The sequence below is a fragment of the Pongo pygmaeus genome, chromosome 21 (genome assembly GCF_028885625.2).
Source record: "Pongo pygmaeus isolate AG05252 chromosome 21, NHGRI_mPonPyg2-v2.0_pri, whole genome shotgun sequence".
NCBI lineage: Eukaryota > Metazoa > Chordata > Mammalia > Primates > Hominidae > Pongo > Pongo pygmaeus.
The window spans coordinates 40,564,753-40,632,500 of NC_072394.2; the positions used below are offsets into that span (position 1 = coordinate 40,564,753).

Genomic DNA, 67,748 nt, shown 5'->3' on the forward strand with positions numbered 1-67,748 from the left:
CCTCTGCCTGGTGCTCACCTCTGGCCCCTGCCTAACACCCCAGCCCCAGCTCACAAACTTCTCCACCTACCCCTCCCCCTCTTCTGGGCTCAAAAACTCCCCTGCTCACAAAACACTCCAGCTCACAAACTCCCCAGCTCACAAACTGCCCCACCTACCCCTCACCCTTTTCTGGACTGACTCTTCCTCCCCAGGCTCTCAGCTTCCATAGTAGCTTCCCAGAAAGGCCTTCTCTGACTTCCTTGTCTAAGATATTCTCCATTTGTAAGTCCACAGCCTGTGACCAGTGGCAACAGAGCAGAAGGTTAGAGCAATTACTGTGGATGGAGCTTGCCCAGTAGGCCTCCCAGCTCCATTTTCTAGCTTTGTGATCTTGGGCCTGTCCTGTAACCTCTCTGGGCCTCAGAAACCTCTTTCTCTCTCTCTCTCTCATATATATATAAATGTATATATATATATATATATATATATAAATGTATATATATATATATATATATAAATGTATATATATATATATATATATATATGAGAGAGAGAGAGAGAGAGAGAGAGAGAGAGAGAAGGTCTCATTTTGTCTCCCAGGCTGGAGTGCAGTGGTGCAATCTTGGCTCACTACAACCTCCACCTCCCAGGCTCAAAGGATCCTCCAGCTTCAGCCCCCCGAGTAGCTGGGACTACAGGAACATGTCACCATGCCTGGCTAATTTTTTTGTATTTTTTGTAGAGATGGGGTTTCACCATGTTGCCAAGGCTGGTCTCAAACTCCTGGACTCAAGTGATCCTCCCACCTCAGCCTCCCAAAGTGCTGAGATTACAGGTGCCAACCACTGCACCTGGCCTTACAGTCTTATTTTCACATATAAAGCATCTTGTTTAAGGCTCACAATATCCCTAGGAGGTGTACCCTACTGGAACCCCTATCTCCCGGTAAAAGGTATGGAGGGGACTCAGGACCTGAGTTGCCCGAGGCACCTGACCTCAAGCCTGCCCTCAAAAATGCCCTGTGCTCCCCGAGAAGGCCCCGCATATTGCCTGGTGCACAGTGTGACTCAAAAACACTGATTCCTTTTTCTCCATCCCTTTGAACTTTTAGAACCCTTGAGTATTGTATTTTTTAAAAACTCACATTGAAGTATATCATGCATACAAACAGAGTGCGATCATGCATATGCGGTTGACACATCTTCCCATGTTGAACGTGCTTGTTTACCCAGCATCCAGATGAAGAAAATCAAAACCATCCCAGGCCCCCACAGCCCCTCAGGCTGCCTTCGGCCTCTCTCCCACCAGGGGAAGCACGATCGCGGCTATTGGTGAACTTCACATGGGTAGAACCGTGTAGTCCTTTGTGCCTGCCTGTGACCCTCGTGGTGGGGTTGTCATCATAGAGCCTGCGTTCTCAAGGCTGTATGCACCATCATTTTTTCATCACTTTTGCTTTTGATGGGTTCCTTTGGCCTTTCCCCTTTGAAATGGAACACAGGGCTTCTCGGACTCCCAGATGTGTCTCTGTGCCTCTGCCCAGGCCTGTTGGGGAGGGAGGTGGGGAGGCTGGGGGAGTGTATGTTCTGACCCAGTGCCAGCCCCAAGTAAACATGCTTCTAGGAGGCCTGGCTTGGCCTTCCACCCTCTGCCTCTCCTCCCCCGACTCCATCAACATTCTGTTGTTCTGAGCTTGGCTTGAGGCCAAGGGGTGAGCTGGCGGGCATCCTAGGTAAACAAAGGCAGCTGGACAGAAGAAAGTCTTTAGGGGTGGGAGGGTGGACCCAATCAGAAGCCCTCTCCACGAGGGCTATCAGAGCTTGTATGGGGCCCCTGCCCTGAGAGCCCTGGTACATGGTAGGAGGGGAGGGTGCCGGTAGAGGTTGGGCCTTCTCCCTTCCCTCCCGGGGAGGGAAGCTGCCTGGGTTCAAGTCCCAGCTCTGAAACTTACCAGCTGTGTGACTTTGGGCAAATTTCTTAACCTGTCTATGCCTCGGTGTTTTAATCTATAAAATGAAGGCAGTAAATAACTCGATCATTGTAAAGGATTTCTGACCTGAAGTCAATGTTGGCTGTCAGGAGGATGATGTGCCGAGAGACAGCTGGGTACCTGATGGGCACTATTTTATTGAACCTGTGCATTAGTCATGGAAGTAGACACCGTGTCATCCCCATTTGACAGATAAGGAAGTGGAGGCACAGAGAGGGTGACAACCTGCCTGAAGCCACACTGTGAGTCTGTGGCAGAGCCAGCTCTGATCTGGAGTCCAGGCCCCTGGCAGCAAGCTATGAGCAGAGCTTGGGTGGGGATCGGCAGCCCTGACCTGCCAAAGAGCAATGCCCAGCACTGTCCTTGTGGGGCCCAGACTCAGCTCTCACATGGGGTTTGAGGGGCAAGGCCTCAGGCTCATGTTCTCTGTCTGTAAAATGGACATATGCGCCCCAAAGAGTCAGTATCCTTCCCCTTCCTGGGTTCCTGGTTAGTGGGCTCCCTGGAGTGGGGCAGGCTTGGGGGCTGATCAGGGAGGCCTGTGCACCTGCCAGTGTCAGCAGCCCTGCCTGGAGTAGCCCTGCCCCTGCTCTATAGCTGGGAGGCTGTCAGGCCTGGGAGCCAGAGTTGGCAGCCCTTGTTGGGCCTGTGTCCTGACCCTGCCCTCGGGGTGCTCCAGAAGAGGGGACAGGCACAGAAACAGCTATTCCTAACTAAGGCTGCCGAGTATCCAGTATCATAAAGGGCTGGGGAGATCCAGAGGTCAAAGCAGTTGGCTGCAGTCCAGGAAGTCTTCACAGGGGAGGCCTCCTTGGAGCAGGGTTTTGCAGGTTGAGTAAGAGTTCATTAGGTAGAGAGGATAGTAAAAGTGTTTTTAGCACAGGGAATGGCAATAGGTCCCAACTACTCCATCCTTGCCCTTGCTTACCCTCTCTGTATTTCAGGGGGCTGGAAGCTGGAAAACGACATTTTCCAAGCTGCTTGCCAGCCGGTTTCGGGTTAGGATCTGCCAGTGGGAAAGAGGCCTGAGGAGGGGAGATGCCAGCCTGCCTCTGGCTGCAGCCTCAGGTGGCTTCCGCAGGCTCTGTATTTCCCAGCAGCTATGTTGGTTCTAGGGCTGTGGGCGCCAGCTCATGGGCTTTGCAGCTGCTTCCCAATTTCTAGGTCACACTCCTTCTCCCATCTGCTCCTCCTCCCCTTTGGATACTTCTGGAATGAACTTCCTCTATGAACTCCCTCTCTGCCTGAAATAGTAGTGCGGTTTCTGTTTTCCAGCTGGTGACTCACTGATACAATTATCAAGCCACCCAGCCAGCATCAGGTTGTAGCGTCCAAGGAACAGAAGGATTCGGCACCCAGAACACGTGATGTCATGTTTTTATTTTGATTTATTTTTTATGTGCATGTCATGGCTTTCTACATGACTTCCCAAGGGTGGGGACTGTCCCCATCATCTATTCATTCAACAGACACTCATGAGTGCTTCGATGGTGGGGAATGAGATGAATGACCAAGTCTGCACATCCACGGAATCGCAGTCTAGACCTGCTTCATCCAGTACTAGGCAGACTGGCTACTGAGCACTTGAAATGCAGCTAGTTCAAATTGAGACGGGCTGTCAGTGTAAAACACACACCAAGTTTCAAAGATTGAGTACAAAAATAAGAAGGTCAAATACCTTACTAATTCTTATATTGATTACATGTTGAAATAATGTTTTGGATATATTGGATTAAATAAAATACATTATTAAAGCTAATTCCACCTATGGCTATTTACTCTTTTCAATGTGGTCACTGGAAAATTCTCAGTTACATATATGGCTTGCATTTGTGGCTCATGTTTTATTTCTATCGGACAGCACAGGTCTTGTGGGAGCTGAGTTGGAAAACATTGATTTACCAATTCAGCATTTATTAGTGTATTTAAGAGATACGTGGTCCCTGCCTCGAGGGCTTCAGATAGGATGGAGAAGGGGACAGATAGGCCAACGTGGAAGTAAAATTTACTGTGATAAATGTTTGAATTGGTCCATATTCCAGGACTCTGGGGACCTGAAAAGAAATCAAGGAAGGCTTCACAGAAGAGGTGACTTTGGTGTTAAGCATTATAGGATGAGTGAGAGTTTGCCAAACAGGGAAAGAAAAGGAGGGGCACTCCAGGCTCAGGGAACTACACACACAAAAGCCAAGAGGTAGACCACTACGCGGGGTGTTCTGGGGATACAGGAAGTTAATTGTGGCCCAAAAACAGATTGTTGGTGGAAGGGGCCGGAGATGGAGCTGGACTGTGCAGGACCTTGAATGCCAGTAAAGTTTAAACCCAGGGACAGGGCTGAGGCTCAGGAAAGACTCCTAGGCAGGAAGTGGGGGTCCAGGTGTGAGCGAGCTCACCTACCCATCTCCCTCGAAACTCGTAAAGGACCAGACCAGACCTAGTTTGAGTGTGAAAAATAAACTATTTTATTTCAGTGTTTGCTCCTTGCGGTTCAGAAGCACATCTACTGCCTGCTTGGAACCCAAGGCTTTTATAAAACCGTAGAGAAATAGAGCTCTATGTATAGAGAAAATATACATGTTGATTAATTGTGTGACTCTTTCCTGTGCAAAGCAAAGTTCTAAATGCAACAGCATGATTCTTTCCAAGTCCTTCTCTGGGATTTGGGGGACCCTGGAGGCTGTGATTTCACCTCCAATAGAGAATCCCCCCTTCTTCCAGCCCAAGGGAGGCCCAGTCATGTAGAAAGAGCAGGAGATAAAATCAGAGCTGACAACTCATGGGCTCCCCAAGCTTCCTCCGGGACAGGGGCTATGTTTGGGGGCCTTAGCCCTGCAAAGAAGGGGTAGCTGGGGTGCCAACCTTGTTGGTTAGTGACCAGCACTGGCAGCTAAGGCTGTTGGGAAGTCTAGGCATTGCAGCGGGCAGGCTTATGGGTAGGGCAGGGGTGTCCAGGGCTCTTCTCCCCTAGAACTGGGGTCCAAAGGGTGGTACCTGGGCACAGGAGGGGACCAGGACAGGGGTGGGGACAGAAGGTGGTCACAGTCATGGTTTCACTCTCAGAAATATCCTGGGCCTATGGCTTAAGGCTTTGTGGAGCAGGGAGTGGACCCTGTGGTTATTTACAAGGCTGGGCCATATAAAAGCATTGCAAACATGGAGTGGAGAGGATCCTTGGAGATGAGCTGGTTCAATCACTCCTCTGACCAATAAGGAGACAAAGGCCCAGAGAGGGGAAGGCAGTGCCTGGCCAGACGTGGGGCCTGAACCCAGCCAGGGCTCTGACTCCCAGTCCCCCAGTCCCCTCTCTACCTCCTTGTCTCAGCTGAGTCTTTTTTTGATCAGGTCCCAGACAGCCTCTCCGACAGTCTCAGGTCAGGCTGGGGTTATAAATGGAGCAGTGGACTCAGAGTCAGAGGCCCAGACTCTGTTCTTGGGCCTTCACATTACCCAGCCTTGCTAATAATCATGAGGCCACTGTGCGGAGGGGGCTGCCTCCTCTCTCTAAGTCTCCTCATCCTGGAAGCAGCGCCTACAACAGTTTCCCATGGTGATTAAATGGGTTGGTGGCCCCGTGAGCCCCAGCAAGTGTGGGAGGCACCCAGCACATAGTAGGTGCTTCACAATGGTGAGGTTGAGGGGAAGGGCTATTAAGCTTGGGCTGCTGGGATGTGGAGGGGACCTTGGGCCTGTCACTGTCCCCACCCAGCTCTGGCTGTCCCAAGGGCGCCTGGAGCTGGGTGCAGTCATGGGAAGAGGTACAGGATGCAGTCTAGGGAGCTGGATTCCCTGATCCAGCCAAGGGGCATGCTGTCCCTTTTTTGCCTGCTCCAAGGGGCGAGGAAGTAGATCAAACAATATGGCGGGTGGTCAATGGCTTTCCAAAGGACATCTGGGCAGGAGAGGGAATGTAGGTCTTTCCTCTCTCACCCCAGCCCCAGTCAGCCAAGGTCAGGGCTGCCACTGTTTCTGGCACAGAGCATTCCTCACAGCAAAGGGGATGAGTGGGGACCCACAGGCTCAGGAGGCTGAGATGGGCCAGGGGCACATTCCATTTCCGAGAGCCCCCATAGGCTGCCCACCCTGCCCTGGGGTCTGGGGCCCAAGAAGGGGCATATTTTCCTCAGTAGCTTGGGATAAGGATTGGGATCAAGGTGGGGGCTGTCAGCAGGCTGGGAGCAGGGGTCCCTTAGGCGGGGCCAATGATGACGTTCCGGAAGCCCTTCACAGCCTTCAGCTTGTCGCTCTCGAAGTTCACCACCAGCTTGTGGAGGCCCACGTGGAGCGGCAGCAGGTCTATTCTCACCTTAACTTCCTCTCCTGCCTCCACAGGGTCTGGGCTGCAGCGAGAGAGGGGGTGGTGAGGAAAGGGGCCCAAGGCCTGGCTCCCCCATGCTGGGGTCCAGCCAGGAGGTCACGTGACCTCCGAGGATCAGCATAGCGTGTCCACGAATGGGCCTCATTCCATGAATGGGCCTCATTCTCGGCCCTCTGCGGGGCCTGGACAATCTGCCCTCCTAGAGTGAACAGTGCATGTGCACGCATGTGTGTCCATGTGCATAAAAGCGGATGGTGCATTTAGGGGCACAAGTGGATATGCTCAGGTAGCCATCTGTGTGAAAATGTATTGAGCTGTACATAGGTGATCTGTGCTTTTTACTGTATATAAGTTACATTACAGTGAAAAAGTAAAAAATAAGAAGTGTGTGCTAGTATGTATGTGTGTGGCTAGGTATCTATGTGGAAACGCCCACACATGCATATGTATGTGCATGCACATGTGTGGACATTCGGAGGGCAGATACCTGTCTATGTGAGGATGCATGTGTCTCAGGTGAGCGCCTACTGACGGATGATGTCACTGTGGAGGTCTGTGGCAGATCTGTGCATGGGTGGTGTCAGCATTGAGAAAGAATGTGACAGTGGGAACTCTAGCTCCAGGGTGTCTGGGATGGGCACAGGTGTGTTGGGGAGATGAGAGGAGGGGATTTTCAGCCAGGGCTTGGTGCCTAAGGACAGTCTCTACCCCCACCGGCATCTGCCCGCTTCCCCCAGGCCCCAAAGCTAGAGCAGCCAGCACTTACATCTCCACCGTCTTCTGCTCCTCAGTCAGGCCGGCCCCCTCCACAGTGAAGGTGCAGCCTTCCAGGGCCACAGGGAGCGGGTTCTGCAGGGACACCTCAGCCACCAGCTTGCGTTTCTGCTTGGGCTCCCCAAGGATCTGGAAGAGGGCATGGAGCAGATGTCAAGGGCTGGTGGGATCCAGGCTGGGCTGTCTGCATTCACTGCAATTTGGCCCAATATTTGCTGAACAAAGCTGTACCCACGTCTGCCATGATCACCCCCCTCCCCCCACATCTGTGCCTCAGTTTCTTCATCTGGAAAACACCGATCGTGCTACCGGCCCAGGTCTCCTGCATGGAGCTGCAATAAGGCTCCACGTGACCCAGGGGATGTCCAAGGTGCCTCCCTTGTCCCAGGGTCTGGAGGGGAAAGATCACAGGCTTTGCCTCTTCTTCACTGTGTGACCTGGGGAAGTTACTCCCCACTCTGTACACCTTGGATTCTTCATGGGAGAGAAATGCCTGACTGAGGGTTCTTGTGAGGATTAACTGAGCTAATATGTGCAAGCTTCCAGCAGAATGTCTGGCACACTGCTCACTGCCTCTCCCTCTGCTGTTTACCATTTAAGTGTAATTGTTGCCCTTAGGGATTGTGGGCTGCGGCTCCTCTAAATGAAGGGCTATAATGATGACGATGGCGATGATAAGGATAGTTAGCTTTCAGTGAGCCCTTATCATGTGCTGAGGATGGCTCTATGTGTTTCCTGTGGATATGCTTTTAATTCTTACAACACCCCTCAGTGCTATTATTAACCCCATATTACAGATGAATAAACTGAGGCACAGAGGGGCAAACTCACATGCCCAGGGCTGCCCTGGTACAAACTCAGGCAGTGAGACTCTAGTCTATGCCCTTTCCTCCCCCACCCCACCCTGCCCCACCAGTACCCAGTGCCTGGGAGTTCCAGCATTAGTAGTATAGCATTTGAAGGATTCATGACTCTAAGATCCCCAAATTCCATGACCCTATCACTCTGGGATTTTCAGATTCATTCCTAGAGGCTATGAGTCCCCAGTTCTCTAGGCTTCATGACGCTTTTCTTCGATGAGGCTAGGATTTGAGGATCGCTAAGGCACCAAAGGTCTGGAGCTTGCAGGGAGGCAGGTGTGTGGGGTGGGGGTAGGGATCTGCTCTCTCCCCAGCGCTGAGCTGCCCTGGGACCCTGCCCCTTGCCCAGCCTGCCCTTACCCGGATCTTGATTTCTGGATTCTCCAGGTAGAGGTCCCTCTCAGCCAGCAGGTAGCTGTTGATAACTGGCTCCACGAGGAGGGCCCGCACCTTGATGAGGTTGGACTCCGTGAGGCAGTCACGGTATTTCTCATAGAGGATGCAAAGAGGAACGCTCTTCTCTGCAGAAGGGGAGAAAGGAGGGTGCTCATGATGCAGAATCACCCCTCCCAACTCTCTTGCAACTCCAAGAGGCACAGAGAGGGGAAGGAATGTGCTTGGGGTCACACAGCGGGGGAACGGCTGGGCGGATCTCTGAACTCCCCACTGGGGCTCCAGGGTTCCCAGGGAGGAGCTGGAGAGTGGACGCTGAACAGCGGGTAGAGGACGCACTTGGACTCCCACGGGCCTGGGTTCTAATCCTGCCTTTGCCTCTTCTAACGGGTGACCCCGCTTGAGCCACTCCACCTCCCAGGTCTTTGATGTTTGGATCTGCATGGCACAGGCACTCCTAAGGCTGTGGGAGGATGAGCTGAGCGAGTGTCCCGGAACAGCCTGGTGTGCTCGGGACTCAGGGTGTGAGAGCCGCCGGCCCTTCATCCTGGGGAGGATCAGAGCCGACATCTGCTTGCTGCACCAGGCACTGCACTTCCCACGGCGAGCTCCTACTGCACCTTCATGACAACCCTAAAAGGCTTGTACTTGTATTACCACCCAACTTACAGATGAGAAAACTGAGTCTCCAGCAGGTGAAATAACATTGTCCTAGGTCACACAGCTGATATGTACCATGCAGGCATCTGGACTAATAATCCAGATCTTAGAGTCCAACAACATGGTCCACACTCGCTGAAGAATGCCTCTCATGGACATAAGGTCATTTCCCTCCATGAGGCTCGTGATGTTGTACGCGTTGCACAGATGAAGAATCACCTCTGCCAGTAACTGCTCAGATTGGGAGACTTGCCTCTGGCCCTGTCTGGCCGCTCACTGGCTATGTGAGCCCGGGGAGATGACCTCCCTTCTCTGTTTCCCCTCTGTTTCCTCTCTGTTCCCAGATCTCATCACCTGCTGGGCAGAGGTAAGACCAAGGGTCATTGCAGAGCAAAAGCTGCACAGTGATGTGGGGATGAGAAAGAGGCTGGCAGGAACAAACCTACACACCGAAGTGTGGTTCTTAGCCCCATGTTTCTGAAAAGAACACTGAGGCTGGAGGACCTTAGCGGTTTAGCATTTTAAGGATTCATGTAGTTTGGCATTTAAGGAAACAGACCTGGGGTCTGTTTGTAGGAGGCAGGGAGGAGCAGTAAATAAATACAAGTAGTTGGCTGTAGTGGCTTGCGCCTGTAATCCCAGCACTTTGGGAGGCTGAGGCAGGAGGATTGCTTGAGCCCAGGAGTTTGAGACTAGCCTGAGCAACATAGTGAGACCCCATCTCTATAAAAAATACAAACATTCAAGCTGGGAGTGGTGGGGTGAGCCTATAGTTCCAGCTGCTTGGGAGGCTGAAGTGGGAGGATCGCTTGGGCCCGGGAGGTCGAGGCTGCAGTGAGCCGTGATTGCACCACTGCACTCCAGCCTGGGCAACAGAGTGAGACCCTGTCTCAAGAGGGGGAAAAAAAGAGAGAAAATACAAACAAAATCATGCATATTCAATTCTGGCCAGATACAGTGATGTGCTGTGGACTCTGAGTTTCAGACCTGAGTCTACTGCTAAAGAGGGAGATTGGCAAGGCTTAGGAGGCAACAGGCAAATCAGCACCCTCGGAGACTTTCCCCAGGAGGTCACCTGAAGGACGGCTTGAGACCCGAGGAGACAGTCACTTTCTCACTGTGGGATTCAAGGTTCAGGCTTTGACCTTGAACCTTCGACCGTGAACACTGGTGGTCCGCGTCCCCCTCTTTGGAAAATGCTGCCCCGGTCTACCCACCCCTTTGGCCTTTCATTCCCTGGGTGGATCTGCTCCAACCTCTCATCAGATGACGTGATCTGGGGAAGAAAACCAAACTTTTGTGCCAAAAAGGACAAAAGAGGGTGAAAATTACTAGGTCAAGACCTGGTGGTGCAGACTGGAAATTCTAGCTAGCTCCACAGGAAAGAAGAAAAACATTATCCTCCGGGAGCTTGGAGGATGTGGCCCAACTGTGGACTATTCTAGGAGGTGGAGGCCAGGGCAGGGCTGGACCTTTGAAAGTCTCCGTCCACAGGCCAGTGGCCAAGGCCTTGGTCTTGGGCCAGATGCTGGCTGGGAAGAGGAAACCTGTATGGTCAGTCTCAATCATTCTTTAGACAATTTGCCCTGTTCTAGAAGGTTCCTCTAGGGGATAGTCACCGAGGCCACATTGGCTGCATTCCTGTGACCCACCTGGAGGGATGAGGGAGGAGAGAGCATGAAAGGGTGGAGGCAGGAAGGAGAAGAGAGAGAAGCAGCAGAGAAAGGAGGCAGGGGTGGGGGCAACTGGCTTCCTTTCAGCTGTCCAGGGCCTGGCTTCCTGTCCACCAGCACATGGAAATTCCCCAGATCTTATCATCAAAGGATAACAAGTAACTTAACCACAGTATGGGGGCTTAGAAGGAACGCATCTCAGCTTGAGCTTGGCATTGGAGGTTCCAACAGGGGACTTGGACCAGCCTCACTTTCCAGCCAGAGGCCAATGCCCAGGACCTTCTGTCCTCCCCTTCCCCTCCCTGAAGGCTATGGCTCCAGTGGGTCCCCAGCAGGAGGGACCCCCTCTGTGGTGAGCACGTTCCTGGGAGGATGAGGAAAGCCAGCATGCTTGGCTGATGCCAATGCGGAACAATGCTCTCAGGGTCCCGATGATGTCTTAGAGGTGAGGGCTGACTCCACAGAGGCCTGGGAGGAAGTGATTTTGGTGCGTCTGGCCCAGGCCTGGAGTTCACCTCATGCCACTCGTTCTAGGAGAGACACTTTCTCCCCTTGGAGCAGCTCTGAGCACGAGAAGGAGCTGGTGGGTGTGCACTGAAACGATGGGACTGGGTCTCCAATGTCAAGCCCAAGACTTCACCACTGCTCAATATATCCGTGTAACAAAACCACACTTGGACCTCCTAAATGTATACACACACACACACACACACACACACACAGAGAACAGGGCTGGAAGGGCTCTTAAAAGAGGAACCCACCTTCCCCTTTGTGTGAATGGGGAACCCATAGCCTTGGTGGAGGGGAGGAATACCCAGGATCACACAGCCAGGCAGCAGGTGGCAGGAACCGGAACTTGGGTGTCCTTGTGTCCTGAACCCCCATAAGCCTGTAGAGATGGATCCTGTCCCGGACTCCTGGGGCCTGGATGAGCAGCGAGGGCCAGGTCCTTTCTACACCACTGAGGTGTCAGGGACACAGGAACCCCCGAGCCCAGGGCTGACAACATTGCCTGGGACAGAAGGTGTTCAGGAAAGGTCCACGAGCTTCTCGCCTCCCCACGCCTCTTAGCACTTGCGCTCAGGGAGGAGTGAGGGCCCCACCACGTGCTGGTGCTGCTGTGCCCTTTCCAGATACCTCCTGAGCACGCATCATCTCCCTCAGTCCTCACGGCTGCGGGCGCATCAGGCAGGCATGTCATCACCCCATGTAACAGGCGAGCATGACCCAAGACTCAGAGAGCATGTTCACCGCGCCCACGGTGGTGCATTCAGAGGGCAGCAGAGCTGAGATTCAAAGCTAGGTCTTCCTGGCCTCGGGAAATGTCTTTCAACAGCTTCAGTGTCGGGCCCTGCCCTGGTACCAAGAGGATCTGCCCTCTGAGGGCCTGGCCCCTGCTGAGGAGTCTGCCCAGGGCCTGACAGTGGGTGTGCCCAGGGGGTGCAGCTCCAGGAGTGCCCACGGTGGGCCCAAGATAGAAAAACCAGGAGGCAGCAACTGTCAGCCCTGCCCGCAACACAGACCTACTTTCTTAGGAGGATGAAAGCTGTGTCCCAGACTCCAGCCCATGGGCGCCAAGGGTCCAGGCACCGTCATAGAGGAGAGGGACGATCACTGGTTTGACAGGCAGGAGTCCGGGAAAAGAGACAGGGAAACAAACTCTGTAAACACAAACCATGCCCCACCAGGGGGCTCTCCAGCATCTCCAGGTGTGGCCACACTGAATCCCAGGCACGAGTGCCTATTGTGTGCACACTGTCTTACCCCCGACCGTCCTGCACTGTCGGATCATGACCCCCAGGAGCCTGATGGGGATGCTAAGGTGCAGGGGGGTGGCCATTTGCTCCGGTGACACAGCAAGATGCTGCCCAAAGACGATGTCTTACTTGATTCCGCTGCCCCTCAGACGATGGCCAATGTCTTACTCTGCAGCTCCCAGGTCCTCTCCTAGCCTGGAGACCCCTCTACCCTCCTCACAGCGGCAGGGCTCCAAATGGCAGAAAGTGGGATGGGGCTGCTGGATGGAGTCCTGGGCTTGATTCCTGGTCCCGCACTGCCTCGCTATGTGACCTCAGTGGCCACGGCTCCTCTGAGGGCCTCAGGCTTATATTTAGGAAGATAACCAGGCACAGTGACAAAGCCAGACAGTGGAAGGGACCCAGGGGACAACCACTGTGCAGGTCTCCACGCAGGAAGCCTGGTGACAAAGTCTTGGCTCGGGGCTGGGTTGGGTGGTCTAATGACACCATGTCACAGAGAAGGGGATCTGCCTAAAAAGGCAACTAGGCTGGTGCTGGGGACACTGGAGAGGGACAGTCAAGTCCAGGAAGAAAGCACTTCTCCCCTGCAGAGGCCTGGACGCTCCCACCTTTGGCTCGCTGATTTACTCTGCCCAACATAGCAGCTTCTGGCCACATGTGGCTATCTAACTTTCAATACAATTAAAATTTTAGTTTTGGCCAGGTGCAGTGGCTCACACCTATAATCCCAGCACTTTGGGAGGCTGAGACAGGTAGATCACTTGAGGCCAGGAGTCTGAGACCAGCCTGTCCAACATAGTGAAACCCCATCTCTACTAAAAATACAAAAATTAGCTGGGCATGGTGGTGCACCCAGCTACTTGGGAGGCTGAGATTGTAGTGAGCTGAGATTGTGCCACTGCACTGCAGACTGGGCAACAGAGTAAGACTCCATCTCCAAAAAAATAAAAAAACAAGCAAACAAACAAACAAAAAAACTTTAGTTCTACAGTTGCACCAGCCACATTTCAAGCACTTAGCAGCCACGTGCAGCTGGTGGCAGCCAGTGGCAGCCATGCTGGATAGGCGGTGCAGACTCAGCACGTCTCCATCACTGTGGAAAGTGCAACAGGCGCTTTCCAAGGCGCTGGGCTAGAGCCTTTTCTTTGAGGCCGAGAGCATCCAGAGGCGCAGGAGAGGTTCTTGAAGGGCCCATGGAGACAGGCTGCTGAGGCATGAGGGGCTGGAGACAGTGGAATTCACTGGGAGAGGACAGCAGAGGGTCTGTGAAAGCAGTCAGGGGTCACACGAAGATGAGGTGAAACCAAACAGTATAGCTGCTGAGAGGACAGGTTTACTCCCCAACTGTGCAACCTTAAGAAAATTACTTAACCTCTCTGTGCCTCCATCTCCTCATCTGGAAAACGGAGCCATGTTAGAATTCACCCCTCACTCTTGCAATAAGAATTAAGTGGGTTGATATTTATAAAATGCTTAGGACAGGGCCTGCCCCAGAGTCAGCGCCACGTAAGTGTCTGTGGGGTGAAATCACACATGCTAAGCGGTTAGGTCACTACCTAGCACGTTGTCAGTTGGCGGTCAACAAATGCTCCAGGAACACAGGGACTTACCAGAGAAAGGCTCCAGGTTGAGGTTGAGCAGGTACTTGGTGCCACACTCGGGCCCCAAGATCCCATTGTAGCTGACGGTGCGGGCACAGAGCAGGAGGCGGCAGACGTACTCCTCAGCGGTGTTGTTGGTGATGTGGGCAAAGACGTCAAAGTCACTGCCCATGTTCATGCTCTGGCCCACACGGATCCGCATGGCCATCCCCGTCTCCTCCTTCTCGGCCAGTTTGTTCAGGTGGTTCGCCCTTGTGAAGGCCTCCCTCTCCTCTGAGGACCCTGTAGGGGTTGGGAAGAGAGCCTCAATCACAGCTGGAATAGATCATAGGAAGGGGGCTGCAACAGGGCGAGCTATCTTCGCAGAGGCCTGATGACTCAGGACAGCCCTGAAGGAGCCCCTTCTCTACATTTCTGGGCCAGGAGGACACAGCATTTCATTTATTTTCCACTAGTGAACTCCTATACATCCCTCAAGACTCAACCCCAAATGACACCTCCTCCAGGAAGCCCTCTCTGACCACTCCTTCCCCTGTGTTGTTTTCTGTTTCAAACTTACCTTCTTGAGCTGCTCGAGGGCTAAGGCTGTGTTTTACTTATCCAGTGCCTACAACAGTGCTTGGTGCATACTAGGCACGAATACAGTGCAATCTTTCTTACCTTCAAGCAATTACACAGGGATTACTTCTACCTAAAATCCTTTCCCTCCCTGTCTCTGATTGCTCCCTTCCTTATATTCCATTTGCCTCTCTCCTATGCTCCTTTGATTTTTTCTCCCAGTGTTGTTGGGTGCATATCTATTTCTTCTATCAAACCATCAGCTCTAGACCTTTCAGGGGATGGGGAGAGCATCATTTCATTCTGTGTTATCCCTTTCAGCTAGAGTACGGCCAGGTGCCCCTGGAAAGTCAGAGAGGGTCAGGCCAAGGCAGGAACTATGGTTTCTTAGTCTCCTCTGTGAGCCCTGCTATGCTTAGTAGTTGCTTAGAAATTATATACCATATTGAATGGGCTGTTCGATGTGCTCAAATCCAATTTTTAAAAATAAATCAAGTCCTTTCCCCTGCAACTGATTTAACATCAGTAGGAGAGAACTCTTTCCCTAAATGAATAATCCTCTACCACTGTCCCTCAACATGTTTGCTCCTGTTTCTAAGGAACTGCTTAAGATGGAGTATCGCCTAAGGGGCCATTGCTGCACGTAGGCTACCAATTAAAACACACACACACACATCCACGAGCCTGCCGGGCTGGGAAAACCGGATGCTTATCTTCAAGGCCGCGTTAAAGACTCTGAGGGCACATACCCTCTGGGTATTTGTAGGTGTGGGTGATATCCTCCCGCTCGTCTCGGCCCACGCTCTTAGTGCTGATCTTCAGCCCAACGATCAGGGAATGGTTGATGGATTTGTGCACAGACCCATCGTCCTGCTGGATCCAGTCTACAACGTCGGCATTGACCTCCGCAAAGACAAAGGGCGCATCGTACTTGGTGCTCAGGTCGCCCTCCTTGATGGCACGAACTGGAACTGGGCCACAGCAGTACGTCCCTGGCAGGGGTAGAAAGGGGAAGGGATGGGCTTGGGTGAAGGTTGGGTGGTGTCGTCTAAAACCCTCCACAATTCAACCGCATGTAGCCAAAAACCTCAAGACCACGTAGCCCTCTGATGGAAGGACTCCACTTCCAGGAGGGCACCACAGGGCGAGGGTTCAGAATAGGGGCTCTGGAGCACAACTTTTAAGGTTCAAATCCCAGCTCAGCCTCTTATTAGCTGGGTGACTTTGGGCCAGTCACTAACTTCTCGAAGTGGCAGCTTCATGTGGAGATAAGATCTGGACCCACCTAATGAGCATTCATGAATTATAGAGTAAAGCTCATAGCCTATACTAAATGCTATGCAAGTATTTGATAAATAAAATGGAAATGGATCCCAGACATCCTAAGGAAATTATGGAGCCCAGGACAGGCAACATGTTAGCAAGGAGGACATCTGTCTCATTTCCTGCTCGTCCTGAGAGTGAAGCTCAGTGCCCCACATGGGGCCAGCCCCAGGGCATGTGTGTTCTCCAAGTGAATACAGGTGCCTGATGTTTACATAAGTGTGGTTGATAACCGCCCCACACTGTCCGCAGACTTCCAATGCTGAGGACTAGAGGCTGGATAGATACAGTCTAGCACATCCATGTGATGGACCACGGTCACATTAAATAAAAATTCAAATCACAGAAAACTATCTGCTGGAGAAATGCCAATGCTTTATCCAGAAGTGGACAGAGCTGGGAAAAAATGCTCCATGCCGCTGGAGGTCTTAAACCAGGGCCCACGGATCCCCCCAAGGCACTACCAACAGAATTCAGGGGTCTGTGAACCCTATGATGGGGAAAAAAGGGTATCTTTGTTTTCACTATAGCACTTCCTTCAATTGCAAAAGCAGGAAACGACCATAGCAGCCTGAGGAGCACTTAGGACTTGTCACTCATAAGAACCACGGGCGTGGTCATTACAACCTTACAGCTGTCCCAGATGGCAGGAAATTAATTTATGCTCATAAATTATCTCTACAACTATATTATGGAACTTACTGACTCTACCGCTAGATCTTGTTCTATAAAGAAGCATATGTTATTATATCATAAATTTATTTTTTAAAACTTGTGACAACTGTATTTTAATGTAATTGGTTTTCTTTGTAACGCTATGTATTATATTTTATACATTTAAAAATATTCCCAGAAAGTGTCCATATGCATCACAAAATTTTGCCTTAGTGTACTCTCTCTTTCAAACACACAGGTACTACATATATATATGTGTGTTTATATACATACATATATAAACACACACATATACACCCGCATACAAATAAACGATTTGAAATCAGTGGAAGCTCGTGTGAATGTTAATGCTGCTTATTTTAGCGGGAGGAGACAAAGATGCCATTTGATTTTTTTCTTTGAGCTTCTCTGTATTTCCTGCTTTCCGCAATGCACGTGAATTATTTTTGAGATTTATCAAGAAGTGTGTTATTAAGATGTAAGTGAGGTCCCCCACCCTTGTGTGGACCCGTCAGTGGCCTCTGGGTGAGCTCCTAGTTCTGCCGCCCTCCAGCTGAGTCACTTTAACTCTCCAAGCCTCGGCTTCCCCATCTGTTTGACGCGACAGTGCCCGCCCACGCACCTTCGCTCTTCTCCTGGGGCGTTGGGTCCAGGGCCTGCCAGCCCTCGTACCCCGGCTGCAGGTCCGGCCTGGTCATCCACGACTCCACCCAGCAGTGGAAGTTCCTGAGGGGGATAGGGGGGCGGGAATGAAGCAGAACATGAGCAACATTCATCGCCACCTCCCACGGGCAGACCACGCATTCATGTCCCCAGATGCAAGCTTGCCTCATCTCTAACTGAGCCCAGCATGTCTCCCCACTGCCTTGTTCTTCCTCCCATGGGGGCCCATCTCACAGCACCCTCTCTAGCCAGGTACCCACTCCTACACCTCAGAGCCCTTCTCAACTCCTCTCCCCTCCTTGCCCCTCTCAGTGGCCCCTTTGACTCCTAATTTCTTGGCTCCATCCCTTCTTTTCTGTCCGTTCAGGGCTTATCACTCCCCACCTGGACCAGGCCCCAGCCCCCTACCCATCTCTTCCCCTCTAGCCCTCCTGGCAGTTGTCAGCCCCGCCCTCTCCCACTCTGAAGCCTTGAGTGACAACCTATTGCTTTTGGAATCAAGCCTGGGCTCCTTAATGTGGCATTCCAGACTCCCGACAACATTTGCAGCATGATTCTTCCTGAGACCCCATCGTGTATGTGGTTGACTTTCCCTCTAGGCCTTCCCCAAGCCTGCTCAAATACTGCTGAACTTTTAAGGCTCAATTCAAATGTGACTTCTTCCAAGAAGCCCTCCGAGGTTTCCTCTCCATGGGGCCCTCCCTACTGGGCTCCGATCCCACCCTGGATCCCACCCCGGCCCCCACCTCACCAGATCATCTCGCTCTTGTCACCCTGGATCTCCCCAAACTCATTGCGGAAGTACTCAATGAGAAGATTGCTGTTCTGGTCATGGGCCGAGTTGTAGTTGGTCACGACGCGGGTGGGGATGCCCAGGCACCTCAGCACTGTTGGAGAGGAGTGGAAAGCGGGGTGAGGGGATGGGCTGAGGTCCTGGAGACATCCGCCCTGCTCTGGGCCTCCACCTGCTCATCTGTATTCCAGGGAACACTGTACCTGCTGTCCAAGTGCTGAGAACATGAGCCAGCCCTTCTTGCCGGGACAATGGCGCCCACCTCTCTGGTCACCCCATGTCCCTTCTATGCCCCTCACATCACAGTTGTCAGAAGGAGACTCTAAAATACAAACCCCGGCCGGGCGTGGTGGCTCACGCCTATAATCCCAGCACTTTGAGAGGCCGAGGGGGGCCTGAGGTCAAGAGTTTGAGACCAGCCTGGCCAATATGGTGAAACCCGTCTCTACTAAAAATACAAAAATTAGCCAGGCATGGTGGTGCACGCCTGTAATCCCAGCTACTCAGGACGAGGCTGAGGCAGGAGAATTGCTTGAACCTGGGAGGCGGAGGTTGTGGTGAGCCAAGATTGCACCACTGCACTCCAGCCTGGGCGACAGAGTGAGACTCCATCTCAAAATGAAATAAAATACAAATCTGATGTCACCACTCATGTGATCAATTGTCCATGGCTCCCCATGGCCCTTGAGGTCAAGGCCAGAGCCCTGGCCATGGCCCTCGGCCCTGCAGAGTCTGGCCCCGACCCCCTCCTTGCACACTGTGCTGCACCACACTGGCCTCCAGCATGATCTGCCTCCGCCAGCTTCAAGGCATTGGTGTCTGCATTTCCCTCTGCCTGGAAGGCTGCCTGCCAGGTTCAGGTTGCCCCATCATTTGCATTCATAGCACGGCTGGAGATCCTTCATCCTTCCAGTGTACAGGCATGTGAGGGATTCTTTAATTAGTCCTCCCAGGACAGTGAGGGATCTGTCTTATGTTAGATCCCGGAGCCCAGCACAGGCCTGTCATTGACTATTTTGTCAAACGGGATGAAGGAGTGGAGGAAGGAGAGAGAAGAGGAAAGAGGGAGGGAGGGAAGGAGTGATTGAATGACTGACTCTCCCCAAGACAGGGACTTAAAGACTCAAACAGCAGAACAGGCAGAGGAGGGGACAGAGGTCGGGAGACCCAGCTGCTTTCAGCTATGTGACCTGGGACCAGTCCCTTCACCTGTCTGGGCCTTGATTCCATCTCTCTGTGCATTAGTGATGCCACTGGGGACTCATCATCATTCCCAATGTACAAGAACACGGATGCATGTGGCCCTATAAACAGGTGGCAGCACAGGTCAGGGTCCTCAGACCTGTCCGGAGGGAGGGCCCTGCATTCCTGCCAACGACCTATTTTCTGGGAAAGGGGCTGATGTGGCAATGACAGGTTAAACAGAAACAGGACATTGACTGGCATCTGCAAGCTGAGCTCAGCTCAAAGAGGCAAGGAGCACAGGGGAGGAAGGAAAACCCCGGCGTGGATCTCACCCACACCGCCCGCTGGGTGCTCCTGGCAGACAGAATTATGGGTGCTTTTACTCTCTCATTTTAAAAATGTGCTTTTTATGTGTATTGTAAAAGTAACAGATTCCCAGAAAAAATATCTAAAAAATGAAGAGAAACAAGATTACACAATAAGGTAATCTGTGAGACTTTTGTTTTACTTTTAGTTTTGATTGAAGTTGAGTTTGGGAGTGGGGGAGAAGGGATGTGACCTTTGCCCTGGGGCCACCATTGATAGGCCAGGGTAAGAGCTTACTGGTTGGCCCTGGATTCCTGCCAGGAGACTTGTAGGAGCTGGGAGGAAGGAGGAAGGAACAGCTATGACCTCCCCCTCTTGCCTGGTTTCTGTCCCCTGAGGCCTGGGCAGGGCTCAGCCCTAAGGCTGCCGTCAGTGAAGGCTGGTGTCCTAACTGCAGGTCTTATCCCACCATGCAGCAGGCCTGAGGATGGACCGGAGGACGGGGGAGGTCTGTCTCTGCTGTCCAGGGAGCCAAGTGCCACTCTTGCCCCAGGGGTGGTGTCCCGGGAGGCCTCCTCATCAGTCTAACAGGAGGCTGCCCCAGCACCGTGCTTACCTGGATCAGAGCCTGGCCCTGCTGCTCACCAGCTGTGTGACCTTGGGCAAGCCACTCCCCTCTCTGAGCCTCCATTTCCTCCTCAGTAAGAGAAGCTAATAATAGCAGCTTGTGGGGATTTGTGGTGATTCAGAGAGAGGCCGCAGGTGTGGGCACAGCCTGGTCTGCCCATTCCCAGAGCTAGCATTGAGGGGGTGCTCGGGAACAGCACAGTGTGTCATGGTGCCCGTTATGGCAAATGTCGTCCATCAGTGCTGGCTGATTCATGGACATCGAGGAAGTACAGTGAGGGATCTGGCTGAGAAAGCTGGAATCCCAGGCTCCCCCGGAAATCCCCAAACCCAAGCTTAACCGGAGCCAGAGACTGTGCTAAGTGATCTCTCCCTGGTATGAAGAGCTTCCTATGAATGAGATCAGTCACCATTGTCTCCATTTTATAGATGAGAAAACTGAGGCTTGGAGGCATCAATTCTCTTGCCCAAGTCCACCCAGGGGTTAGTGGCAGAGCTGGATTCAAACCCAGGCAGTCCAGCTCCAGAGTTCATGGGCCAGTTCACCATTGGCTCCCCACGTGAGCTCCACGGTCATGGTGGTCAGACAGCCCTTCTCTTGGCCAAGTTTTCCCTGCCTGGGAAGAGGCTGCAGGGACCAGAACATAGCCCTGCAGTGGGCAGCTGAGGGCAGGATCTGCTGCTCCACCTTCAGGCGGCCACAGCCCAGGGTGACCAGGGTTTCTGCAGGTGAGCCTGGGGACCCAGGTCTTGGATTGTGGGGTTTTTCCAGGAAAACCCATGGGCTTCTTTGAAAAGAGGGTTTTAGGGCTCTCAGAGGGAAGTGTCTGGCATGAGGGAGTTTCCACAAGAAAAAGGAATTCAGAGGTCACGGGGAACAGGCAGTCCCAGGCAGAGAGGCAGGGGTCAGAAGGCAAGGACAGCCGAGCTGAGAACCTAAGTTAGGCTGCCTTGACCCAGCCTGCTGGTGTGGAGGATGTGCTGGGGGCCTGCCAGGAACCGTTTCCTGGCCCTTAGCACTGGTTTTGGAATCAGAAAAGCTGGAAACCCCAGACCAGCCTTTTAGATTGGGCCTGGTAATAATAATAGTCATGACAATAAACAGTATCATCACATAAGTATTTTCTATTATGCACCCAAAATCATTTTAAGCACTTCCTACATTCATTTATTTATTTAGAGATGAGGTCTCGCTCTGTCACCCAGGCTGGAGTACAGTGGTGCAATCATGAGTCACTGCAGCCTCGACCTCCTGGGCTCAAGTGATCCCCCTGCCTCAGCCTCCCAAATCGCTAAGACTACAGGTGCACCACTACCACGCTCAGCTACCTCACACGTATTAACTCATTTAATCCTCACAACCATCCCAGTATAAAGGTACTACCGTCATGCCCATTTTACATACGATGGAACTGTGGTTCAGAGGAGTTAAGTGATTTACCTAAGGACACACAGCTGGTAAGAAGCAGAGCTAGGATCTGAACCCAGGCCTTGACTTCAGAATCTGTGCTCTCTCTCTGTTTTTTTTTTTTTTGTTTTTTTTTTTTTTGAGAGAGGATCTTGCTCCATTGCCCAGGCTGGATTGCAATGGCGCAATCGTAGCTCATTGCAGCCAACCTCCTGGGGTCAAGCGATCTTCCTGCCTCAGCCTCCTGAGTAGCCAAGACTCCAGGCACACACAACCATGCCTGCTAATTTTTATTTTATTTTATTTTTTTGTAGAGACAAGGTCTCACTATATTGCCCAGGCTGGTCTCAAACTCCTGGCCTCAAACAATCCTCATGTCTCGAGTCTACATTCTTAGCCAGTGTGTGATGCTAACCCATTCTCATAAGCACCATCATCAGCCTGGCAACAATCATCAACATTTTCTGGCCTTAAATTTTTAAGATTTTTGTTTTAGATTTATTTTACTTTTTTGGTTTTAAATTACTCGATATTCCCCCTCTGTATTTTAGAACACGCTTTCTTTCTTGACACTGATATTACTGTTAGGATCCAGTTATTACTGGCTAATATTTGCCAAGAGCGACACTGGGCCAGGTTCTGTGCTGAGTGGCTTCATGTCACACCCACTCTAGGAGGAAGGTCTTGATGTTGTCCCCATTTTCCAGACGAGGAAACTGAGGTTCAGAAAGAAGTCATTTGCTCAAGGTCACAGAGCAAGTGGTGGGAGGGAGGGGGTTTTTAACTCAGGTTAAAAATCCTGAGTTTTTGAGGACGTGGGCTCCAGTGACCAAGTTCTCAGCCCTCAGCCCATGCAGTCTCCCCAGTGATAGCCCTTGATCCTAACAACCACCGGAGGGATGGCTATTGGATAAAGGACCGGAGAGGGTGGTCACAGGCTCTAGGCCACATAGCGCATTGAGAGTGTTGGTGGCAGGGGCAGGACCAGGGCAGGGATGTCCTGATTCCTACTCCGGTGCTCTTTGTGCCCCCTCCCAGGGCTCATGACCCACATCCCAGCGTGCAGCTCACCTGTGCAGGCCACGGCGGCGAAGACCCAGCACTGGCCGTACTTGACGCGCTGGCAGCCGTGGTTCTTCCAGCGCCGCAGGATGTCCACGCTGCCGATCCAGGACATGGGGCTGATGCCGTCCCCGTAGTTGTTGTCCCAGCGTCCCAGCAGCACACCCTGGTCATCGTTGCAGTTGACCTGCAACCAGTGGGGCAGCACGGGGACTGAGTCTGGGATGGGGTGATGGCTGTGCCGCCTGGGTGAGCCTGAGTACAGCAGGGGTGAAAGCTGGGGAGGGGAGCTCCAGGGTGAGGAAAGAGCAGGTGCAAAGGGGCCATGGTGTGACAGACTGTGGTGTGCGGCAGATGGTGGGGGCTGGAGCCAGGGGACAGGAGGGAGATGGGGAAAAAGGAGGTGGGCCAGGGTCAAGGTCTTGAACGCGAATGCTGGGGATGCGACTGTCCTGTGAACACAGGATTGCTCGGGAGTGACATGGTGTGATCTAAGTTTTTACAAAGACCCGCTTGGGTCCCCCACCCCAGATTGTGTCGTTCCCCCTAAACTCCCATTACTTCGAGAATAAAATCAGCCTCCTGACCATGATCCAAGAGGCGCTTCTGGTCTCACCCCCTGCCCACTTCTGCAGCTTCCTCTGCACCCACGGGCCCTGCTCACTCCACTCCAGGCACACTGGCCTCTCTTCCTTCTGCAAACCTGCCAAAGTCGCTCCCTTCTCAGGGCCTTTGCACAGCTGTGCCCTCTGCCTGGAATGCCCTTCTCCTGGGTACCACCTTAGGGAGCCCCTCAGCCCCTCCCTGAGCCTGGCCCCGCAGTCCGACGCTCTCACACCTCGGGTTCCTTCAGAGCGTGCACCGTCATTTATGAACCATATGAACTGCCTGCTCGTTCATATGGTATTTTGGTTAGTGTCTGTCTCCTCTCTCCTACCCTCTATAACACAGTCTCCATAAAGCTAGAGATCACACAGGACTTGTACACAGCTGTCTCCCCAGTGCTTAGGACATAAGTGGTACTTGATAAATATTTACTGAAGAAATGAATAAATTAATTGCTCTGGGGGACCCCATAGCATCACCCTCATCTGTGAAAATCCTATCTTTCCAATATAAGGTCTTTTCCCCAAGACTTACCCATCTCCCGGGTCCCCCACCGCACCTAGACTGTGTCTCCACTGCGAGGGAGGGGCCTGCGGGAGCCCCCTGCAGGCCCCACCCCTGGATGGGCCATGCCACTCACTCACCATGCCGCTCACCACCCGGCCCACGTAGATGGGGCTGCTGCGGCGGGAGCAGTCACGGCCGGCGTTCTTCAGGAACTTGGGGTTGACATCTAGAAGCATCAGGCAGATGTCTAGGATCCCATCTTCAAACTGTGTCAGAGGAAACAAGAGGAGAAAGAGGGAGCTGGGAAGGCACCTCCTCCAGGAAGCCTTCCTTGAAGCCTCCAGCAGCTGTTTCCCACTCTGTCCCACACAGCAGACTGGGACGCTCCGGCCGAGTCTACCAAATCTCTCTGGTGGCAGCTTCTCTTGGCCCAGGAGGGAATGGAGTGGGACAATGACTGGGTGAGCCATGAGTGTGTGACAAAGAGGGTGACAATCTTCATCCAGGGCCTGGCTGAGGAGACCTGGGAATCTGGAGCAGGAGCCCATGGAGTGGGCAGCCCGGTGTCCCTGGGGCTCCCCCTCAGAGTCACCTTGGGCCCTGTCACTGTCCCTTTCTCCTCTTGCTCAGCCAAATCTCCCACTTCCCCAAGACATGACCCACCCTGCAGAGCTGATGTCAGCCCCCTCGTCCCCCTCCAACCCAGCCCACACACGCTGCTCTGATGGGAACTGAGACAGATTCTAAATACAGAAATCCAGTCCCATCACTCTTCTGTTTCAACCGTATCCACAGTAAAACCTAGACTTCACCGTGCAACCTACAAGGCCCTTCACGATCTGCTCCCATCCCCTCTTTGACCTCATCTCTCACCATTCACACCCACACTCACTCTGCCCAGGCTCACTGCCCCAGGGCCCTTGCATGTGCTATTTCTCTGCTCAGAATGCTCTTCCTGCTACTCTCTGCAGGGCTCACACCTCCTCATCCTTGCCATTCAAATGTCATCCTTCTCAAAAGCAGGACCCCTTCTTGCCACCTTCCATTGGACCACCCACCTCCAGGGGCCCTTCTGTCTGCTCTTTTCCCCCCACCTCTGTGGTCCTTTCCTGGGCCAGATCTCCCTCCAAGCTGCACAACAGCCTTCCATGGTGTGAACCCTCTGTGGCTCCCTATTGCCATCAGCCTGATGTTCAGGGCTGTTCCACAACCTGGACACTGCTGGCTTCTCCCACCTCATCTCTTGGGGCTCCTTCACACACAAGGTATGCCCCAAGCTGCAACATACCTCTCAGGCACGACATAAACTTTCCAACCTCTGAGCTTTCACTTGCATAGTTCCCTTGGCCTAGTATATTGTGCACACACCTCCTTGCATGGCAAACTCCTATTTGTTCTTCAAAGCCCAGCTCAAATATTCCCTACTTCAGGAAGTACCCCCTGATCCCCATAGGCTGTTATTCCTTCCTTCCTCTAGGTCTCATCTTCCTGGACTGTGATCACCTCCAGAAGCTTTGCAAGGGCCATGTCCCACAGCCCAGCACAAGCCCGGATACAAAACAGGACCCTGGGGGCCGGGCGCGGTGGCTCACGCCTGTAATCCCAGCACTTTGGGAGGCCGAGGCGGGCGGATCACGAGGTCAGGAGATCGAGACCATCCTGGTTAACACGGTGAAACCCCATCTCTACTAAAAAAATACAAAAAAATTAGCCGGGTGTGGTGGCGGGCACCTGTAGTCCCAGCTACTCGGGAGGCTGAGGCAGGAGAATGGCGTGAATCCAGGAGGCGGATCTTGTAGTGAGCTGAGATTGCACCACTGCACTCCAGCCTGGGCGACAGAGCGAGACTCCGCCTCAAAAAAAATAAAAAATAGGACCCTGGGAAATAAAGGAAGAACTTGACTTTGTTCTCCTTCTCAGGAGAGAATAAAAAGCCATGAAAACTCAGAGCCAATTCATTTTCTGATGTATTTTATGCATCACGGTCATACCACCATTTCATTTATATCCCACAGCAGGCTACGGGGTTGCTGAGCAGATAGTTTTGCAATTATCATCGTGATATTCAGATGAGAAAACTTTGGTCAGAGCCAGAGATCATACAGGGAATATTTCCCTATGGTTTCAGGGTAGGACCCTCCCTAGAGGGTCATTGAACATTGAATCCTGACCCAGAGGCTGCTGGGGGAAGCCTCAGGGTGAACCCCACCTCAGGAGGCCAATACCTCCTAACACACCAGGAGGTTGAGTGGCCATGGGTGCAATGGTTCTTGCTTTGTGAGTTTTCCCAGCAGAGTCTCAAGAATTTTTACAGGTGGCTGGATGATAAATGAAATTTATCATCACCGGTTTAGAGAAGCAGCCCAGGCTGGCCGGCTGGGGAGTGAGAAACCACGTGAAACAGATGAGCCATCGGCTGAGCCAGATGGTACGAGCCCAGAGGTCAGGCTGGCTTTACTGACTCCAGCCAAGCCCAGCCTAGACAGCCATGCATGGCTGACCCACAGACTTGTGAGAAATAATAAGTGATTGTTATTTTTAGCCCCTAAATTTCAGGCTTGTTATGTAGCAGCAGCTAACAGATACAACCAGATCAGCAGTTCCCAAAGTATGGTTACTAGACAAGCAGCATCAGCATCACCTGGGAACTTGTTTGAAGAGCAAATTCTCACCCCCTAGCGTTTTAACACCCTATCTCAGTGATCCTGAGAACCACTGATCTGGGTGAGGGTTTAAAGCCTCTTCTTAGCACATGCCTAGCACACAGGGCTCACCCTAGCACAACTCCAAGTACTGCCTATTGTTTCAATACATGAGCTTTACTGTTCCCTCTTCCCCCTCTCAGGATACCAACCAACTTCACAGCTCCCAAAGGCTCTCCTAGTTCTTTCTCCATCTTGAATCCAGGGCCACCGCCTTTGCTGTGTGACCTCAGGGCAGCCTTGGCCCTCTCTGAACCTTCAGCTGTTTCAGGGCCTTTGCATCCCTGACAGCATGAAGTGGGTGACTCTGTGACTCACTCCCACCTGTGAAGCTTTGGCTGCCCCCAGACACAGGGCGGGGCACACAGAAGGGCCTGAGATGGTTGGGAGAGACAGGGTGTGGCCCCTACCTGCCCAAAATTCCAAGGTATGTTCTTGATGAACTTGGCTGAGCCCTGGTAGATAAAGCCCTGCTGGGTGAGGACGTACTCCTGCCGCTCCTCTTCCGAGTCCAGGTACACAGCATCCGCTGCAGGCAGGAAGAAAGGGACCTCAGCTCTGGGTCTGTGGAGGCCCAGAGTCCCTGCAAATCTGGAGTCAAGGGTGCCAATTCCCTAGGCCAAGCCAGTGTCTCAGGTATCCATCCTTCTTTTAATTAGAAAAAGTAACCATTAATGAATAATCCCACATCAATGAGATAAGGTGTTATCGGTTAGTGACAACAAAGGATGCCATTTCTCCAACACTTGCCGTGTGCCAGGACCAGTGATAAATGTATGACCTGTATTAATAAATTTAATCTCCAGAAGAGCCTTATGAGGAAGGGATCCTTGAAAGCCCCATTTTAAAGACCAGAAAACTAAGGCTCAGGAATATTTTATAGCTAGGAAAACTGAGACTAAAGACAGAGGAGCACTGGACCAGGAGTCAGGAAACTCCTGATCCTCACTTGCTGTGTGACCCTGGGTAGGCTACTTTGCCTTCTCTGCCCACCTTAACACCTCACTGTGTCAGCCCAAAATGCAGATCTGAAAGGTGCTTTGGAAACGAAAGCCCTGAGGTAGCATGAGGGAGGCGCATGATTCAAGGCAGAGAGAACTCAGTAGCAGAGGGGAAGGCCAAGAAAGGGTTCCTGCAGCTCAGGAGAGGTGGGGTCCTGTCCAGCTTGAGAGAGTCACAGAGGGCTCCCTGGAGGAGGTGGCATCTGAATGTTGTCTTGAAAAATGATTAAGGTTTAGAGAGTTGGAACCTGGAGGGTGGCATTCTAAGCAGAGGACCAGAAAGCACAAAGCTTTGGCTGCTGGAAAATGCAGGGTATTTAGTTGTCTGTGGCCAGTGAGGGGAGAAGAGGGGGCTGAGGAAGTTGGGGCCAGATGGTAGGAGCCCAAAGGTCAGGCTGGCTTTACTGACTCCACTTAACCGGTGAAGAAACTGAGGCCAAGAAGGGGCAATCTGGAGCCCCATTATGACTTTGGTGAGTCTCAGGCACTCTTGACTTCATGCATTCCTTCCTCCATTAGAAAAAAAGGAATTGAATGTTATGACTGCCTTGGTTAATGACATCTATCTCAATATTACATATTAAAACCTATTATTCAACTTAAATGTTCATTTTTTCCTCCTGATTTTAAATTAAATTAAAACATGTTCACGGGCCCTTAAAAGTTTCTTGGGCCCCAGGCACTGTGCCTGCCGGGTCTAATGGAGAAGCTGGCCTGGGAAGGAAGCAGCTGCTGGACCCTCAGACCCCTGGGCTTTGCCATGCCCATCTGCAGTGACCAGCAGCCCCCACTTTCATCATAGTGAGGAAAAATGGGAAAGAGGCCAAGTCTGTTGTGTATTCTGATCTTTGGCTCTGGAAACTTCTATAAAAATTAACCTTGAAGTCAATGAACTATAATGGCTCTGCAGCAGCTGGGGGGTGTGGGATAAAGAATGAAAGAGAAAGAAGAACCCACAGTGTTTCAACATTAGAATGAGTGTCAGCACTTGTTGAATTGTCCCCACCCCAGCTCAGGATGCCAAGACTGTGACGTCCCCAGCTCAGGTCTCCATCTGGTAAAGGTGGAGGCACTGGGGACGTGAAGCCTTGCATATAACTGGCACTCGATCATATTGGTCTTGGAACTGACATACAGGAGGGTCCCATTTTCCAGGCAGACCCGGCCCTTTCCCACCCATCAGACTGATTTCCTCCCCCAGCGCCCCTGCGCTCACCCCAGCCCAACTTCCTGCCTCTGCATCACCAGCTCCACAGCTCCCGCCCCGGGATGTGGGTCACTTTAGTCACTGTGCCACTTGGCTGACCGCCACTCCAACCCGCCGCCGGGTGAGGCCAAGCAGGAGGAAGGGGACCATCCCCCAGAACTGCGCTTCCCATTCCCTGAACTCTGAAACCTTGTGGTGTGGATGAGGGTGGAGACACCGGCGTGTTCCTGTCCTGTTGGCAGAGCTGCCAACTAGTTGCTACCCTCTGCAGATTGACTAAAATTCAAAACAAACCTATGGGGCCGGGGGGATCCAGTAAGGCCACTTCTGTCCCCAGAAATCATTCCGTTGGCCACAGGGTCTGAAGCAAGGGTGCTCATTGACGCACGGTCCCTGCGTGCCATGAGCCTCCGGGCACAACCTCCCGTCCATCAGTGGGGGCTGGACCATCCACATGGGCAAGACACAGGACACTCGAGGCCCTTAGAAAGAATGAGCAGATGTGGCCGGGCGTGGTGGCTCATGCCTGTAATCCTAGCACTTTGGGAGGCCGAGGTGGGCAGATGACCGGAGGTCAGGAGTTTGAGACCAGCCTGGCCAACATGGTGAAACTCTGTCTCTACTAAAAATACAAAAATTAGCCCGGCGTGGTGGTGCATGCCTGTAGTCCCAGCTACTCAGGAGGCTGAGGCATGAGAATCATTTCAACCCGGGAGGCAGAGGTTGCAGTGAGGCGAGATTGTGCCGCTGCACTCCAGCCTGGGTGACAGAGAGAGCCTTGGTCTCAAAAAAAAAAAAAAAAAAGAAAAGAAAAAAAAAAAGAATGAATGAGCAGATGTATGCAGACCAATGTGGACAGAGCCTCACGGTGTGTTGCGAGGGGAAGAAATCAAGTTGTAGGTTAATGTATATGGTGGGATCCTTTTATGTTTGTGATAGAGAGACAGAGACCTATAAAATACAGCAATTTCTCCAGGCACATACAGACTGACCTAAGGAGGTGAGCCCCCGTAAAATATCTAACAATGGTGTCCCCCAAGGAGGAGGGGTCAAAGGGGGAGGCCGTTTCTCTGTAGTCTTGAAGCCCTCCCCTTCCCTACCCTTTTTTTGAGACAGAGTCTTGCTCTGTCACCCAGGCTGGAGTGCAGTGGCACAGTCCCAGCTAACTGCAGCCTCAACCTCCTGGACTCAAGCGATCCTCCCACCTTAGCCTCCTGAGTAGCTGGGACTACAGATGTGTGTCATCACATCAAGCTAATTTTTGTATTTTTTATAGAGACGGTGGGTTTCGCCATGTTGGCCAGGCTGGTCTTGAACTCCTGCCTCAAGTGATACCCCTGCCTCAGCCTCCCAAAGTGCCGGGATTACAGGTGTGGGATTACAGGCATGGGATTACACTGCACCTGGGCTTGAAGCTTTTCTAAAGAGAATGCTGTCATGGTTTACTGTTATACTGGGAAATAAAAATCAAAATATGGAAAGGCGAAAAATTTTAAAAACTTTCTGCTCAAATATAAAATGCCTCAAAATAGAGAAGAAAAAAGATAAAGCAGTGGGCCAGCAAGAAGGTGGTTGTCTAACAGCCAGGAGGCCAGAATTTCTGCCCTTTTGAGGAGGGACACCCGATTCCCAGGAGGGGCCTGGCCCATGACGCTTCTCTCCCTGCTTTGTTTCATTAGAGCAGGAAGGAAACAGATTATTAGATCTGACTGCCTTGCTAGTTAGATGGGAATATCGAGGCCTGGGGAGGTGACAGGCAACCCCTGCCTCCTCCTCCTTGCTCAAGTCAGTTTCCTTTGTTCCAAGCTCTCCACTCTGACTTTCTAGTTTTGTCCAAGGTTGTCCACTTATTTATTCAAAGAGCTTCCAAAGGCCACTTAACCACTCTGAGCCTCAGTTTCCTGTGTGTGAAGTGGGGATGTGTCATCTCTCCCTTGGGACTGTCGAGAGGCCTGACTGAGATAGTGTGTAAGGAGGCAGCTGGACGCTCAAACTGCTCCTACTCACCCACCTCCCCCATCCCTCCCCCCAACCTCACCTCCCGGTTTCCCTTCCCCAAACCAGTCTGGGTGAGATTTAAAACAGGGCCTCCCACCTCGGCCAGGCATGGTGGCTCACGCCTGTAATCCCAGCACTTTGGCAGGCTGAGGCGGGTGGATCACCTGAGGTCAGTAGCTCGGGACCAGCCTGGCCAATGTGGTGAAACTCCGTTTCTACTACAAATACAAAAATTAGCCAGGCGTGGTGGCACATGCCTGTAATCCCAGCTACCAGGGAGGCTGAGGCAGGAGGATTGCTTGAACCTGGTGGGCAGAGGTTGCAGTAAGCTGAGATCGTACCATTGCACTCCAGCCCAGGCAACAAGAGCAAAACTCCATCTCAAAAACAAAACAAAACAAAAAACACAAAAAAAACAGGGCCCCATGAAACAGAACCAGGACATAGTGCCCGGGCCTAGGCATCAGCTGGGCACCCTATTCCTGATGTGGGGCCTTTGAAACCAAGTCACCGCCAAGCCCCAGTTCACAGTGGTCTGGGAATATACAGGCCTCAAACAGCGAGTGAAGTCCCTCGGTAAATATGTGGAATTGGGCATATTATTCTGCTTCTTCTTATTTTTATTTTTTTAGAGACAGGGTCTTACTCTGATATCCAGCCTGGAGTTCAGTGACGTAATCATAGCTCACTGCAGCCTCGACTTCCTGGACACAAGTGATCCTCCCACCTCAACCTCCCAATTAGCTGGGACCACAGGCGTGCACTACCACACCCAGCTACTGTTAAATTTTTTTTTTGTAGAGACAGGGTCTTGCTCTGTTGCCCAGGCTGGTCTTTAACTCCTGGCTTGCTCAAGTGATTCTCCCTCCTCAGCCTCTCAAAGAACCGAGATTAGAGGCATGGATCACTGAGCCCAGCCTCATTTTGTTTCTATAAACAGGGATAACAGGAGTACTCATGTCTAGAGGGTTTTGTGAGGCTGGAGCACAGTGGGCTTCACTCAGTCCACTTTGATGTGTGTCTCTTATCCCCTGTTCTTCCCACCTCCAGTAGCCTCCTCCATGGGCGGATCCAGCCCTGCCCACCCCAACGCTATGAGTGGATGGCGTGTGGCTCACCTGGGCACCAGGAGTTGAAGAGCAAGATGAAGTGGCCCAGCACAAAGCTGGATCCCTGGTAGCCAGTGGAGGCCTCCAGGCTGAGGCGATACAGGCCGATGGGGGCGTCGGCCGGGGTGGTGAGCTGCAGCGAGAGAGTGCAGTCTTGCTGGTCCACCACGGTGGCTGTCCAGTCACCCTCCTCCACAGCATCTCGTAGTGGAAAACGGGCCTTTGTCCCGGCCTCCTGGCTAGGGGCTGGGCCTGTGGAGGGAGAAGCAGTAGCCGCGAGCTAGGGGTGGCAGGGCTGGCAGGGCAGGGCACCTACCTGGGGTCCCCGGTTTGGGCTCCAGGCCTAGTTCTGCCACTGACCACTGAAATAACTTTGGCAAGAAGTTTTGTCTCCCTGAGCCTCAGTTTCCTCATCTGTAAAGGGGGGCTCAGAACTCCAGCCTTTCGGGGTGGTTTTGTGGGAATGCATAAAAAAGCCACAGGCATACAGCATGTCCTCAACTAGAGAGTCCTCCTGAGAGAGGGGCCATGCGGCCCGGAGCCAAGGCTCAGTTCCACTGCTTTGCAATGACGTGACTCGGGACAAGCCCATCCCTCTCTCTGGGATCACCTGGCCCATTTGTGTAGCATAGACAAGGATTAGGCAAGATGCCCCAGGGCCCTCCTTTCCTGCCTAAATCCTCTACCTGCTAGCGTCCCGCTTTTTCTCTCAGAGAAGGAAGCCCAGATGCTGAGCAGGAAGGGACCTCGGTCCTCTGAGAGCCCCTTGCTGTAGGCCAGCGGAGGATGCTGGCTGGCCCACACAGTCTCTAGGTGTCTGTCTCCCCAAGCCCCCCAACTGCTGTCCCCCCATCTCCATAGGCAGTTCCGAGATGCTGGTCATAACCACCCCTCACCTTCCTACAGCTTTTTACACTTCATGAAGCACCTGCTTCCTTTGAGACCCCTTGCCCAGGTGAGAAAACTAAGGCTCAGAGCAAAGGGGTCTCTCAAGGATATCCTAGGAGTTTGTGGCAAAGGTCGCATCTGAAGTGGGTCTGTAGCTCTCGGTTGTCTTCTACGGTGCCTCTCCTTCCCAAAGAGGACGCTCCCCGGCTGGGTTCTCAAAGGCACAGTGATGGGCACACTCTCAAAGCAGCTGCTTTTCCAGGTGGAAGGGAGGGCCCGCCCCCACAGGCAGGTCTGAGTCATGGGCAGGGCGAGGAGGGGCTGGTCACTTTCTGGACATGGGTGGTGGAGAAGAGACAGAGGATGTTCTCTGCCTGGCTGGGTGGGTGCCCAGGAGAGTTTATTTTTATTCTTCCATCTCCCTCCCTGCAGCTCTGCCCACCCACTGCGGACATTATTGGGGCCTGCTCACCCAGGGGCTCCCTCTCAGCCCCCAGCCCCCTCCTCCCTGCCAGCCAGCCCCACCCACACCCAGCTCAAATGTAACATGAACTAACAGGCACGACACAGGCCTCTCAGGCCCTGTCCAAGTGCCAGGGGTCGACTGGAAGCCTTTGAATGCTCCCTGACTTCCAGAGCTGGCATTTGGGGAGGAGCCATGCAGGCCTGGGGTCCCAGACCCACCCTAGGTCTGGTTCCCTGACTCTGCCCCTGAGCACTGTGTGACCTGGGCCACATCACCAGCCCTCTCTGATCTGCTTTCTTATCCAAGAAGAAAACAGGCTTAGCCCACATGCCTGGGAGGGTCCAATCTCAGGTTCGAAACTGGCTCTATGAACTTGGACAAGTTACTTAGCTTCTCTATGCCACAGTTTTCTGATCTGTAAAATGGGCCAGTGGCAGTGCCTCCCTATAAGGTTGTTGTGAAGCTTAAAGAGGACAGGAGGCATGCAAAACATCCCACAAGGCACCTGGTGTATAGTAAGTGCTCAGGAAATCATAGTTAGTCTTGTTCAGTTTTCATGAAGGCCTCCTGGCTCTGTTTAGAGGGTTCCGTGAGAGAGTTCATAGAAAGCATTTTGAACAGTGACCAGCTCACAGTAATCATGCAGGAAATGTGAGCTATCATCAGTGTTATTAAAAGGGGCCATTAAAAGTCTGAATTCTCAGGCCAAATAGCAGATTGTGAGGACTGGAGTGGAATGTAGAAATTGTCTAGTTCGATTGAAGAACTTCACAGATATGGAAACTGAGGTTGAGAGGGGTGGCGCTGGGGTGACCAAGCATCACAGTTTGCTCAGGACAGCCTCAGTTTATGCCTGTGGTCCCAGCATAATTCTTAAGGGTGCTCCTTCCAATCTCAGAAATGTCCCTGCTCGGAGGATCAATGATCTGGTCTCTGTAGCAACAGGCCTGGGCCAGGTCCCATCACCACTGTCGCTGTTGACATGTCACCCTTGGGGACAAGTCAGGAAACGCATTTCCCTTTCTCTCAATCTTGGGGCAGCCATGCACACACACTCACACACCCTTTTCTTCCCAGATCCCGGGGGAACAGGAGAAGGACAGGCTGTCCCACGGTCCACCCGCTGCTCACGTAAGCTGGCTTCACAGATTCCTTGGCTGCGGTTCTGCACCATCCTCTTTGTGGGACCAGAGGCTCCATGAGGACCATTCTGGGCCCAAATGACCACAGGGAGCCTAGGGGTCCTGGCCACTATCCCAGACCACGGTGGCCGGGCTGGGATGGGGTGGGTGGGCAGAACCTTCCAGAGTAAAGCCTTCTATCAGCCTCATAAGGGTTCCTTTCACTCCTCCAGGCTGACTTCACTCCCACTGTGACTGCCACAGCCCCTCAAACCCCGACCCCACCTTGGAGGGAACTTTATCCCTCTGACAAAGATGACATTTGTCTAGTGTGGCCTGGACCCCATAACAGAGTCTGTCGGGTCTCAAACTGTCTGGGTGAAAACACACAACATCTAAGAGTGTGTGGGGTCAGGACACATGCTCCATTCGCTGAGTGACCTCAGCCAGCTCTCCTGCTTCTCTGGGCCTCAGTTTCCCATCACAAGCTAGAATGTTCCCACACAGGAGCAGAGTCACCTGGCCAGGCCTTGAGCCGGGCGCTGACCCAGGCCAGGCCTGGAGTTGGGGAAGGGCCCGGTTTCCTGGTATTGTCCCTCAGGCTTCCCCAGGCCCAGGGAATTTCTTGGTTGCTTGGACAGGGAAGCTGTTTGCACTCTGTACTCAGAGATCTGGGCTCTTCCGTGGCTGCCTACAGGGGCTGCGGAAGTGACCAGGGCAGGTTGGTTATGGTTTGAGATAAGTTGTTGGAGACTGGAGGACAGAGATTAGCTTGCTGAGGTGGGAAGGTCAGCAGCGGCCCTTCACCCAATCCCAAACTCAGGGCCCTAATTACCTAACACTACGCTGCCCAGACAATTGGAGAAGGAGAAATAAGAAAGGGGATGTCTGGAGAGTGAAAGAAGAGGAAAGAAGGCAGCCTTATCCTCAGCGAACGAACGCAGGAGCAGAAAAGCAAATCCCCCATGTTCTCACTTATACATGGGAGCGAAATGACGAGAACACATGGACGCATAGAGGGAAACAACACACAGTGGGGCCTCCTTGAGGGTGGAGGGTGAGAGGAGGGAGAGGAGCAGAAAAAATAACGCTTGGGTACTAGACTTAGCACCTGGGTGACAAAATAATCGGTACCACAAACCCCCGTGACACGAGTTTACTGATATAACAAACCTGCACATGTACCCGTGAACCTAAAATAAAAGTTTTAAAAAAGAAAGAAAGAAAAATAAATAAAAAAGAAAGTAGAAATCACAGGCTGCCCAAGCCAGCAGCTCATCTACCATTCCATTTCACAGAGGAACACACTGAGCCCTGGCAGGCACTTGTGATAAATGCGCCTGCTGCAGGGACATAGGGATGAAAAGCCTCACTCTGCAGTCGGGGTTTGAAGCCTTCTGTGTCCCTGACTCACTGTGTAACTGACCCTCCTGAGCCAGTGACTTGACCTTTCTGAGCCTCAGCTTTCCCATCTGCAAAATGGAGTCCTTTATAACTTCTAAGCTGCGAGGATTCAAGACAAGCATGCATTCAGTGGATGCCCCATAGATGTTGTGATTTTCACTATCACAAGTCTGACTCTTCTCAGGCCACCAGACCCAGCCCTTAATTGCCATGTACCCTAACTTTCCACTTCGTAGAGGGGGAAACTGAGGCTGGAGGGTCAGAGACTTGCTGGGGGCTCCTTGGCTCTGTTAGCAAGAGACCTTTGGGGGCCAGTGTGCTTGTGGGGGAGCCCCTGGGCGGTGGGTGTGTCTCCACCAGGAGGGCAGGGGCAGGGAGGAGAAGGACGGAGGAGCTATCCGAGGCTAGCCTGCAGTCCCCATGATAAGCCTTATCAACGGCCTTCTAGTTCAATGCAGGCCTCAGCCAAGGAATGCTTGCTACCATCTCTGCCCTCGGAGACTTCAGAAAGAGCTGGCCTTTCCCAACCCGAGTCCTAGCCAGGTGGCCCCTCACTGACCTCAAGGGAGTGGCTGCCACCGGAAACCAGCCTCACTGATTCAGCATTTGAGGCCATTTTCCCAGGAATGGCCAACAAAGAAAATTGGCACCACTCGTGGGGATGAGACGCCTGGGGACTTGGCGTCCCTTTACCTATCCCTGGGGCCCCAGTACAAAGATAAGCAACAGCTGTAAATATCTGCAGGCCCTCCCCCATAGCAGACACTTAACGACCTTCCAATGTGAGGGCTTTCAGATGATGAAACTCAGGCTCAGAGAGGTTAAGTAATTTGCCTAAGGTCACACAGCAGGTAGGCAGCCCAGCCTGCGCTAGAATCCTGGTCTTTCTGTCCAGCCCCGGAGATTGAGGCAGCCTCCTAATGCTTGGAGAATGAACTGCTGGGACCCAGAACTGCCCACACAGAAGGCTGAAACCAGCTGGGCTCTTTCTCTGCCACCCAGGCCTGATTTGGGCCTGATCCCAGTGCCTGGCTGGGTTGCATGGATTTCAGGCAGCAGAGGGATTAGAAAGGTGCTTTGATATGGGAAAGGGCAGACAGAATCTTTTTCTTTTTTCTTTTAAGGTGGTGTCTTGCTATGTTGTTCAGGCTGGATTCAAAGTCCTAGGCTCAAATGATCCTCTCACCTCAGCCTCCCAAATAGCTGGGATTACAGGCATGTACCACCATGCCTGGCTTGTGGATAGGATTTTTTTTTTTTTTTTTTTTTGAGACAGAGTTTCACTCTTGTTTCCCAGGCTGGAGTGTAATGGTGCGATCTCGGCTCACTGCAACCTCTGCCTCCCAGGTTCAAGCGATTCTCCTGCCTCAGCCTCCCAAGTAGCTGGGGTTATAGTCATGCGCCACCATGCCCGGCTAATTTGGTATTTTTACTAGAGACAGGGTTTCTCCACATTGGTCAGGCTGGTCTCGAACTCCTGACCTCTGGTGATCCGCCCTCCTCAGCCTCCCAAAGTGCTGGGATTACAAGTGTGAGCCACCGCGCCCAGCCTGTGGATGGGATCCTGATCAACTTTCCTGGTTGAAGGCTGACCTGCAACCCTGGTGATAATAGGCTTTCAGAAGCCCAGGGGTCCAGAGGCACAGACTTGCTCACAAAGCTGGTGGTCTGCCGTGACATCTCCTCCCTTTCTGGGCCTCAGTTCCCTCATCTCTAAAATGGGGCTGATGACAGGTGGCAATCTCCCAGGGAACAAAGAGGGTAAACTTATTTGTCCTGTTCTCTGTCAGGGTTCTGGGGCATGTCGGGGTGGAGAGGAGGTGGTGGTGGTGGTGGTGGTGGATTGGGGTTGCAGGTACTCACCGGTCACGACACTGAAGGTGAGACTGTCTACACTGGCCTCGTAGTTGCGGCCCTCAAAGTGCAGGGTCAGCCAGAAGGGCTGGCCCCGTCGTACCACCAGCTTCTCCCGGCACAGGTCGGCCGTGTGGTGGTCTCGGCCATTGGTCTCCAGCTCCAGATCACACCTCTCTAAGACCAGATCTACGGAAACAGAAGGAGACGCATGAGCCTCAGGGGCATCCTTCAGACCCCCAGTGACGCACCTGCCCTCCCTAGACATGGGGGCCTTGTGCCCTCTTACTCCCCACAAAGCACAGGCATTGTTTCGACTGACCTCTCTCCCCAGCCCTGGTCACACAGGGGCTGGGCGGGGCCCAATCTCCCTAACCCTTTTTTTTCTTTTTAGTTTAATGGAGAAAAGGTCTTGCTTTGTTGCCCAGGCTGGAGTGCAGAGGTGTGATCATAGCTCACTGTAGCCTTGAATTCCTGGGCTCAAGGGATCCTCCCACCCCAGCCTCCTGAGTAGCTGAGAGGACAGGCGTGCATCACTAATTTTTTCATTTATCAGTGAGCTGGGACTATAGGTATGTGCCCAGCTAATTTTTTCATTTTTGGTTTTGCCATGTTGCCCAGGCTGCTCTTGAACTCCTGGGCCAAGCGATGCTCCTGCCTTGACCTACCAAAGTGCAGGTGCGAGCCACAGTGCCCAGCTTTCCCTAAATCTTTTAATCACAAGGTTGTGACCCCCTGTGGCACTTCCTAGCTGTGTGACCTCCAGCAGCCATGGGAACAGCAGTATCTACCTCCCAGGGCTGGTGTGAGCATGAAATGAATTAATGCATGTAAAACACATAGTACAACGTCTGTTGTGTAATAAATACTCAATAAACACGAGCTATTCTATTGCTATCAGAGGTTTCTTTTGGTTTAAACAGGGGCAGTATTTGGTACAGGTCAATTACATGGGCTTTGCCTTTAGGTCCAATGTTCAATTTACAGGAAATACCCAGGGCTGAGGAACAAGTTAAACACAGAACCAGGATGCAGTTGACAAACTTCATATACTGGGAAACTATTGACAAAGGGTCCGGTTTCTTTAATAAATAGACTGCAAGAAAGAAAAGGAGAAAAACATTGAAGAGAGAACCTATAAAGAGAAACTTAAACCCATTGTGATGTATTGATCTTATTTGGATCTTGATTTCAAAAAAGTATTTTAAAACATTTATTACATGTATGAGACAACTGGAAATTTAAATACTGATGGCATAATGGTGATATCAGAGAATTTTTGTTAATTTGTTTGCGTTAAAAAAGAGTCCTTATCCTTTAAAGGCATATACTGAAACATTGACAGATGACATGATGTGATGTCTGAGATGAAGGTGCGCAGGGGCAGGAGACGCCACGGTGGTCAGGGCTGGGTGATGAGGACATAGGAATTTATTAAACAATTCTGTCTATTTTTGTGTATGTTCAATATTCTCCAAAATAAAACATTTTTAACATGATAGGAGCTTTGGAGACTTCCAGAGGTAGGTTTTAGTTCTGCTGTGCTGCTGTGTGAGCCTGGATAAGTGTCTCTCCCTCTCTGTGCCTCCTCCTCTGAAGTCTCAAGGGGCTGCTGTGAGTCTAGAAGACGTGTTGGGAACCCCCTTCCCCAGGACAGAAGCTTGATATGTGAAAGTTCCATTTACAGTTTCAGATGGAGCAGAGGACCAGGGCACGGTCAGGGTGACAGATGGGTGGGGGTCTTGGGGGGAAACAAATCTCATAAACCTTGGCAAGCTCAAGGTCAAGATTGGGAAGCCCTTAAGGTGTGGAGGAGTGGGCAAGACAGACTCTGAGTGTGGAGCCACTGGACAGCATGTGGTCCAAGTGAGGCCCAGGGGCAGGAATTTGTTCAAAGTCACGCCGCAAGTTGGTCCTTGCAGTGGGAGAGCCCAGGTCTCCTGCTCGCCATCAACTATTCCAAAAATGAGATGCAAAGTGCCTTGTATGTGAATTATCTCAACTTAAATCCCAAAACAACTCTGCTTACATAGATGCTGTCATGATTCCCATTTTGTAGACAAAGACACCAGGTGGCCCCAGGTCCCAGAGCAAGTGGCTGCTTTGGGATCGGAATCCAGAGCTGTAGGATTCTGCAGGATTCTGCCCTGGGAACCACCTCACTACAGCTCAGTTTGTTCTCCAGCCCCTCTTACGACCACCCCCTTGCCACCATGTGCTGTGTTGTTCTCAAACCTGGGAGCAGATAGCTCTGCGCCACTGAAGTATCAGGGATGTCGGTCCCCGTGTAATCACAACAGAAGAGACCTCAGTGGCCAGAAGGAAAAAATTCCTGCTGGCCTATTGCGGCGAGGAAATGTTGTTTTTGGAAACTTCAGTCCCAGGGAGCTTGAGCAGGAAAGAGGCCATTGTTGTTCCCATGGAAGACCCTGGAGATACGGCCAGTCCCTGGGATGTGGGAGCTGGGGCATTTTCTCCATCTATTGTTCAAAGAAGGGTTTCCAGAAATCATGCCCAGCTCCAAAGATGCAGAAACACTGGGGTCTAGAATTGTAGGATTTATAGGATTTCTGCGCTTAGAAAGGGCCTAGGTCTTCTAGGGCAGTGAGATCTCTGTCAGAAGTGGCCACTGTGACATGGGGCTGGAGGCTCATCATAACTGGCATCTCCAGGATCTCCCAGCCCCGCTGAGCCCTGCTTTTGAGCATGGGGGTGAGAAGATGCATTGAGGACAAGCGGCCACCGAGGCAACACATCACACAGTGTGTTGGGAGCTGGGTCCAAGGGAGGTGGGTGGCTGAGATCACACAGCAGGGTCAGGTGGGTCCACAGTTCCTGCCACCCATTCCTGCTCCACCTGCCCCATGTCCCTGTCCCACACCGCTTCCTGGGGGTTGCAATGGGTGCAGAAGCCATCCCCAGATGAACTTGACCCAAGAGCCAGCTGGGATTCTGGGTCCAGCAGTGACATCCTCCACTTTAGAAATCCCTCCGGCTGGGAACTACGACAGTGCTGCTTGTGTGTGGAGGGGAGTCGGGGGCGCCGGTATGAAATTAATTAAGCCTCTGTTCCACTCCTCTCCTTCCTCACAGATGCACCAAAGGCTGGAGCATAGGACCAGGGCACGGTCAGGGTGACAGATGGGTGGGGGTCTTGGGGGAAAACAAATCTCATAAACCTTGTCCTATAAAATAAGGACACTATTGTCCTTACTTTATAGGCGAGACTCAACAAGTGGCCAAGGTCTAGGGTTGCAGAATGTGAGGGCGGGAAGAACAAGCCTGATTTCCGAAGGCTCCTGGAGAGGATGCCGAAAGCTCCTCTCTGGCCGCTGGAGCCAAGGACTCAGCCAGGCTTGGCTTGCACACCACCGGGGTGGCATGCACACCACCTGGTCCTGGCTGGCAAGAACTACCCAAACCTAAGTGTTCTGAGGCCAGGCCAGCACCCCCTGCACAGCTCCAGACACACATCAGGGAGCCAGCCCCAGCTGACTGACTGGGGACACGTGCCAGTGGTCCGCCAGGACAGTACTTTACAGTTTACAACACCCCGTCGCTTTCCATTGCCTCACCTGATGCAGAGAGGCAAGGGTTAATGGTTATGCAGTGCGGATGGGGAAACTGAGGCTCCAAGCAGCATTGAGGCGCCTCCTCACCCAGCCCAGTCTGCCTGTTGCTCTCCAAATCAGAACTTAGGGATTCAGCTCCCACCGGGTCCTGACCCCCAATGCCCCGGGGCCCCTGAGTGGCGGCTGCAGTGACTCTGATACTCACCCTCGGCCATGGTCGGGCGGGGGCGGTGGCTCCTTCCACTGGCGGCGAGACCCTCCAAGAGCGACCACTGGCGGCTGGCACTGCCGAGGCGGAGAGCGGCGCTAACTTATAGCCCGCTTTGGGACGGGCCGGGGGCGGGGCCCCGCGGGAAGGCGGCGACCTGGGAGGCCACCCATTGCCCAGTCCCCGGCCCACGCTGCCAGCGCTGGGGCTCACCCAGGGGACCGGAGCCCGAGGGAGGGACGGCAGCCGGGCGAGGGCGCCCCCTGGGGGAGCGGACAGGGACACACAACTAGCCCAGGACACACACACACCTGGACCCACGGAGTCAGACCTTGGAGAACAGACACCTGGGACACACACACTCAGATACAGACACACGCAGCACCCTCACAGAAACACACAACGGAACCGGGGTGCACCTGGACACACAGATGTGGACTCTTAGGTCAGATCTGGGATCAATAACACCTCCCCACCCCCAACACACACACACACACACACACACACACACACTCACACACATACTCAGATATACATACACGGAGAGCAGATGCAGACACACCGAGACAGGGCTGTGGAGATACACACACAAACACAGATACACTCCCACAAATACACCAAACACGGCTGGCCACGCAGACACAGTGACATGGATACAAATTCAGATTCGAATTGCAGACACACACCAGGACATAGATACAGCCTGACACAGCCAGGTAGCCTTGACCGCGAGCCACACACAGCTGTGGACACAGATGAGCAGGTGTCCAGGGGCACCTGGCGCACACACAGACCTCCCAGATACCAATGCCACTGTCAGATGTGGATGCAAAATCAGAGAGGGCACCCACAGACACACAAAGATGTGGCTACTCAGAGGTAGACACATATGCAGGCATGGACTCAGGTACAGACATGCAGACACACCTGCAAAAACAGACACACCTATGTCCCTTCCTGTAGCAAAACCCAGATAATCCTCCGATCTCACCCATCCTCGTATCTGTCTAATCAGCCATCCATCTAATCAGCCATCCATCCACTCACCCATGCATCACCTACTCACCCACCTATCCATCCACTCATCCCTTCATCCATCCCTCCCTCTGCCTTCTCTTCCCTCCCTCCCTCAATCCATCCATCCACTGAGCTTTCTTGAGGCCCCACTGTGTGCCAGAAAGGAGCAAGGCCGGCCTTCCAGGGACTCAGCCTAGGACTTCTCGAACCTGGCAACCAGGGGGCCTATCACTCATCCTGGTATCTCTGGTCTCCTGGTCTGCTGTGCTTCCGGATCCACTGTGAGCCCTGAGCGGGAAGGGTTCCTGGAGAGACAGAGGCCCACGGGGCTTCCCCGGCACTTTTTCTGAAACAAGCTCTACATTCCGGAGCAAGCTCTACATTCCAGAACAAGCTCTACATTCCGGAAAAAGCTCTACATCTACTGATGAATTTGGATGATAGAAGCAGCCCCCATCTCCATTCCTAGGTGACACATGGCTCAGGGAGAAAAACCCATGTTGCTTCAGTGGATATTTCTCCCTGGGTCAAACGGGCTCTGGCTGGAGTCTCGGTGAACAAACCCACAAACCGTGTTGAGCCCAGCTGATCCGTAATTGCCCCATTTTACAGAGATTTTTGCAGAAACTGTTCCCTGCAGCTGGTGAAAGCTCGGAGGAAAGAGCAGGGTGAGGAGAATCACTCGACCGAGAGGGAAGTCGGTCAAGAGGCCGGGGTTCAAGTTCCCACTCTGCCCCTGACCAGCTGTGTGGCCATGGGCAGGATTTTGCCTCAGTTTCCTCCTCTGCAAAATGGGGGAAAGAATTCCTCCCTCACAGGCCTGAGTAAGACTCAATCTAAATGACCATGGTGAGCATGCAATAACTGGGGGGGCCCTGAGACTTGGCACAGAAATATGAAGTGTCCCAGAACCTGGCTATTTCGGGACCTCAAGGAGAGACGGGAGGTATGGGGACAGTCAGTTCTGCAGAACAAAGGCTGTGTTTCCACAGATGTTAGCCCTGCCCCAAATGAAAGGATGGGTTTGGCCTTTTCTACCAGGTATTTTTTCCTTTAAAACCCTCAGCCTGGGATCTCCTTAGAATACAGGGAGCCACCTAAGTATTTTATTTTATTTTTTTTTTGAGACAGAGTCCCACTCTGTCACCCAGATTGTGCAGTGGTGTGATCTTTGCTCACTGCAGCCTCCATCCCTCGGGCTCAAGCGATCCTCCTGCCTCAGCTTCCCTGAGTATCTGGGACTACAGGAGTGTGCCACCACATCCAGTTAATATTTCTAATTTTTGTAGAGATGGAGGTCTCACTATGTTGCCCAGGCTGGTCTCAAACTCCTGAGCTCTAGTGATCTGCACGCCTCGACCTCCCAAAGTGCTGGGATTATAGTCATGAACCCCACTGTGCCGGCCCATGAGAGATTTTTAAACTTTTCTTGACCACAGTGTCCAGCATGGTGCCTGGCTCACCACCAGCCCCCAAAAATGCTTGATTTGAGAAATCATGAATTCTATCAGCAGCAGCAGCAGCAGCCCCATTCTGAACATTGTTATTCCCTCTTCTCATATAGTTATTCCCTGCTTCTCATACCCACATAGAGTGGGTATGTCATGCAGCTCTGGGTTTAAATTTTGGCCTCCTCACTGTGTAGCCATGTCCACTACACAGCAAGTCACTTAACCTCTGTGCCTCAGTTTCCTCATTTGTAAAATGGGGGCAGTATTGGTACCCACTCCACAGAGTGTCAGGACTGAGTGAGCTAATTCATGGAGAGTTTGTACAGCAGCAGCCAAACAGTCGGCCCTCAGTGGATGCTGGCTGTGAGAAGAATCCCATTAGATTATTCCTGGATCCCAGCACAGGGCTTAGCACAGAATTCCAGGCCTGTCCCGCACCCAGCCAGCTGCCCCCACTTCCTCTCCCACATTCCACAGAACTATGGCCACCTGAGTGACGCATGGCGTTGAGCAACCCCAGGATGTGGCCAGTCGGGGTCAGGACTGGCTTCTAGGAAGGTGGCAGACAGAGGCCAGAACCCAGGCTTGGCCCAGAGACCTGGATTCCAGTCCCAGTGACCAGGCACCCTTGCCCCTCTCTGGGCTTCAGTTTTCCCATTTGTTCAAAGGGACTGGGAAACCGTGCCCTGTCTTACCTCACTGGGGCTGTAAAGGCTTCAAAACTCCACTGAGTCCCAGAGAGGGTGATCATGGCCTCAAGATCCCCAGACACTGCAATCAGGGCCCTTTGTCATCCATTCAGGGGAAGTGTTGTGCAATGCTTAGAGCAGGAGGGCTGTGAGGTCACTCTTGGCTGTGTGACCCTGGGTAAATTACTAGGCCTCTCTGAGCTTCAGTTTCCTTCTCTATAAAATTGGTATCGTAAGAGTCCCTGCCACTGGGGATTAGAGATAATATTTCTACAGTGCTTACAGGTCACATAGTAAGTACTCAGTAAACGTCACCTAAGCTTTGTGATGATGTCATCAAGAGTGGGGACCCTCTCCAGAAAAGGGAGAGTCCCCGTGTGTGGGTGAAGCAGGTTGCAGTCAACGTAGAATATTTATTTGGTGGGTGTTGCTCAGAAAGTCTCTCTGTCTCACAAATAAATCTTGTTACCACAGCCACTGATACCTAGAATCCCAACGTTAGAGAGATTCAGCCCCTTCCACGAGGATTCTCAAGCCTCAAGGTGGAGACAAAGGTGAATATTTAGAAACTTTGGAATAACCTACTACCAGCCAGATATTCCATTTAAACCCCACAGTATGGTTCTTATCATTTGTTAAATGAGGAACCCTGGGTTCAGAGAGGGGAAGTGCCTCACCCAAGGCCACACAGTCAGGAAGTGGGAAAGCAGGGCCTGTGCTTGGTTCAGAGGTCAGTCCTGTCTCCCCGTGCCCTCCAGGGCAGTCCTCAGGGGCCTGGGCCATGTCCAGTTCTACAGCTTTCAGCAAGTGAGGCCGCTAAGGACTGCAGCCTGTGCTCCTAATGCATGGCATGTAGTATACACTGGATGCTTAATAACTGTTTATGGCCTGAGGGAGGGATGAGTTACCCACAGCTGGAGAAAGAATAGAAGGAAGGAAGGAAACACAGAAACAAGATTAAAGTTCAGAAAGGTTGGAGAAACTGCCTAAGGTCACACAGCATGACCAGGCTCTCAGGCCCTGGCTCAGCTCAGCCACTCCTCGAGGACAAGGTGCCTCCAGGCCAGAGACAGACGTAGACAACTGATGTGAGAGGGAGGGAGAGCGGGGTGGGCAGGAGTGTGCCGGGGCATCTGGAGGCTTTTCTACCAACTACTGACTAAGCAGGATGAGCAGCGTCTGGTGTGAGGGAGCATAGGGAGGGTGGGACAGGCTCCCCTGAGGTGGGATGGGGTGGGGTAGGGGTGTTAGGATGCGGACTTAGGGAAAATGTCAGGAGGCAGGCGTGACCTTTGAAGCCATTTGAGAGAATGGTCTGTCTGGGGCAGGATCTGGGTCTCTCAAGCTGTTGGGGACAGAGAACAGGGCATCTGTGTGGGGAGGGAGGATTCTTCTAGTGCGTCCACTTTGCAGATGGAGAAACTGACCTGGTCATCTTGTCCTCAGCTCTGACTCCACAATGTACCACCCTCCAAGTGTAGTCCATCCCCCTTCCACCATCCCTGCAACCGGCATAGGGTCCCAGCCCCTTGAGCTTGATGGACCATGGGCAGGCACTTTTATTCACTTCTCTGAAGCGTCAGTTTCTGTTTCTGTAAAAGAGGGAATCACATCCCAGACCTCACAAGGCAATGAAGGCCCTGCAGGGCTGACCCAGCTTACCCTTCAATCATATCTTCCACATTCATCCCTTCCAGCCTCACCAGACATGGTACTTGCCCTCAAATGAGCCCTGCAAACGCCCACCTCTAGGGCTTTGCTCCAGCTGTGCCCTCTACCCAGGATGGCCTTCCCTCTTCGCCTATCGAAGTTTAACCCAGGCTTTACCCATCCTCTTGAAACCCACCCAGAGACTTCCTTCTTGCTCTCTTGGCCCCACACCCACAGGACGTAGTCACAGCCTACCTTGCATAAGTTCTAGTGTTTGTGTATCTCTGTCTCCCTCCACCCGCCTGGCTCTCAGTAGCTGTTCAATAAAGGCTTGTTGAATGAATTAATGACCTGTACCAGGGGTTCTAAGGAGCAGAGAGAGAGAACTTGTTCAAGCCCAAGCCAGGTTCTTAGGGTTAGCCCGGGAGCTCTGTTTGATAGGATTTGTGGTGCCAGTTGCCCCCGGTAGGACCAGGAATCAGGGTGAGGTGCTAGGGCCTCTCTCAGCCTTTGTTGTCTGCACCAGAGATGAGAGATCTGGGTCTGACTTACCCTCCAATTTTACCAATTTTACCAGGACAACCATTGGGAGATAAACAAAGGACAGACCTGGGGATGTGTGGGTAGCAGAGTAGGAATACCCACTGCTGCACCTCAGAGGGGCAACAGCCTTTCCCCAGGCCACACAGCAAGTCAGGGCAGAGTCAGGGTGGGGTTCCAAACACTATAGAAGTAAGTAGAGGCCCTGTACCAGCCAGGACATTGCATGAGGTATGATTCCACAAGACTGTTCAATTTCTATGGGAACAGATAAGTAAATATACATACAGTACATAAATAAAAACATACAGAAGAAGGTTTGGAAAACTCCAGTCCAAATTGCTGGCAGTGGTGGGAGGAGATATGGGAGGCTATGACTGGGGGACAGGCAGTGGTAAGTTTTGAAATTTGAGAAAGCTGTTTTTATGTAACTTGGAATTGGGTGTTGCATTTAACAAGGAGTGGGAAGGAAGATGAGGCTCAGATGCTGGAACCGGCAGTGAGTCCGTGTGGCAGGGGCCACAGCTCCAGGCTCCAACTTGCCCTCCTCTTATTGGCTGTGGCCTCCTCTTCTCCAAAAGGACTCAACATGACACGCCATCCTGCTGGGCTCAAAGGATGACATCAGAAGAAACGGGAGATAAGGAAAATAAGTCAAGTCTATTATTGTTATTATGATGTGGCTCCAGTTCCTAGCAATCCAGACACCCGAGGGAACGGGGAGTTGTAGGATTTTTTTGGAGAACAGAGTTCTGGCCATCTCTGGCAGCAAGATTTGCTTTTCTCATAGGACCCTAACTGACAACCCGATTATCCCTTCCTTAGCACACGACCCTAACAAAGATGGTCATCTGATATGACAACTCCAAAAGATGAGGAGACGTTAGGGCTCAGGAAACACTAGAGGTGGGAGGTGCTGAAAGGGTCAGAAAAACCACACAAGCAGGACCAGAGCTCTGACACTGACAACAGATGGGGCCATTTGGCTTTGGGATAAACGGTCCTTCTCATTCTGTGCAGCTTCACAGGGCAATTGTCAGTGATTGCCGTGGTAACCCAGAGCCATCCTATGAGTAGAGAGACTTCATGACCTGCACATTAGGCCCACAAGACACTTTTCACTCCCTTCTGGGTTCTTCTAGCAGTAGCAAGGTTCAACTACAAGGACATGGGCCTGGGTTCAAATCCAGCTCTGCCATCGACTGTCCTGTGTGATCTTGAATGAATCACAGCACATCTCCAAGCCTCAGTTTTCCCCTCTGTGAAATGGGGGTGATAAAAACTGTGCCTACATTACAGGATTTTTGTGAAGGTTATCACCATTCTTGGCAGACAGTAAGCACTCAAATAAAGGTGGTTGATTACTCAGCAATAAAAAGGAAAGATGCACTGACACATGCTACAACAAGGATGAACTTCCAAACCATCATGCTAAGTGAACACAGCCAGTCACAAAAGACCACATATTGTCTGATTCCATTTACACAAAACACCCAGAATAGGCAAATGCATAGATACGGAGGGTACATCAGGGGTTGTCAGGAGCCAAGGGAAGGGAGAAAGGAAGAGGGAGGAATGAGGAGTGCCTGCTAATGGGTACAGGGTTTCTTTTTGGGAGTAAAGAAAACATTCTAAAATTGGATGGTGGTGATGTTTGCACAAATCCGCAAATAGACTAAAAGCCATTGAACTGTACACTTAGATGCATGATTTTTATGGTATGTGAAATATATCTCAAAACGTGGTTTTCAAAAATGTTTGAAAGATTTAAAATAAAAAAGCCAGGAATAAAGCTCTGAAAGTCTTTGCAAATATTTTCTCATTCTCAAATAAAAAAAAAATCTAAGAGAAAGTGCACATGTATGTGCCCAAGGAGATGTCTCTAGGAGGGGTCTTTACAGCATTGTCTGTTACGGCAAAAACCCATCACAACCTAAGTGCCCAGTAGAGGCGGTTGGATAAAGAAGCCATGCCTGGAAATATTACTCAGCAGTTGAAAGAAAGAAGAGACAGTCTCCTGTGTGTGGACATGAAAAGAATTCCAAGTCATAATGTAGAGCGAAGAAAGCACGTTACAGGACATTGCATGAAGTACAATTTCAACAGACTGTTCAATTTCTATGGGAACAGATAAGTAAATATACATAGAGTACATAAATGTAAACATACAGAAGAAGGTTTGGAAAAATCCGCTCCAACTTGCTGGCAGGGGGGGGGGGGATATTGGGGGCCATAACCGGGGAACAGACGGTGGTAATGAAAGGTGATTTCAGTATTCCCTGGAAGGTGAGAAAAGTCTTCTGTGAAGAAATAATGTTATGTATCACTTAGGTAATTAAAGATTAATTTTACAAAAAAAAGAATAACCTGTTTTACATTTAGAATTAAGCTTTTACTAAAAAAGGAAATACTCCAAAATAAAGAAATTCTGGCAGAGTAGAGAGAAAAAAGTAAAGTCGAAGATAAAAGAGAAAGTAAATGTGCCCCCCACAAAACCCACAATCAACCCCTAAAATACTTTTGTTAATATTGGCACAGTCTTGCAGAACCAAACCCAAAAACAAGCACATGAACAAATAAGAAATTCAAGATGAGATTTGAATCACATCTAAGAAACGTAATTTTGAGGGCTACACCGAGTTTCTGCTTACTTTACACACTGTTTATGTCTCAAAGTGCTCCTGCAGCACCACCCTGGAAAGTGCTTGAAAATCTTCTATTTTGTGATTTTGTGTCAATGAAAGTTCAGAGAGGTGCAGTGTATTGCCCAAGGTCACACAGCTCAGAAAGGGTGAAGCAGGGGCGCCAAGAAGTGCTTGCTGGAATATCATGCAAGGGGAATTAAGCCTGCGTTGTGGGTGCCTGGCCAAGATCCCATGGCCATGTGGGGCTGCTGGAGACACGGAGGGATGAAGCACCAGCATACTACAGCATTCCCCTACATCCCTCCCATGAGGCTGAGTCATTGGCTGTGTCTGCCTGGCACACCCAGTTCGGTCAATAAGAGTCAAACACACTTTCATTCATGGAAATAAATGACCCTTTGGGGGCAGTGGCGGAGCTCGTTTGACTAAATTGAACACATGTTTGGCTAAACTGACCACTTGTTTCTCCTGCCTGTTTGATGAGCTGCTTGAGTGACGTCTGCCTGAACTGAGTGCTTGTAGGTCTGAAGGAACATTCAGCTTGACCCAGTTAGTTTAAACCCCGATCTCCACATCTGCGGAGGGGCTGCAGTCACCTCGCGCCAGCATCACAGGAGATGGGAGGTTTGGCCTCAGTCCTGGAAGGGCAGGGCTCAGTCTCCAGAATAATAAACCCCCCACACACGTACAGGCATCTCTAGTTGGTGGTGTCCTCTTTGTAGGCACAGCGAGTCCTTTGTTTTGCCTCTGGCTGACTGCTCTTTTCCATAGGATTGTTGATATTGTCAAACTGTCAATCAAGTGGCCTCACCCAACTCCAGTTAAGGGCAGATCTAGGACCCAAACTCAGCCTATCAGATGCTCTTCTGGGACTTTGACACTTACAACTCTGACACAAGTTCTAAATAATGGTTGAAATTTGCTGGTTCATGTCTAGAACTACGTCAGCTCTCATCTTTTCAAAAGTTGGGCTTTTTAGCTGTTTATTTGATTTTTTAAAAGTCATATTTATGGAGTTAAAATTTACATACAATACAATTCACCCGTGTTGTATTACATACAATACAAGTCACCCATGTTATATTACATACCGTGCAATTCACCCATATCATGCAATACAGTTCTGTGACTCAACAAACATACATAGTCGTATTACTACACCACAATCATGATATAGAACATTTCCGTCACCCCCCAAATTCCCCTCATGCCCTTTTGCAGGCAATTCTCTCCCCCTACCCTCCACCCCTGGCAACTACTGATCTGGTTACTGCGCCAATGGTTTTGTCTTTCCAGAATGTCACAGGCATGAAATCACACAGCATACAGCCTTTTGTGTCTGGCTTCCTTCACTTACTGTAATGCATTTGATTCATCCCTGTTGTTGCAGGTATCAGCGGTTCATTCCTTTTTATTACTGAGTACTATTCTGTCACATGAATATACCACAATTTATTTGTACATTAACCAGTTGAAGGACCCTGGGGTTGTTCTGGGCGATTATGAATGGAGCTGCCATGCACATAGAGGTACAGCTCATTGTGTGGACAGATGTCTTCACTTCTCTTGGGCAAATACCTGTGAGCCATCCCCACATCCTTCCAGTGAATTTTTTGGTTGTGGTTAAGCTGCCCTGAGCCTCTTTTCATTCATGCAACCCAGCAGCTGAATGGGACAGTGACATCTCCCTCGTCTAATTCTCCCAGTGACTCTATGGGGTTTATGGATTATTGATCTCATTTTACCAAGGAAACAGAGGCTTGGAGAGCCTAAATAACCTGCCCCAGACCACACATTAGGTACTCAAATCTAAATCAAAGTCACAAAGGAAGCCACAGCCACCTTTCTAATTTCCTAGTCACCTTGGTGGGAGGGGAACTTTCACAAGGAAGGTTTTAACAAGTTTTTATTGACTGACGGGTAATCGAATAAATGCCTCACTCAAGGGAGTTTATTCTTTGGGCCTCAGTTTCCCATTTGTGAAATGACATGTTTGGACCAAGTAATGAATTTCTGATGCCCCTAGCGTCCGTGATGTTCACATGCAGTGGCTGTGAAAGTGGAGTCATCAGGGCCTTCTTTTCGGATAAAGAATTCCAGCAAAATGGAGCTGGTGGGGGAGCGGGAGGGGGAGCCCAGAACTTACTCCCCAATCAGTTCCCACAGGCGGCCTCCTGAGCTTGTGCCCGGGGCTGATTGACCCCTAGAAGAGCAATTTGCACTTCCTGCCTTTCTGGCCTAAAAAAAAAAAAAGAAAAGAAAAAAGCCCCTGTCACCTTGGATTAACATCACCCAATTTGCTGAGAATCTTCTAAGGGGTGCAGCCCCCTCTCTTCACCAATATTTTCAGAATGCCCAGTTTTCTAAACGAGACTTGGCAGGGTGGTTTCTTTTTTAAGCTTTTTAAAATAAAATAAATCACCCTGTGCACGATCCTGGAACCTCCAATTAGATTAACCCTATGGTTTCCTAAGTGGCAGCCAGCTGTGGGCACAGAGAGGTAGGAGGAGGGAAGCGACAGAGGCCTCACCTATGAGCCAGACTCACCTGCTTCCTAGGTCACCTCCCTTCCCACAGCTCACAGGACAGTACCCAGGCCCATCAGGAAGCTCAGAGGCAGAGCGACTGAGGGCTTCAAGGCCCGACAGCTCCTAGCTGTACAACCTACTGCAAATTTCTTCATGTCTCTGACCTCAGTTTCCACACCCTGATAATGGGGGTAACGAGAGGACCAAGCTCACAGAGTAGTTAAGAATAAATGAGTTATTGCATGGTTTAGTGTTTGGCGCAGGGAAAAGCTGCAAATTGACTGTTTTTATTACTCTTATAATTACTTCCGAGGGCTTCGAGGACCTCGATTCCATCTGCACCCCTGTGGGTCAGCTCTGAGGGTAGATGAGAGAGGATGGTCATTGTTCACCTCCTGTGTGCCAGGCTCTGTGTGAAGAAGCTTTATGCATGTGATTGCCCCCCGCCACTTTTTTTTTCTTTCTTTCTTTTTTTTTTTTTTTGAGACGTACTCTTTTGCTCTATCACCCAGGCTGGAGTGCAGTGGTGCAATCTCAGCTCACTGCAACCTCCACCTCCTGGATTTAAGCAATTCTCCTGCCTCAGCCTCCTGAGTAGCTGAGGTTACAGGCATGAGCCACCATGCCTGGCTAATTTTTGTATTTTTCATAGAGATGGGGTTTCACCACGTTGGCCAGGCTGGGTTCAAACTCCTGACCTCAGGTGATCTGCCCGCCTTGGCCTCCCAAAGTGCTAGGGTTACAGGCGTGAGCCACAGCGCCCGGCTGTGATTGCCTTTTGATTGTTTGTTCGTTCTCAGCCGCATCTGGCCTCATAAGGACCGTAAGTTAATCCTTCTCTCAGGCAGATCTATGTCTAGATGACGAATGGCTCCATCACCCAATTTCCAGATGTAAAGAGTAGGGGTCAGAGGCCGGGTGCGGTGGCTCATGCCTGTAATCCCAGCACTTTGGGAGGCCGAGGCGGGCAGATAGCGAGCTCAGGAGATCAAGACCATCCTGGCTAACATGATGAAATCCCGTCTCTACCAAAAATACAAAAAAATAGCCCAGTGTGGTGGCGGGCGCCTGTGGTCCCAGCTACTTAGGAGGCTGAGGCTGGAGAATGGCGTGAACCTGGGAGGTGGAGCTTGCAGTGAGCCGAGATTGCACTACTGCACTCCAGTCTGGGCAAGGAGCATGCCTGTGGTCACTGGGGGAACTTCTCGAGCTGGGGTGGGCTCTGTGATCTGTCTGGGTGGATTCATACTGGATCTGATCCCTTCCCTGTGGGTCCTGGTCCCATGCTCTGGCACAGACTACAGATGGGGAAAGTGAGGCACTTGCCCAGGACCAGATCTGCCCAGGTGCCAAGCTCGCACTTTTTGCAAAATACCAGCATTAGCTAGGGAGGGAGTAAGGATGAGAACAGCAGCAGAAGGAGGTGGGTGGTATTGTTGTCCAGGTGGGAGAGGACGGAGGCTGGGCTGGGAGGTGGGAGGACCCTGCTCACACCCCCTTTGTACATACTGTTTCTTGTGCTTTTTTATCCTTCACAGCTTAACCCCAGGATCACGTCTCGATGACGACCGCCTCATCAACGGTTGCTTGGCCATCATTTGCCAAGGGCTTACTGTGTGCAGGGGCCCTGCAATTTACATGCATCATCTTCAGTCTACTCACCAGCCCTGACTTTAAATGCCATCTATGTGCTGAAGGCTCCCACATTTGCATCTTCAGCCCTGTCCTCACTCTTAAATCCCAGGTCCAGGTTTCCAATCGCCTCCTCAAAATTCCTGCTGTGCCCCACCCGCTATTCACTCCCCCGCAGTATCCCCATCTCAGTGGACGCAAACACCACCATTCCCTCTGCTCAGTCCCCAGGGTCAGCCTTGACTCCTCTCTCTCAGATCCCACCTCAATTTGTCAGGAAATCCTGGTTGCCTTGCCTTTAAAATGTCTCTAGAATCTGGCCACTTCTCACGACCTCTGCCTCTGCCACCATCATTCTGGTGCAAACCACCAGTTCCTTTCACCTGGACTAGGTCTCCCTGTTTTTCCTCTTGCTCCCCACTTCCAATCTGTATTCCGCAAAACAGCCAAAGGAATCTCTTTAAAACTTAAGTCAGTTCCTGCCACTCCTCTGCTCAAGAGCCTGCAGTAAACCCCCGCTTCACTCTGATTAAAGCCAAAGTTCTCATCAGGTCCCCAGGACTTCCACCATCTGATCCCATTGTTCTCGGACTTTCTTTCTGACTACTCCCTGCTCACTTGGCCCCGACACGCTGGCCTCCCTGCCATTCCTTCAGCTTGCCAGGCATGTCCTCTGTTTAGAACTTTTGCACTGGTCGTTCCCTTGGCCTGGAGTGCTGTTCTTTGACTTGGTGGCCTGGGTATAGTGTGGCACCTGAGAAGTCTGTGCTGCATCCACATGGCAGGCTCTGGAGAGTGTGAAGGGAACTTGATGATGAAGGGACAGAGATTTGGCCCACACACATTAGATGCTGTGTGACCCTGGAGATTGCTTAACTGTGTCTCAATTTCCTCTTTAGCCAAATGGGCTGTAAGTGAGCTGATGACGTTACTGGGGTCCCTGACTCATTGTAGCTTATGGGGAGAAAGTGGTCATGCCCTCAGAAACTGTCTGGTCAACCCTGCCATTGTAGAACTGGGAACATTGAGGCCAGAGAGGAGTCCCATTGTCCAAGGACCCATAAACAGTTAGAGACAGAGCTATGGGGTTTTTGAAAGATTAATTTACTTATTGAATAATTTCTTTATTGAACATTTATTGAGTGCCTACTGTAGGCTTAATTGTGAGTAAGACAGTTTCTGCTGGCAAGGAACTCTCAGCTTAGTGGACAAAACAGATGATAAGGTGCTCACTATGCAAATAGTAATTCCTGGCCTGGCGTGATGGCTAACCCCTGTAAGCCCAACAGTTTGAGAAGCCAAGGTGGGAGGATCGCTTGAGCCCAAGCGTTCAAAACCAGTTTGGGCAACACAGTGAGACTTCGTCTTTACAAAAATAAAAATAAAGTATTAGCCAGGCATGGTGGCACATGCCTGTAGACCTAGCTACTTGAGGGAGGCTGAGGCAGGAGGATTGCTTGAGCCTAGGAAGCTGAGACTGCAGTGAGCCATGATTATGCCATTGCATACCAATCTGGGCAACAGAGTGAGACCCTGTCTCAAAACAATAACAACAACAACAACAACAAACAAGAACAACAATTAATTTTCACAACCTGTGTTCAGGGTCGTAGCGGAAGAAGGCTTGGGACCTGAGAGACCTCCAGATAAAAAAGGGATTATCTCTGTGTGGCAGATCAGGACAGCCTCCATGGAGAAGGTGACACAATGTGGGTTTTGCAGTATGAATATGAATTATGCAGATAAGGCAAAGAGGAGCATTTCACACTGATACATTTTGGATGTTGTCTGCTCTAAATCTCATGTTGAATTGTAATCCCCAGTGTTGGAGGTGGGGCCTGGTGGGAGGTGATTGGATCGTGAAAAGTGGATTTTTCTGCAGCCATAAAAAAGAATGAGTTCATGTCCTTTGCAGGGACATGGATGAAACTGGAAACCATCATCCTCAGCAAACTAACACAGGAACAGAAAACCAAACACCGCATGTTCTCACTCATAAGTGGGAGTCGAACAATGAGAACACATGGACACAGGGAGGGAACATCACACCCTGGGGCCTGTTGAGGGGTGGGGAGAAAGGGGAGGAAGAGCATTAGGACAAATACCTAAGGCATGCGGGGCTTAAAACCTAGATGATGGGTTGATAGGTGCAGCAAACCACCATGACACATGTATACCTATGTAACAAACCTGCACGTTCAGCACATGTATCCTAGAACTTAGATTAAAATTTTTTTAAAAAGTGGATTTCTCATGAATGGTTTAGCATCATACCCTTGGCACTGTCCTCATGATAGTGAGTGAGTTCTAACGAGATCTGGCTGTTTAAAGGTGTGTGGCATCTTCCCCCTCTCTCTCTTGCACCTGCTCCCACTATGTGATATACCTTCTCCCACTTCACCTTCACCTTGTACCATGAGTAAAAGCTCCCTGAGGCCTCCCTAGAAGCCAAGTGGATGTCAGCACCATGCTTGTATGGCCTGCAGAACCCTGAGCCAATTAAATCTCTTTTCTTTATAAATTACCCAGCTTCAGACATTCCTTTACAGCAACGTAAGAACAGCCTAGCAGACATGCAGACTTGTCTGTGCACACAGGGGTAAAGTTACAGAAGTGAGGAATAGCGTAGAGAATTCACAGGAAAAAGGAGTCAAACAGTATGGCTGGGGTTTTGGGGGTACTTGGAAGGAATGTCAAGGCTGGAGTGGTTAGTGGGGCTTGGACAACAAACGTCTTTGTCTACCAGACTCAGTTTAGGACACGGGGAGCCATGGGAAAGTTTAAAGCAGAGAAGTGGCACAGTCAAGGCTGCATTCTGGGAAGGTACTGCTGGAATTGTTCATCATGGAATTTTAGATTTTTTTTTTTTTTTTTTTTTTTTTGAGGCAGAGTCTTGCTCTGTTGCCCAGGCTGGAGTGCAATGGTGCAATCTTGGCTCACTGCAACCTCTGCCTCCTAGGTTCGAGCCATTCTCCTTCCTCAGCCTCCTGAGTAGCTGGGACTACAGGTCTGCACCACCACGCCCAGCCAATTATTTTGTATTTTTAGTACATTTCACAGTATTGGCCAGGCTGGTCTTGAACTCCTGACCTCATGTGATCCACCCACCTTGACCTCCCAAAGTGCTGGGATTACAGGTGTGAGCCACCATGCCTGGCCAGAATTTTAGATCTTGAATTTAGTGATTACCATCATCCCTGGGCCCTTTTTAAAAGAAGAGCAAATTGAGGCCAGAAAGGGAAATGGCACCCACAGTTCATCAGGGGCAGAAGCATTTTCCCCCACCTTGGTCTGTGTAGGTGGGGCTGAGCCTGAGGCTGGGGTATGTTTGCAGATCCTGTGAGGTGAGCTGTTCCCATTGGGATCAGTTCCCAGTCCTCTGTGACATCCCTCTCTCTGCTCCTCCCCTTCGGACCTGCCCTGCAGGCTCCAAATATCGTGGTTGATATGGAAACTCTCCTGTTACACATTCCTTTTCCAGTTGTGTGACCCTGGCTGTGTCCTTCCTCTCTGGAGCTTTGGTTTCCCCATCTGGCTAATGGGAGTGATAAATGGAGTGATGGCTGGCACTGATTATCAAGCACTCGGGGATCTCCTCCAATTCTCCCAAAGGCCCCGAGGAAGAAGAGGGTCTGCCATTATCAGTGCCTTGTCCACCGGCAGAAAGTGTGAGGCAGAGCTCGTTGTGGAAAGCAAGGCTCATAATTTACCTCACTAGCCTGTGTGGTTCTGGATGGCACAGAGCCAACTGGGACTCTCGTTTTTCTCATTCTGGTCCCTACTCCCTCCTTCGTGTGACCTAAGACCTTAACAGCTGTGTAAGTGAAAGCAGAACAAACAAAGCACCCACTAAGAGACTTCTCATGATACCAAGGGGCAGCCCCAGAGGACAGACCAACCCTCCTCTCAATCCCAAAAAAGCCTCTGCCTGACTGAGCAGAGCTGGGAGCAGTGATGTCAGGCCTGGCTTGGTAGATCAAAGCAGCAATGGCCCCAGGGCCTGATGGGTGCACAGGAGGGGCAGGGCTGAGTTGTTGATCTAGCTCTTAAAGATCCTTGAGCTTGAAGTCACCCTGGGACAGCCTCAGCGAGCACTCAAGACTGGCACTTGGGAAAGGTCACATGGCTTTGATGCTTGGCCAGTTTTAGATGGGGAGAAGCACTACTATGTTAGAGTCTAGATTATCTTAGAAACTCAGCTCTACCCAGGAGTTCCTGAAGAAAGACCCTGGAATCTCTCAGGCAGCAAATGGAGGTCAACTTGGTCACCAAGCGTGGCTTGGTGCCCACTCTGGACCCAGCTCTGTGCCAGGCCCTGGGGGAGATGAAGAAATGAGGCAGGACTGTTTTCTTTCTGTGGCTTCAACAGAACATCTGTGGTTTCCCCCTAATTAATCGTAATACATGTTCACTGTTTAAAATTTATGAAATACAGAACAACCAAAAGATGAAAGTTAAAGTCAATCCAAATATCACCAACAAAGAGAACAAGTGTTAACATTTTGTTTTATCTTGTTCAGTGTTGCTATATCATATTTAAGTGTCTGTGTATATACAAACTCATATAATTATGTATTTAATTTCTAAAAATGGAATCACTCAATTGTCCAGGAAATATTTGTTGAACATTCACCCTGTGCCAAGCATGTGGCAGGCAGTGGACCAGAGGATGCGATTCCTACTATCATGAAAGTTGCCTCTAAGCACTCTTTTGTCCCTTGCCTTTTTTCGCTGTGTGCCTAACATTTTCAAATCACATGTATTTCTACAACATATTTATCGGTTATCAAGAATTTCATCACATGGCTGAATCCTAACTTATCAAGCCCCGCTTTTCTTGCACATTTAGGTTGCTTCCCATTTTTTCACTACTGCAAACAGTGCCATCCCTGTAGCCTTGGGCTCATAAGGTGGATTGGCTTATTCCATATAAATTTCAACCTCCTCTTATATGCCTTCCTCAACTGCAGGGGCTGGAAGGGTGAAGAGTGCATTTCCCAACTCCCTTGCAGCTAGGGTTTAGAGACCAATTAAGTAGTTCCCATTAAATGCACTTGTGTGAGGTTTTGAAGGCAAAAGAGAGAGGTCATCCTCCTTCTTTTGCTGGTTGTGAAGTCATTGAGACCTCCCACAGGTGTGTCTACAGTGCCTGGTCACCAACTCTTGGGTGTTGAGAAGTGGTGATGGGTCATCAGCCGCATCTGATGGCTGGAGTGAAGCTAAGGTGACAAATTCCTGAAGACAATAGTTCCCAAGCTTCTGGGTGGTGGCAGAGGCAGCAGCTTTCCTGGGCAGGGCAGTTTAGTGGTGACATTCTAAGAATCACTCCTAGAAGCCCAGGTCCCTTGCTTCAGAAGTTTCCATGATTTTGCAAGAACACAACTTTTCACATTAAATCTCCTTATGTTGAAAGTAGTGAATGTGGTTTCTGTGTCTTGCACCTGAACTCCGGGTGATGTAAGCTACATCTTTGAGCCTGTTGGCAACTATTTCCTTAGACTAAATCTCTACCATGGAACTTATAAGTCAAGAATTCATTCTTTTTATTTATTTAAATAGTTTTACTGAGACATAATGAACATACCATATTTAAAGTGTAAAATTTGATGTTTAGTGTATTCACAAAATTGTAGATCTATCATCATCATCTGATTTTAGAACATTTCTTCACCCCAAAAAGAAATTTCATGCCCATTAGGAGTCAACTCCTTACCTCTCTCCCCAGTCCCAGGCAACCGTGAACCTATTTCCTATCTTTATAGGTTTACTTATTCTGGACATTTCATATAAATCAAATTATACAATATGTTATCTTTTGTGGCTGGCTCCTTTCACTTAGCATAATGTTTTCAAGGTTCATCCATGTCGTGGCACATATCAGAATTGTATTTCTTTTTATTGCTGGATAATGTTCCATTATATGAATATACTGCATTTTATTTATCTATTCATCAGCTGATAGACATTTGGGTAGTCTCCACTTTTATTTTATTTTTAGAGACAGGGTCTTGTTCTGTAGCCCAGGCTGCAGTGCAGTGGCACAATCACGGCTCACTGCAGTCTCAACCTCCTGGGCTCAAGCGATCCTCCCACCTTAGCCTCCTGAGTAGCTGGGACGGGACTACAGATGTGTGCTACCACACTTGGCTAATTTTATCTTATTTTACTTTATTGTAGAGACAACGTCTCGTTATGTTGCCTAACTTGATCTCAAACTCCTGGGCTCAAGCGATCCTCCTGCCTCAGCCTCCCAAAGTGTTAGGATTACAGTGGTGGGCTACTGAGCCTGGCTTGTTTCCACTTTTAAACTCTTGTGAATAATGATACTGTGAACATTTGTGTACGTGTTTTTGTGCAGATGTATATTTTAATTTCTCTTGGGGAGGCTCGTGTCAGTGAAAGTCGGGGTGTTGGTCGGGGGCCGAGCAGGCTGTAGTGGTACTTGGGAAGGAGAAGGAAGGGGAATGGAGGCTTACTGTAACATCCAAAAAGCATGATGATAAAATTGCAATTGGATTGTGCCTGCATTTCTTCTGGAAAACAAGACTTGAATGCAAAGACAGCACCAAACAAATCTAGAATGACAAGCCTCAACATGTACTCTAACAAGATGGTTTCAGGCCCAAGTGATGTTACTGGTGGAATTTGGAGGAAGAATCCTTCCTTTGAAGTTTTTCTATATTGTTGTGTTGAGAATGCTTCATGGTATTCAGTCAACTGGAGCGTGTACATGGAGTTTTGATATTGCCGCCTGCCTTTGGCCAGAAAAACAGTTTACTCCTCCAAGAGCTCACTCAGGTGAAAAGTCAGGAATTTACTCAGACATTCTAACACATGTGTCATCAATCTTGGAGTTTCCTCCCCCTGACGTTGATTTATTACAGTCTCTGGCTCCGTCTACGTGTGGATGGAAGATGTCTGGGAAAGTCAGAGAAGCCTATTACGAGTTTGGTCTCCAAATCCAAGGATTGATATTTTTGCCGGATTGGACTGCTTCTGTTTGAAAAAGAGGCCGGGCGTGGTGGCTCACGCCTGTAATCCCAGCACTTTGGGAGGCCGAGGTGGGTGGATCACCTGAGGTCAGGAGTTCGAGACCAGCCTGGCCAACATGGCGAAACCCCGTCTTTACTAAAAATACAAAAAAATTAGCTGGGCATGGTGGCACATGCCTGTAGTCAGTCCCAGACACTCAGGAGGCTGAAGTATGAGAATTGCTTGAATCCAGGAGGCGAAGGATGCAGTGAGCCAAGGTCGCGCCACTGCACTACAACCCGGGTGACAGAGTGAGACTCCATATCAGTACCAAAAAAAAAAGAACGAAAGAAAAAAAAAGAGAAAAGGGTGGTGGTGGGAGTTATTGTCGGTTATCTCCTGGTACTTGTCTTCCTCTTCTTCTCTAATAAAGGAATTTTTAGCAGAGAAAAAAACATTTCTCTTGGATCTATATACCTAGAAGTGGAATTGCTGGATCACATGGTAACTCAATGTTTAACTTTTTCAGGGACTACCAAACCGCCTTCCAAAGTTGCACGATTTCACATTCCCACTAGCAATGTATGAATTTCCAATTGTTCCATATCCTCGCCAACACTTAATGTAGTCTCTCGTTTTCATTAGAGCCAGTCTAGTGGGTATGAAGTCATATTTCATGGTTTAGATAGACATTTCCCTAATGACTGAAGATGCTGAACATCTTTTCATGTGCTTACTGGCCATTTGCATATCTTCTTTGGAGAAATATCTCTTCAAATCCTTTGCCCATTTTTAGGTTATTTGACTTTTATTTATTTATTTAGAGACGGAGTCTCACTCTGTTGCCCAGGCTGGAGGGCAGTGGCACACCCTCGGCTCACTGCAACTTCTACCTGCCGAGTTCAGGTGAGTCTCATGCCTCAGCCTACCCAGTAGCTGGGACTACAGGTGCCAGCCACCATGCCCAGCTAATTTTTGTATTTTTGGTAGAGACGGGGTTTCACCATGTTGGCCAGGTTGGTCTCAAACTCCTGACCTCAAGTTATCCACCTGCCTTGGTCTCCCAAAGTGCTGGGATTACAGGTGTAAGCCACTGCACCTGGCCCCTTACATTTTATTATTTATATGAGTTGCAAAGCTTCCTTATATACTCTGGATACAAATCCCTTAATAAGATATGTGATTTTCCTTTTTTTTTTAGTTTATGTGGGTTGTGTTTCCACTTTCTTGATGATATTGTTTGCAGCAGAAAACTTTTTAATTGTAAAGAAGTTCAGTCTTTTTTTCTTCAGCCATTTGTGCCTTTAGTGTTATATATAAGAAGACTTAGATTAACCCAAGGTCATGAAAGTTTACTCCTGTGTTTTTTTCTAAGAGTTTTACACTTTTAACTTACATGTAGGTCTATGATCCATTTTGAGTTGATTTTTGTGTATGATGTGGATGTGAATATCTAGTTGTCCTAGCACCATTTGTTGAAAGACTCTTCTTTCCCCTGTTGAATGAATGGTCTTGGTACCGTTGTTGAAAGTCAATTGGCCATAAGCATAAAGGTTTATCTCTGGATGCTCAATTTTATTCCCTTAATCTATATGTCTATCCTTAGGCTGGTACCAAACTGTCTTGATTACCTGAGCATTGCAGTTAGTTTATTTGGGGTCTCTTGCAATTCCATATGAATTTTAGGATCATCTTGTCAATTTCTGCAAAAAAAAAAAAAAAAAAAAAGCCAGCTGGAATTTTGACAGAGATTGCATTGAATCTTTAGACGAATTCCAAGAGTATTGCCATCTTAATGATATTAAGTTCTTTGATCCATGAACATGGAGTGCATCTCCATTTATTTAGATCTTTCATTTCTTTCAACAATATTTGGTGGTTTTATGTATACAAGTCTTGTATACCTTTTGTTAAATTTATACTTAAGAATTTATTCTTGTTGATGCTATTGTAAATTAAATTGTTTTCTTAATTTGATTTTAGATCGTTCATTGCTGGTGTATAGAAATATAATTGCTTTTTATGTATTGATTTTACATACAGGTTGCACAACCTTGCTGAATTTATTAGTTTTAGTAATTTTCTAGTTGATTCCTTACCATTTTCTTGTATATAAAAGATTATATCATCTGCAAGTATAGTTTTATTTCTTTCCCATCTGGATGCCTTTTATTTCATATTCTTAACTAATTGCTCTGGTTAGAACCTCCAGTACGATGTTGAATAGAAGTGGCAAGAATGGGCATCGCTGTCTTGTTCCTGATCTTTGGGAGGGAAACATCTAATCTTTTGCTGGGAAGTATGATGTTAGCCATAGGTTTTTCATCAATGCCCTTTATCAGGTTAAGGGCACCTATTTTTTTGAAGGCTTTTGTTTTGTTGTGTGAATCGTGCTTCTTTGAGATACCAATCATTCTTTCTTGGCTACTCCCTTGGCCACGTAATTCCCATGACAAGCTGGGTCACTATGAAGGAATAGCCTTCAGACATGACCAAAATTCTCCAGGTGATGAAAAATCAGTAGAAAGGGGGAGGAGGGGGTGGAGGAGGGAGGGGGGGAGGACAGGGGGAACACACATCCTCTTCCTTGATCCAGTTACAATACTCCTGCTTGTGCAACCAAATACAGAACTGGCCCTTTGGTGACTGTAATTAAAATGTGGGTCCCTGGCTGGGCACAGTGGCTCACGCCTGTAATCCCCAGCACTTTGGGAGGCCGAGGCGCACAGATCACCTGAGATCAGGAGTTCGAGACCAGCCTGGCCAACATGGCAAAACCCTGTCTCTACTAAAAACACAAAAAAATTAGCTGGGTGTGGCAGGATGCGCCTGTAGTCCCAGCTACTCAGGAGGCTGAGATAGGAGAATTGCTTGAAGCCATGAGGCAGATCGCGCCACTGCACTCCAGACTGGGAGACAGAACGAGACTCCATCTCAAAAAAAAAAAAAGTGGGTCCCTTTATGAGCTTTCAACTAAAGTAGTGGTTCTCAACCCTCAGTCCAAAGCATCCCCCACTTTAATCACTTTTTAATTGAGGTATAGCATTGTGACAGTTGATTCTGTGTGTCAACTTGGCTAGGCCACCATCTTTTTAAAGATGAAATTAGTATTTAAATCAGCCGACTCGAGTAAAGCAGATCACGAAAGTAAAGCAGCAGACAGAGTGAAGCAATCTGTGTACCGTGTGGGTGGGCCTTGGTCAATCCATTGAAAGCCTTCATAGGAAAGGACTGAGTTCTGCCAGCAGGCGGCCTTCAGACTTGAACTGCAACGTCAGCTCTTTTCTGGGTCTCCGGCCTGCCAGCCTAGCCTGCAGATTTGGGACTTGCCAGCCACCAGTCATATAAGTCAATTCCTTAAAATAAAATAAATCTCTCCCCTCTTCTCTGCTCTCTCTGTCTCTCTCTCTCTCTCTGTCTCTCTCTACACACATACACACACACACACACACACAAACACACACACACCCCCCTATTGGTTCTGTTTTCTGTTTCTCTGGAGAACCCTAATACAAGCCTATATACAGAAGAGTGCACATTACTGTACAACTTGATACATTTTTACAAACTGAACCCATCAGATCACCAAACAGGAACATGACCAACACCGCGGAAGTTCCCCTTGTGCTTCCATCCACCTTCCATCCCCCACAGGTAATCACTCTCCTGCCTTCTAACAGCATGGATGAGTTGTGCTGATTCTAGAACTTTCTGTAAGTGGTGTCACTCAGCACGCACTCTTTCGTGGCTGGCTTCTCTCACTCAACCGTATGCTCGTGTGAGACCCATCTGTACTGCTGAGTGTAGTTGAGAGTGACTGATTCTTCCTGCTGTGGGTGCTCCATTGTGTGGCTCCCCTCAGTTTATGCATCCATTCAGCTTTGAGATATTCAAGATATTCATGTTGTTTCCAGTTTGGAACTATTACAAATGGTGCTGCTGTAAACATTCTTGCACATATCTTTTTTTTTTTTTTTTTTTTCAAACAGGGTCTCACTCTGTCACCCAGGCTGGAGTGGTGTGCCGCCATCAGGGCTCACTGCAGCCTCTACCTCCCTAGGCTCCAGCGATCCTCCCACCTCAGCCTCCTAGGTAGCTGGGACTACAGGTGCATGCCACTATACTTGGCTAATTTTTGTATTTTTTGGTAGAGATGAGGTTTCGCCACGTTGCCCAGGCTGGTCTCAAACTACTGGGCTCAAGCAATCTACCACCTCGGCCTCCCAAAGTGTTGGGATTACAGCCATAAGCCCCTGCACCTGGCCACATATCTTCTGATGAACAAGTGAATACATTGTAGCTGGGTTTAAACCCAGAAGTGTGATTACCCAAGCCCCCTTTCTTATCACATATTTTAAGCTTTCTTTCATTTAAATGTTCAAAATGAAACTTATGGATGATAATGCACACACACATCAATGCAACGTCTCTAATATAAAGGAGACATAAAGTGGGAGTGATTTGTGATAAAATAATGCGTATTTCAATATATTCTTGGGCACAGCTACCCAAGAAGGCATAATGAAGATGCCAGAACCCTGTATGCCCATAATTAGTAAGTCTGGATTCCAGAGATGTAAGCAGACCAGACGCCATGACACTAAAGAAGTTCAGAAAAATGAAATGGCAGGAGGTGAGGGTGAAGATTAAAATCTGCTGTTTGGGCAAGACATAACAGACTTGACTTATTTGTATGTGATAACAGAAAGAAAGACTTTAATTGGAGTAAGGAGAGTACCCCAAGACACGCTGCTGCCTGTCAGTGGGGGAAATAAGGAAGGTGAGCCTCAGTGTGTAGTGATAAAGAATTCCCATTTTATGTCACAGGCCAGGGTAGCTGTGTGGTCACCCAGAAAATGCATCTTCCTTGAAAATCCCATCTGCAGCGGAGGGGTGCATCCTGCCTTCAGATCCCTCATGAGGCAGAGGCAACATGCAGATAGATCGCGAAAGCAGCTTTAATCCAAAACGCTGTGGAGGAGCCATGTGGGGTACCTATGGAAACAATTTCTGAGCAAGACTGGAAAACAAACGGTGACCCCATCATCTCAATGTATCCTTTTCACAACATAGATCCAAAATGATCATCCTTATGGTCATTTTGTGAGATTCAGTGAGATTTCTTGCATCTCTACTAATTTACTAATACTTGTCTCTAAGATTGTAAAAAAGAGTCACACATCTCCTCTATTATAAGTATCTGCAGTTGGTCTCATTGTTTTTGCTGGAACTGCATTCATGCCCTGGAACCCTTTTCCTCTAGATATGTAGTTGGTGATGGTCTAACACATTGACTAGACAGGCTGTGAGGAATGAGAATGTTATTCAATAATTGACTCACTGTCATTGCATTTATGTGTCCTTGTCAATAACAACCTTTTTCTAAGTTATTGAGTTTTTCATGTAACTTCTTGTAGAAACCTTTCAGTACTGCAATGTACTAAACGCTGACCTATATATAGTTGTCATAGGTTTGCATCTGGCGGACGTTTGAAAGCTATGAAGGATGTGGGGCAAATTTCTGTTGTGTGGGGCTGTCTCGTCCATTGTGGGGTGCCCAGCATTCCTGATTCTTGCCCTGTAAATGTCACTAGAGCCACCAGTGCAAAAACGACCCCATGAATTATGTAAAATGTCCCCTAGAGAGCTACTGATTTAAACCCACTCCATCTCAATCTTAACCTCTTCACCCCACACTTAGTTGTTGGCATTTGAGTCCAAGATCGGGGGTTCGCAGTCACTCTTATTATATCGTTTTTAATTTCTTTTTAGAGACAGGATCTTGCTTTGTCACCTGAGTTGGAGTGCAGTGGCACATTCAGAGCTCACTGCAGCCTCAATCACTGGGGCTCAAGTGATCCTCCCACCTCAGCCTGCTGAGTAGCTAGGACTACGGGTGCGTGCCAACACGCCCAGCTAAATTTTTTGGTGTGTTTTTTGTAGAGACAGGGTCTCTCTGTGTTGCCCAGGGTGGTCTTAAGCTCCTGGCCTTAAGTGATCCTCCCATCTCGGCCTCCCAAATTGCTGGGATTACAGGCACAAACCACTGTGCCCAGCCACTCTTATTATATTTTATTTTCTTATATTCAGCCCATCGGTCCTGCTGGTCAGGGTCTTTGGACATCCTGGTTCTGATATCCAATGCCTTATTGCCCCTCCTAGCTATGCTGTGCTGGGCCATCTTCCCACCTTAAAATGACCTATAGAACTGTTGAACAGGATGGGGCTGGGGACAGGGCCCTGTGACATTCCACCATGGACCTTTGTCAAGGGCAATAGCAAGCTGATCATTGATATCTTCTGGTTTCTGGTTATCATAGGGATACAGCCCAGTTTCCATCAATTTGTTCTTCCAGTGCCTAAATGTTAGAACTCCATGCAGGTGGAGAGAGTGTATCTCAGAAGAGAGAAGTGACTTGCCCAGGCTCACTCAGCAAGTCAGAGTCAGAGCGGGGACAAAGTAAGCTGCCTGAGGCTGACCTACTCCAGGGCTTAGGGGATTTAAATTCCTCTGATGGCTACTCAGCAGCTCAGAGTGGACCATGCACTGCTCTGATCTAGCCTAAAAAGGGGTGGAATCCGAGGGCCTGCCCCAGCCAAGCACACAGTGTCCATTAGCCTATTTTGGCATCGGGTCTGACTCTGGAGAATGGGCAGGGCGCCAGTGCTCTGCGGAGAGGGTGGGTTGAGCGGACCCATCTGATTAGAAGCACCAGCAGCTGCCTACTCAGGCTTCTGGGACACAGTGATAGACAGAGCTCCCAGATGCTCTGTGCTTCAGACCTAAGAACATAATCTCTACCCTCTGGGCCTCAGTTCTCCTACCTGTAAAGTGGGAGCAATCCCTCCTCCGTTGCTTACTGCCCAGAGGTATTGTAAGGAACCAGCAAAGAGGGCTAGACTGTTTAGGCCTTCTAGAACATTCCAAAGACATTGTCCTTTGCTCTGAGAGAAATGGGAGCCACTGAAGGAGTTTGAACAGAGGAGAGAAGCAATGTGCCTTAGATTTTTAAAAGGATGTTCCGGATACTGTGTGAGGAACAAATCACATTACAGGGAAGCTTGGAGCTGCTGGACCAGTAAGGAGACTATTGAAATAATCCAGGCCAGAGACAATGGTGGAGGTAGGGGAGCTGGTGAGAAAGGGTCACGTTCTGGATACATCTTGAAAGTAGAGCCAACAGAATTTACTAACAGATTGAATATGTGTGTGAGAGGGGTGTCAAAGGTGATTCCAAGGGTTTCGACCTAAGTAGGAGGGAGTTGTCGTTGCCTGGGATGGGAAGGTTGCAGGAGTTGCTGGTTTAGTGGGGCGAAAGCAGAAGTTTGAGTTTGAGAAAGTGAAGTTTGAGTTGCCTCAGACATCCAAATGG

General features: G+C 50.2%; 1 protein-coding gene across 1 annotated transcript; it reads right to left on the reverse strand.

Annotated features, from left to right (window-relative positions):
• Positions 1 to 4,410: 4,410 nt before the first annotated feature.
• Positions 4,411 to 41,379, reverse strand: TGM2 (transglutaminase 2). Its single transcript, XM_054467814.2, has 13 exons — positions 41,249 to 41,379; positions 37,481 to 37,660; positions 31,748 to 31,990; positions 26,834 to 26,952; positions 23,859 to 23,987; positions 22,618 to 22,795; positions 17,979 to 18,114; positions 17,187 to 17,290; positions 15,316 to 15,558; positions 14,018 to 14,290; positions 8,282 to 8,442; positions 7,054 to 7,190; positions 4,411 to 6,309 (listed from the first exon to the last, which is right to left on the reverse strand). Exons 1-13 carry the CDS (start codon positions 41,256 to 41,258, stop codon positions 6,159 to 6,161), a joined length of 2,064 nt encoding a protein of 687 aa, XP_054323789.1. The 5' UTR covers positions 41,259 to 41,379; the 3' UTR covers positions 4,411 to 6,158.
• Between the last annotated feature and the right edge of the window lie 26,369 nt (positions 41,380 to 67,748).

Coding starts and splice junctions, on each gene's coding strand:
- TGM2 (XM_054467814.2), bottom strand. Junction 17,291..17,978: donor GACAAGAGCGAGATGATCTG/GTGAGGTGGGGG, acceptor TATCCCCCTCAG/GAACTTCCACTGCTGGGTGG. Junction 15,559..17,186: donor GCCCCAGGAGAAGAGCGAAG/GTGCGTGGGCGG, acceptor TACCCCTGCCAG/GGACGTACTGCTGTGGCCCA.